Here is a 72,089-nt window from a genome sequence, read left to right as displayed (position 1 = left end):
TTCAGTGGAATATTATTGAGAATTCCAAAATAGGCCTTTATATTTATTGGCAGCTGAATTTTAATAAAAGAGCCAAGGACATTTAGTGGGAGAAAGAGCAGTCCTTCCAACAAATGCTTCTGGGCAACAGCTATAGACATGCAAACTCATAAAGTTGGAGCCCAACCTCAAACCACATAAGAAATTAATTCAGAATCGATCATAGATCTAGATGTAAGAACTAAAAATAAAGACAACTGAAAGAAAACAGGAGTAAACTTCAGGGTTTCTTTTATACAGTAGCAAAAACACAAGTGATAAAGGAAAAATTTAAGTGCATCAATTAAAAGATTGTGAGCTTCAAAAGGTATCTTCACAATAGTGAAAAGGCAATTTATAGAATGGGAGAAAACATTTCTTACATATGTACCTATACATACTGATCAGCATATTCCAACTAATTTTATGCCCTACATATTTTTTTCCAAGTGATCCAAACCAAATAGCATATATTGAAATGTCAAAATGTACATTGGAATAATTCTAACACTTGCTATTATGCAGGTTGAAACAATTTAAAAGATGAACAGAGTCTTCATTAATAGCATATCACAGTAGAGCTGGACTAGATACTTTGTCTCTCCTTTCTGCTTTGATATATTTAATACAAATAAAATACATATATTTAACAAAATAAAAAAAATCATAATTTTGAAGAACTCTGTATGCTGCATATTTTATTCAGGTTCAATTCTTTCTAGAAATTTTTAAATAATAAATTTTGGATAGAAGTAAATCTAAGCATGCTACTTTAAAGAAGTATGAAGTATTAAGGAAATAAATTAATAATGCCCAGTTTAAATTAGTGTACAATAATACTCTTAAGCAACTCTTATTAATTTAGTAATGCAGCTCTTACTAATTTTGAAAAAATAAATACAACCAAGCATTTCAGGTCATGTTTTTTTACAAAACATTGTTATTAGACTAGAGGCCCAGTGCACAAAATTTGTGCGTGGGTAGTGTCCCTAGCGGCTGCCGGCTGCTGGCCGGGTCCTCCCTTCACCTGGCTGCCTATCGCCATGCTGGCCGGGGTGGGACCAGCTAGACAGAGGGGCCTCGGGCGATTGGCTGGCCAGCCCCACCCCCTGGTCAAACTCCTGGTCAAGGGGACAATTTTCATATTAGGTTTTTATTATATAGGAAGATATAATTTTTTTGTTGTTAATTCTCACTTGAGGATATTTTTCCATTGATTTTTAGAGAGAGTGGAAGGGAGGAAGCGAGGAAGGGGGGAGAAAGAAAGAGAGAGAAACAACGATGTGAGAGAGAGACATCAATTGGTTGCCTCTTGCATTTGCCCAGACTTGGGCCCTGGGATTGAACCTGCACCTCACTTATGTTCTCTTGACCAGGAATTGAACCTCTAACCACTTAGCTACACTGGCCAGGGCTAGAAGATATAATTCTTGATGTGCTAGATATTATAACATTTATATATTGTACAAATTATTTCCATCACTGATATAATCAATTGACATAATTAAATTTATATGGAATAGTTCATTGGCTCCTTCAGATGAACAGCATAAATATTTAGAGTTAAAATCTATCTATAAGGACATAAATATTATGGCATATTAATTTTTGGTTGTCATCATTGATTCCAACTCATCTTTACTGTGTGATGGTTATAGTTTCATTCTCCTGGAAAATGGCATATAGCAAGAATCTCACTGTCCGGAACATTAGTATTCACACAATCTCTCCTAATTATTACAGTGGCAGTGCCTCATTCCATCAGTGGCACAGTGAATCAGGCACTATCATGAGTATAGCTGCATGGATCCATCAGCCTTAAACTTGTTAAATCTTAACATTCTGATTGGCATTTCTTTCACTATTTCTTAAACAAGGTCTCTTCTTTTAATTACAGTTTAAACTAAGGTAAAACTTAGGTTGTGAGTTACATGCTTTTTACCTAAATTAGTTATCCAACAGGCAAAATACCTTTTAAATTTTTTGAAAGAGCAGAGGGCTAGTGTTATTAAATTAATACTGTAGATAATAGCATCACAGAGGAATTATTTTTATAACACCTCTATTTGCAAATACATTTTTATTTAGTTAACTCTAACTGTCAAATTAAAATCAGTAAGTTTTTTGTATAAAATTAAAGTGATCCAGTCAGTTAATCAACAAAGATCTATTGAATGCCAAATGCTCAATTCTATTCTACTCTATGCCTCTATGCCAGATGTGTAGGAGTACATAATAAAAATAGACATGGGGAAATCTAATTAGGCATATGAGATGTGTGCTAACATGAAAAGATAACTAAAAACTCAAAACACACTATGAAAATTACAATATAGCTAGTACAATATAGCATGCACAATTAGAGATGTGAAATTGAATGAAAGTAATAGTTCCTTAAGTTTAGATGGTGAAAAATGTCTTGTGAAAGACTTCCTCATCCTGAATCCAAATGTAGTCCTCCTTTGCTTATTTGAAAATTGGCAGCCCGGTGCACAAAATTTGTGCACTCAGGGGGTGGGGGATGTCCCTCAGCCCAACCTGCGCCCTCTTGCAATCCGGGAGCCCTCGGGGGATGTCTGACTGATGGTTTAGGCCTGCAGTCAGACATCCTTAGCACTGTCAGGAAGGTGGGAGAGGCTCCTGACACTGCCACTTTGCTCGCCAGCCATGAACCCGGCTTCTGGCTGAACAGCACTTCCCCTGGGGGAGCGCACTGACCACCAGGGGGCAGCTTCTGTGTTGAGCATCTGCCCCCTGGTGGTCAATGCGTATCATAGTGACCGGTTGTTCTGCAGTTTGGTCGATTTGCATATTAGCTTTTTGTTATATGGGATGACACTTCTGAGTGGTATTGAAGAGGAAACTTACTTCTTAATCTTCTGTATTTCTAGAGTGTCCCTTGGTGTTTTCTTTCCCTGCCCTTTCCAGTACTCTCCTATCTGCTGGTTTGGATGAGATCCACTTCTACAATAGAAGTGCTCAGACAAAATTCTTGATATCAGTCACCAGGGAGGCACAAAAAATGAGATTTTCAGCATATTTAATGATGAACAATTGTTCAGGCACACACATGTATTAACTTTTATATATTTAGATTCTGAAACCTCAGGTTGGAGACTAACAGGGCCTAGCTCTAATAGGGAGAAAAGTGCAAGTCAGCTTTTCTTATAGTTTATTTGCTCTCAGAGAGCATGTGTGTGTGTGTGTGTGTGTGTGTGTGTGTGTGTGTTTTATGAGTCTTTTCTATAGTTTCTGGAACTACCTTAGCTAGACAAATATTTCTTCTTTGACTGACATGAAGATATGCAGACTATGCTAATATATATGTACTAGAGGCCCAGTGCATGATTGAATCATGCACGTGTAGGGTCCCCTACACGCTTTTGCTTTTCGCGGTGGAGCTGGGTGCCTGTCCGCTGTTGCACCAGGCCTTTCAGAAGCCTCCGGCACTGGTGCCGGAGCAGACAGGCACCCAGGTCCCCCACTTTTGTTTTTTTTTGTTTTTGTTTTTGCTGTGAAAGAGCTCATTTATTGGGGTGGTGGACTCAGTGGATCCAAAGTGGAGAGCTGGTGAAGGGATCGGTGGCTTCCAGTTTCAAGCGCTGGTTCTCAGTCCTGCGGCACCTAATTTACATGTTACTCTATTATTAGATAGGATGTTTATGGATCGCTTCGGCGAGGCTGGGCCAGGTCAGGGCCGTACGCACTTTGGCATCCAGGCCAGGGATGCTCTCCAGGCCCCACAGGGTGAAGCAGCTGAAACTGGCGGAGGCACGAATAAAGCGGTCGAAGTCCCGCTCCAGTGCCTCCAGGGTTCCACCAGCTCCTGCTTGTCCTTGTCGGATCCCGCTGAAAAGTCCTGCTTCCCCACCGACTGCTCTTCCATCACCATCACGTATCCCAGCAGGCCAGGCGGCACCTCCACCTCCTCGCCCCTCAGACTGCGGCCCCGAAATGACACTTTGAGTCCATCGGGACCCTGACGGCTGGCCGGGGTGAAAAAGCGCCCCACAGGGGCGGGCCGGTTAACCCGGACTTCGCAGGGCAGGAGGTGCAACGTGTGCGCAGAGTGACGGGGCGTAGGTGGATGCGGTGCTTCTCCATGTCTTCCTCGTCGCTGCTCTCCATCCTCTGCCGGGTTTCCGTGGCTCGCTGACTGAGGCCAGAGCTCGCTCCCCGACTTTTGATGGTCCACGGCCGCTGAGGGGGGCTACCCTGCTGTTGAGAGGCGCAGGGGGCGGGAGTAGGGTAGCCCCCCTCAGTGGCAGCAGATCCGTGCCTCTCAATGACCGGATAGGCCACCCCGAGTCCCGCCCCCCAGCCTCCCGCCGCCCAATCGTGGGCGTAGCGGAGTGATGGTAATTTACATGTTACTCTATTATTAGATAGGATGCTTTTTATTTCAGCAAGTCATCTCTGGATGGAGGATTGTAAACTGCTTCTGTTGTAGGCAGAGGGAACAACACCAGGTGTTAGAACCATGGGGTCAGACTTGACCAGGGTTCAGCAACCTTGGTACTTGGGTTCTGGCTGGGAATGAATTCAGAGCCAAGACCCAAACTATAAGAAAACATTTATTTGATAAATCACAGAAGTAGAAATGGGCTTAGGAAACAGGTTATAGAGGTAAAGGATAGGCCCTTGGAGCTTGGGAGTGAGTTAGCTAATGGTAATGAGCCCGGGGGTAGGATGGGGGAAGGAGAAGGGAAAAGGAAAGAAAAAGGTGAGGGCATGATCCAGGGAGGGAGAGTGTGCTGGGTCCTCTGTTCCAAGGGTTTTAAGGGTGGAGATTTTAGGGGAGATCTCAATAGAATAGTCAGCAGCTTTCCAGTCCTTTCAGGGTTGTGGTCTCCACTGATTGACTGGCTGGCACCAGGGCAGTGGGTCCTTATTCAATACAGCTGGTTCTGAGGTCAGCTGTGGCTGGTTTTGTTGTTCTTCTGGGCCTGGAGCTGAAATACAACTGAGGCCTAGATGTTATCTTTATGGAGTAAAGGTCAGGGGGTCCAAACTGTTTGATCAGAGATATGCTAAGGAAGTGAGGTTCCACCCTACAATTGTCCTTTGCTAGGCACCTGGGGCTTTCCACCCTGATGACCTTCTGTACCTGGACCATTGTCCTTGCTCTGCTCATGTCTGTCTAAATGCCTACCACACTTCTATTTGTTTCACTGGGTCCTGCCTAACATACTCATGCCTTCAAGAAATTTGATTTCATGCTCAACTGAAGTCTTTCTGAGGAGAAATTGATAGATAAATATCACACCAAATTATTATTATTTTTGTGTCACATTGGTGTGTTATTAACAACTCATGGTGATTTTAAATATCATCTATAATAATAAAAGCCTAATATGCTAATTAGACTGGACATCCTTCCGGATGACCTTCCTGATGAAGCCGCTGCGGCAGGGGCCAAGGCAGAGGTGGCTGCCACCGCCATGGGCAAGGGCTGAGCCCTTGCATGAATTTCGTGCACCGGGCCTCTAGTTATTAATAAATACTAAATATATTCTATGTGCCCTAATTGGTTGTGGAAGGCGTGAGTCATGTTTAGTTTGAGACTAACAAGATTCTCTATATGTTATTTAGGCTCATGTCACTCAGATTAAGGGAAAGGGGAGTTGGGGAAGAAAAATAATTTTTATCCTACCCTTCTAAGTTCTTCTAGGTGGTCTAATAATCAAGTCTACATGAAACAGATTAATAGGAGGAAGTGATCAAATTATTACATCTCTACATATGGGGGTTTTCCTAAGAATAAGACCCAAGGACAAATCTGGCAGGTAAGGCTTATATCCCATTTTGGGCTAAGCAAAAAGGGGGTGAGGTGTGGTTTTGCATTTCAAAGGACAGGAAGGAAATTCACTTGAAGATGGAAAAGCAAATGTTTGATGAATAAATGTTTGCTGGGCCATCTTTAACAATGGGACATGGAGAGGGCTTTGGTCAAAGGAGGTTTCTCCCTATCACACTAGTTCATATTATCTAATCTAATAATAGACAAATATGCAAATTGACCGCACCTTCGCTATGCCCAAGCCATGCCACGCCCACCAACCAATCAGGACGAATATGCAAATTATCAAAACAAAGATGGCGGCTAATTTGCATATCGCGACAGCGTAGAAAGAAGCCAAGAGCTGCAGAAGGGAGCAAAGCTGCAGAGAAGCAAGCAAGCCGGGGGGGGGGGGAGAGGAAGGGAGGAGTGGAGGCGGGGCCGGGGGAGAAGGAAGTTGAGCAGGCGGGGCCAGGGAAGAAGGAAGGAGAGCAGGCTGGCGGAGAAGTTACAGAAGCAGGGGGGCTGGCGGAGATCGCGGGGCGGGGGACAAGGGAGGAGAGCGGGCAGGGTGGGGTAGAGTGCAGCAGGAAACCCTATTGCAGGATTTTTCCTGCAACGGGAACGCTAGTAGTTGTCTATAATGCTGTCTCCCTTCCTGGGGCAAGACCACTATCCACATGATTTTAGGCAGTTAGGGGAAAGGTCAAAGGTTTCTCCTAAATCTTTTGTTCCTTATAAGTAACCAACTTAAAATAATTTAATCTCCAAAAAGCATATTTTGGGGTGGCAAACTCTGCTTCCCCTCGACTTTGTGCTGGGCAACTAAGACGTCTATCAGTAGGCTTAAAATCAAATCAAGAGAAAAAATAACTTTTAGCTTTGCTAGTGGGATGAGTTTAACTGGGGAGATTCAAATGGGCATTTGGGAAATAGGAGAGGAGCATGGGACTTGCAACAGGCAAGTGACAAAAGAAAACAAAAACAGACATTAGGAGAACTAAGTGTTGGGTAACACTTACAGGCCGCTTCTGAAGTAAATTATAAGGTAGTAGTCAAAATAAGACATAGTACAGAGTAAAAAGAAACTACTCCAGACAAATGAGAACTCTAGGTAAGAGAAACACAAATAATCCTGACTGAGAACTTGTGTAAGAACCATGATATTGTGTGGGTTCAAAATATGATTACTTGATTTTTTAAATACAGTTCTTACACATATTTTAAATTAATCAGTATATTTTCCATTTAAGTTAAGCACAATATAGTCAAACTAACTTAGGTCACCCTACACAGGGTGTGATTGGTGATTGAGAGGCATGAGGGGTCCTTCTGGGGCCAGTAATGTTCTGCTTATTGATCTGGGTGTGCTCAGTTGGTGACATTCATTTTTCAATTTACTAGCTATGCACATTCTATGGAAATATTATAATTCAATAAAAGGTTTGTATTAATAGGAAATCTGTACATGTAAAAGGAAAGTCATGTCTGCAGTGCATCAGAAAATGGGTTTGTGGTAGATCTCCAGTCCTGGGAGAGAGCCTGCTGCAGAAGGGCTCCTGCCACAGCTGACCAGCTCACAGCGAAGAGGGCCTCGCAGTTCTCCAAGCCACCTCTGTGCCTTGGGCCACATCACCTATGCCAGCATTAAACACTAACGTGAAGAAAGCTTCATCGTTATGAGCTGAGGGTGAGGTGAATAAACGAAATACATTAATGAGTTGGATGCTTCTTCACTCATAGTACCCAGGTAGGATTTCTGCAAACACTGGGTCATTTTTCTCAAAGTAGATCTGGCTAGCTGTATATATTTGTAATTCCAGATGGACCAGAAGGTGACTGTATTTTGATTTTAGGTTGTTGGGTTTGTGGTTGTTGTTTTTAACCATGGAGATTTCAAGTTGGGTCTCAGCAGCTGCATTCTATAACCAAGATCTGAACTTTGGTAGTGCTCCCTCCTCTCCTTGCCCTCCCCACCCCCTCCAGCTCTTATCTTTTACATTGAGAAGGCTAAAAGGTTAATTCTAATGTAACCCTGATGTTTGGGCAGGGAGGGGAGGGGGGTCTAGCAATCTGAATCTGTGCCAGTCACCTAATGTACATTCTTGATATCCTATAATTAAGTCACTGCCCCTTTCTCCACAATCTGGTCTTGCAAGACCTGTTACCTAAATACTCACATTTTACAGAGGCCATAAACCACGAACAATACACAAGAACAATACACAACCCCCGGAGGGGGTTATCAGCGCTGGTGCCCGGCCAGGCCCTTAGATATGATCTCAAGGCTCCCATCCCAACACACGGGGCTTTTTGCAAAGCGGGAGAAAGGTCCGGAAGTCCCACCCATACTTGGGGGACAAAGAAACCAAAGGGGATAAGAGAAGAGCTTCCACCATATTGGTTTGCTCTGAGACCACCGGAGTAATAAAGCTAAGCGTCCATTTCCCTAAGCGTCACTTGGGTTTCTTCGGTCTTCTACAACAGCATTACAGTGAAATCCTCATTGACCCTGTTTTTCAAGTTACATCAAGGGCGAGGGCCTTATTTTCCATTGAATTATTCATTCAGGTTCGATGATAAGTGGTGTGATGAATCATTTTATGTGTCAGCTTGACTGAGGCACAAGGTGCCAAGATATTTGGTGAAACATTGTTCTGGGTTTGTCTCTGAGGCTGTTTTTGGCTAAGATTCACAGTTGAATTGATAGGCTGAGTAAAGCAGATGCTCTTCCTGATGTGGATGAACCTCATAGAAAAAAAGGCCAACCCTCCCAAAACAACAGACAAGAAAGGGAACTCCTTCCTGATTGCTTGAACTGGAATATCATCTTTCCTGGAATCAAGCCTGTCAGCTCTTGGACTGAAACATTCATCACCAGTTCTCCTGGTTCTCAGGCTATACCACTGGCCACCCCAAGTCTCCAGACTGCTAACTGCAGCTCTCAGGACCGCTCAGCCTCCATAATCACATGTGCTCATTTCATATATGTGTGTGTGTGTGTGTGTGTGTGTGTGTGTGTAGAGGGACACATTTGTGACAAAATTAAAATATTCTGACCAGAATGTATTAATGAATACTGATTATTTTTATCCATGTAACTTTTCTACTTGAAACACAATTTCTGACCTGTTTTAAAAAGAGAATACAAATAATTTACTTAATAAATCCTCCATACTCAGGTTGACACTTGTGTCAAATTTATGTCTTTTATTTCAACCATATTCAGATAATCAAAAGCAAAATTTCAAGAAAAAAATATTCTTTTTTTTTCCAATGGACACACTGGATAGCAGGAAGGACCTGGTACTTCTGGAACACAGTAAGTGGGTGTTAAATCATCCCTATTAAAGGAAGGCCGAACAGCAGGTGAAGCGATGTTTCTGAGAAAGTTTCATTTTTAGTTAGAATCAAGGGCAGGGGCAGGAAAGGACTCTGCAGGCCATTTAGACCTCACCACCAGGGAGAGTGAGACTTTTTCTTAGTGGTGATAGTTATCAGTTTCAAGTACTTGTCACCCTGGAGTGAACAGCATTTATTGCCATTTGGCTGTTTAAGAAGTCCATTTAAAAATTTAACTTATCTGAAAAGCCTTCAGATACTGAACCTAGAGAACTAAAAAGAAAAAAAAAAAGAAAACGGAGAAAAGTCACTCTCTGAACTAAGTTATAAAATTAATAGGTAGTGCACTCTGACTTTTGAATTTAGAACTTATTTTGTACAGAAAACCTGTTAGCTCACTAAGATGGATATAGATATACTAGAGGCCCAGTGCACGAATTCGTGCATGGGTGGGGTCCCTTGGCCTGGCTGGTGATCGGGGCTGGCTACCAGGGGTGAGAGAGGGGCTGTGGGAAGTTCCGATGGGGGTGATTGGGGCTGGCTAGCTGGGGGAAGGGGCCATGGAGGTTGGCCGCTGGCCAGGGGGAGGGGCTATGGGAAGTTGGCTGGCTGGGGGGAGGGGCTGCAGGAGGTTAGCCTGCTGGGGGGAAGGGCCATGGGAGGTTGGCTGTGGGAGCACACTGACCACCAGGGGACAGCTCCTGCATTGAGCATCTGCTCCCTGGTGGTCAGTGCGTCATCATAGTGACTGGTTGACTGGTCATTCAGTCATAATAGTCACTTAGGCTTTTATATATATATAGATATGTATCTACTAGAGGCCCACTGCCTGAAATTTGAGCCCTTGGGGGTGGGTCCCTCAGCCTGGCCTGTGCCCTCTCACAGTCTGGGAGCCCTCAGGGGATGTCCAACTGATGACTTAGGCCCACTTCTCACGGGGAGCAGGCCCAAGCCAACAGTTGGACATCCTTAGTGCTGCCACGGAGGCAAGAGAGGCTCCCACCACCGTCGCTGCACTCACCAGCTGTGAGTCCGGCTTCTGGCTGAACGGTGCTCTCCTTGTGGGAGTGCACTGACCACCAGGGGGCAGCTCCTGCATTGAGCGTCTGGCCCCTGGTGCTGGTGGTCAGTGCATGTCATAGCAACTGGTCGACCAGTCAACTGTCTGCCCCCTGGTAGTTAGTGCACATCATAGCGAGCAGTTGAGCAGCCTTAGCATATCATTAGCATATTATGCTTGGATTGGTTGAACAGCCAACCGGTCAACAAGACAGTTAGCATATTATATAGGACAGATAGATATTAAAACATATCCCCAGATAAACATCGTGTTACAATGTTTCTCCTCAATTCAGTGAATTTTTACCTAAAAATTGTAAAAATAAAAGGAACCAAAAACAAAACAAAAAACAGATTCTCTTTAAAAGCTATATCTTCATCTAAAGTGTATCCATATCTATACATAAATATATCTATATTTTTAGGGGTAAATTACCTTGCTGGATTGTAAAAGTTTTGAAATATGAATTAACTCAAATCAATGATTTAGCCTAATTTCCTAGCTGCAGGATCTAACTCAGCTACAACAGGCAGAGACACAAGTAGAACCTCATCTATCTCTAAGGGCACCTAACGAATTTCAGTGATATCACATGTCACAAACAGTTTAATATAATCTATGACTTTTTAAATAAATAGCAATAAAATATTTTGACAGAAAATGTCTTCATTGTTGGGATATTCTTGATTCTGCAACTCAAATTAATAAAATAGTTTATGGGATGCACAGCATAGTTATAAAAACATATTCTCAGCAAAACACAGGGTTACAATGTTTCTCCTTAAATTAGAGGCTTTCTACCTAGAAATACTAAGAAAGCAGATTCTCTTTAAAATAGCTGAATGTTCTTAAAGCTTAGGAGTGTGTTAGAGTTAAATTTTTTAAAATGGATAACTTGTTTATAGACACCACAGTGAAATCACATCATTGCACTAGCAAATTAGACGTGTTTCTGCATTCTGCATTGTGCTCATGAGTAAAATCTTAAAGCAAAATTTTGGTCAGTGGCTAAGCAAACATGTTCTGCATTGATTCTTAAATTTATGCAATTAAAAGGGGTGCTCTTGTTTAAAACACGTATGACTGATAACAACCGGTGTGTTTTGGGTATCATACCTGAGGACGACATCTAAGCTTTATCAATAGAGCCAGCTTCCGCAACTTGGGGAAGCTGGGACACCTTGAAGTAAAAGTTTTGAAGGCCCTTCTGGGTTCTGCAAGAGAGACCAACCGTCAAGATCATTAATGTTTCCCTTGGAAAAGTCCAGTTCGAGAAAGCATGGCAATACTTTTTCAAAGGATAGAAGATATTGAGTGTCAGAACATTAAATCCCTTTAATTTTACAAGTCTTCATCAATGAAGACATCTGTGGTTTTTTTGGTTTAAGCAGAAGGCAAACCTGACATCCTGATATATAACATGGTAAAGGAATAAATGAGTGATTGGCCTTTCATTGTATGAACAGTACAGATTTAAATGAAAAATGCAGGCAAAGCTTAGAAAGAATGATGAAACACAGCAATGGAAAAAATATGGGGAAGCAGACATTTAATTTTTCTATTGATGGGAGTATAAAATAGAACAACATTTAGGATGGATAATGAGGACATATTAGTCAAAATTGATAATATGCAAACTGACTCAAATATTCTACTTCAAAGATCTTATTCCAAAGAAACAATAAACAAATTGGTGCAGTGTTAATTAAAATAGCAAATTTATGGAAAACTTAAATATCCTACATAGGAAATAAATAGTATAGTAATATCCTATATAATAAAGAGCTAATATGCTAATTAGACTGGATGGCAGAACTACCTTCCAGAACGACCAGTGGGTGGGGGGGCGGGGCCACAGGGCTGTGAGGCAGCCAGAGCTGCGGATGAGGTGGCAGCTGGGGCTGATGGGAGGGTGAGCCCCTTGCACGAATTTCGTGTACTGGGCCTCTAGTCCTCTAATAAAAGCTGTTATATGAATAAGGATGTTAAAATTATGTTTAAGAAGATAAGGCTTCACTGACATGAAAACTATACAATTAGATTATAAAATAAATTAGCAAAGTAAGAAAAATTTGGATTAATCTATAGATATAGGGGATGCCTCTGCCCCACCATCTCCCAGACACTGTCCAACTGATTTTTCCAGGGGATTGAGGGCTTTCTCTGGCCTCAGGAATACGCACAGCAAGCCCAGGTGTTTGTTCACACCTTTGAGGGGAACAGACAGCCAATATTGGGTGGGAAATTGTGAATAAATACTCACCCTTCTTCACTCATTGGGTGGGACAATTCCAAAACATGTTCACTGCAGGTTTCCTGATGTTCCCAATGGGACCTAGCCTCGGTCTCCCAGAGCTATAACATCCATTCATTTCCCACATGGGCTTTCTTCCTAGCTGCATGTCCTTCTCTGGGAGACCTTCTCCTCCATGGGTGCTCCTGGTTTCACCTCCCAAATAAAGTTATTTCCTCTTCTATTTTATTCAGGGTCTGCTTATAGGAGAATCCAACCTAACGCAATATTTTTGTGTGTACTATATGGCCGTGTGTGAGGGGAGGGGAGGGAAGCAATATAAATACACACAAAAATATTAACAAGGCAGTGATATTTATAGTTTTCTGTTATTTGATGTATTTTTGAGGACATTGTGTTCCTTGTGGAAGGAAGATTTGTGGACCAGCAAGACTGAGGAAAGATACTTCAGATGTGGAAAGAACAAGGTTTGCAGTTCCACGTGCTGCCTTCCTCCAGTAGATTGTTCTCTCTGTTCTGGAACTCAGCAAGATACAGGCTGAATGTGAGTCCTTCAGGGGCCTGTATAGTGAGGAACTGGAGCAAGCGAAAAGAAGAGAAAAGAAGAGAAAAAAGGTGGTTTTGTCATAAAAAAAGAGAAGTCAGAGACATAGAAGCATGGAACAGACTGTGGAATCTCAGAGGGAGGGAAGGTGGAGGAGAGTGGGTGGGTGGGAAGAGATCAACCAAAGAACTTGTGTATGCATAACCCATGGACACAGACAATAGGGTGGTGAAGGCTTGTGGGGAGGTGGGGAAGGCAGAGTCTGTCTAGAAGGGGTCAATGGGGGAAAAAAGGCGAGATATGTAATACATTTAACAATAAAGATTTAAAGTAAAATAGGAAACTGACATTGGTAAAAAAAAAAAAAAGAGGAGAGAGAGAGAGAGAGAGAAAGAGAGAGAGAGAGAGAGAAGGAGAGATATACCAAGCCTCCTGGCTTTCCTATAGCATATCAATTTAGCTCACAATAAGAATGATTTGCTTCTGTTTTTCTTACTAGAAGAACCTTTCTGTCATCTCAACTGCTGTTTTTCATGAATGCTTTTAAAATGGACTAACACATTTAAAAACTTAAGTCAATAAAAATAATGTAAAATAAACATGCTTATCAGTGATAAGGAACAGGACTACAGATTTAGACATTTATCTTTAAAAAAATGGACAATAATTTATTATTATATCTTTATACATATTATTTGTTTGTATAATTTTCTTACTCCCTAAAAAAAAAAAAAATTAGACATCTGCTCTTTCTGGGTAGCTCAGTTGGTTAGAATATAATCCTAATATCCCAAGATTGCAGGTTCAACCTCCAGTCAGGAAACATACAAGAATCAACCAATGAACACATAAATAAGTGGAACAACAAATCCATCTCTCTCTCTTTATTTCTCTCTCTTTCCCTACCTCTCTCTCTCTAAAAATCAATAAGTACACTTTTTAAAAAATTAGACATCTGGCTCAAAATTTGATTTTTATTCATTAAATTAATTAACTAAAAGATAAATAAAAGTAATAAATTTCAATTTTGTTATTAATAATGTCATGATTGATGCCCTAACCACTTTGGCTCAGTGGATGGAGCTTGGGCCTGCGGACACGAATGGTCCTGGGTTTGATTCCAGTCAAGGGCACATGCCCAGGATGTGGGCTTGATCCCCAGTAGGGGGCATGCAGGAGGCAGCTGATCAATCATTCTCTCTCACCATTGATGTTTCTATCTCTCTCTCCCTCTCCCTTCCTCTCTGAAATCAATAAAGATATATTTTTAAAAAATAATATCATGGATTGCTAATTTTACCTTATGAAGTATCAATGTGCTTTTCATTAGATTTTATTCTAAATTGAGCAAAAATCAAGCAGAATTTTTCATTAACTAAAATTGCACATAATCCTAACATTTATCTTTTTCTACTCTAAAACTAGGAAACAGGAAAACACAGGTGGTGAGCCACACTTTCAAATGCATTAACCTGTACATCATAAACACGTCAAGTAGACAGGGCTTGGACATTTTTGTAAAAAATATAGCAATACACATTTTGGTGTTTTTGATTATGGAACAGAAAAATAAGATTAACTGCTGAATAAAATTTTGTTACCTTGTTATTGTGATAATGAAACCAAAATGTGGGGCGTTTGAGTCCAGAACACAGTTGCGCGACAAAACACGATGAATGGAATCAAAGTTTATTGAGAAAAGCCAGTCCTGGAAAAGGTGCAGCTGGGGTTCAGGCCAGTGTCCAGAGCCTCCGTCCCATGTTGTAGCTGGGTGCGGTTCAGAATCCAAGCTGATTAAAGTCCATCGGTCCATGTGTAGAGTCCCACATGGCCATAAGCCACGTGGGCGCAGGGATGTGCTGCTCCGCCCAGGAACATCAGGAACTCACTGTGTGTTGGAGAGAGAGCAGAGACAGGAGAGAGAAGAGCGCAGGCCTTTTTGTGTGTATGCGTGCTAGCTTTTGATTGGTCTTTTCAAAGAACTCTGCCTTTGCAACATCCTTGGGATTGGTTTATATGCCTTACTGCCATGTGATTGGTTATCTGCAAGCTGCTTGTCTTAGCAACATTCATATATTTTAAAGCTCTTGTCTCCCAGGTGCACCCTTCTTTCCCTACCCAGGTGGGTCGCCCTAGCAATTCCACCTAGCTGGGTTTCCTGGTTCTATTTCCGCCCCCATGGTCCCACCCCTGTCTACCTAGCTTCCTTTTCTATCTCCTCAATACTTGCACTATTCTATTTAGCCAAGGGAAATTGAAAATTGTATCTATATCACTACTGAATAATTCTATGGACAAAATTTTGTTTAAAAATCACATAATGTGCCGAAACCAGTTTGGCACAGTGGATAGAGCGTCAGCCTGCGGACTCAAGGGTCCCAGGTTCGATTCCGGTCAAGGGCATGTACCTTGGTTGCGGGCACATCCCCAGTAGGGGGCGTGCAGGAGGCAGCTCATCGATGTTTCTCTCTCATCCATGTTTCTAACTCTCTATCCCTCTCTCTTCCTCTCTGTAAAAAAATCAATAAAATATATAAAAAAAAATCACATAATGTTTTTGGAATGCTTTGTTATGTGTAGATTAACATTATTTGCTGAAGCTTCAAATCATAATCACAAAGGTTTAGTCTAAACTTGAGCACCAAACATAAACTGGTATTAGCCACAGACTCAAAAGAAGCATTTTGTGTTTCAAGAAAGTGAGACTGTAAAAGAGAGTTCATGAATGGCTTTGGCCACAATAGAGACTAAGCAGGGTTTATTATTAAGAATAAAATATTACAGTGTAAACAGGATTTGATGTACTAGTTACCGGTTTATATTTGAAATGACATATGATGTTACACTAATGGAACTGAAAGGCAAAAAGACTGAAGCACATATATTAAAACTAGGGGCTCAGTGCACAAATTCGTGCACCTTGAAAGGAACTGTGGGCCGCATGAGGCTGGGGTAGGCACAGGGGCAGGTCTCGGCCCATCCTCCGCACCCCTCACCCGCCCCTCCCTCCGTGGCCTCCGGTCCCCTGTCTGCTGGCAGCTCCAGTCCTGCTGCTGCCATTCCCACACACTGATGGCACCAGGCCTTTCAGGAGCAGGGGAAGGTGGAGAAGCCCTCAGGGGTGATCAGGGCTGGAAGTCCCTGCTTGCACCCACTCATGGCGCCAAGCTATCAGGACTGGCGCCAGGTACTGGCAGCGGGTGCGAGCAGCGGCTGCTGGTCCCAATCTCCCCTCAGGAGCAGGGGGAAGTGGAGAAGCCCACAGGGGCCATTCGGATCAGCAGTGGTTGCGAGCGGGGCTGGCGCTGGCAGCAGCTGTGAGCACTGGAAGGGACCGCGAACCGTGGGAGCAAAGAATTTTCAGTAAACACCAGAGGCTCGCCCCGATGACAGCGACCAGCGCCCCGCCTTGGTCTGGCACCCCCTGCTCACCTGCTCTACCATCCCGCCATGGCCAACACCTGCCATGTTCTGCGCACGTCCCCTGGTGGTCAGCGCATGTCATAGCAACCAGTTCTGTTGTTTTGGTTCTTCCGCAGTTCGGTCTATTTGCATATTAGCCTTTTATTATATAGGATGTATGCTAGAAGGCATTTTCTCTAGGGCAGTGGTTGGCAAACCGCAGCTTGCGAGCCACATGCGGCTCTTTGGTGCCTTGAGTGTTCTAACACCACTTCTTCAAAATAGACTCGCCCAGGCCGAAAACCAACGTCTGCGCATGGGCCATGAGGTTTCACCAATCACACTGTACGTGTGCGCCCGCACGTGGTATTTTGTGGAAGAACCACACTCAAGGGGCCAAAGAGCCGCATGTGGCTCGCAAGCCGCAGTTTGCCAACCACTGCTCTAGGGTATTTTGATACAAAGTTGTTGGTTTTTTTTAAAGCTAATATTTGTTAAAAATTTAAGTATTTCATTTTAATAGAACTCAAAACAAAAATGTTTAGAGCCAAGTAAAAATATGCTATTGGGTTGATCGACTCAATGTCAGTTATTTTTCAACATGTACAGATGGAAATATTCTAACATACACCTATAAATCAGAAAGATAAAACATTAGGGGAAATACTAACTGCCAATGAAGTCTGTTTATTCAAGTATGTATTGTAGGACAATTTGTAGAATAATTTGGCAAGGTCTAGTTACCTATATTGTGAATCAAGATATACATTAAATGAAAAGTTAAATACTAAATTAAAATTTTTATTTGAAAAAAAAATGAAAAAAAAATAAAATTTTTATTTGGTGCAAAAATTTCTTTGGTACAAATAATTTTCAAGTCTAAGAAAACTGATTTTTTTTCACATATCACTAATATATTAACAGTCTACATCTCTTTCCCATTTGACTGTTTCATTATATCAACATGACTTAATTTTAATGTAGAAAGGTAAAATATTTCAATAAATTCTTTGCTTCATAAATACACCTCTTATTATGTACATTTCCATATTTGACTACAATGGGAAAAAATAACCTCTTATTTTATTGTTTGTTTTTAATAGTGATAGTTGTTTTAATTGCTTACTATTTGTCAGGTCTATTGCTAAGCATTTAACATGCAATAACTCATGCAGTTGTCAAAATAACACTGTTAAATAGATTAATTTATTGTTCCTTTTAACAGATGATATCATTGAGTCTCTGTGCTCATCTAAGCTCATATATCTTTTAGGTGGTAAATTTGGAATTTGAGTAGGTTTAATTCAGAACCTGGGGTCAGATTATTTAGTGTAACTAAGTTTCCTATTGCTTCTTTGTTAAAATCATGATACTTGCCTTATGTTTCTAACTTTTTGTGAGAATTTAACATTTAAAAATGAATTTTTATTACTAATACTAGTATACAGGTTTTTTCTATATCTTTTGGAATGATACACAAATACTACTTAAAACCTACCCTTAATGTACATCTTGTAATCATGCTTCCTTCTTAAATTTCTTAGATTAGGAAAGAGTATATTTTTTTAGAATAAGTTTCTGGTAAGTATGGGCAGTGATCAGCTCCATTTTTGTATAGTGGTAAAATAACATCTGTGCTGCCATTGGACTAGCATCACATCCTTGTTCTGCTATTTACTGACCATATGTCACTGGGAAAGTTAATTATCTGCTCTTTGCCTCTGATTCCTTATTTGTAAAATGAACAAACCAAAAATAATACTTTGTAGTGATAATCAATGTAGACACAATATTTGGGATGGTGACTAGTAATTTTAGATATTATAATGAAATTAATGATAGGTGATAAAATATATAAGGTGCTCCTATCTTTCCCCTCTGTCACTGGTTCCTAATCCTGTTTATTTCTTACTTTATTTCCTCTTATAAACCTTGGTGACTTAAAAAAAAAAGATATTTTACTTTTTCACTGCATTAAATATATGTTTCCTGGATAAAAAGAAAAAAAAAAAAAAAGAAAGAAAGAAAGAAAAGAAAAGAAAAAAGAACTTGGTATTTTGTAGCAAGTTTATTTTATTTCTGTTCTTTTGGCCCACTGCATAAAGTATAAATTCAGTTACTCCCTAATCAATCACTACAAGTATGTTGGTTTGGCATTGCATACTGGTTGGTTAATAGCTCTAATGATGTTGTCAGCGGTAGGAAGACTTTTTTAGCACAATTTTCAATCTTCACTGATATTCCTGTGCAACATTCTCTTTTATCATTTTGTCATTTTCCTGCATACACTGAGGTATTCATAAAATCCATCAAATGTCAATTTCAGGATTACATTTTTGTTACAAAATGTAAGCTTTTAAATGTTTCATTTTCAGCTTACAAATGATCACTTCTTCCCCTTTTATGAGAATCGCTAGAGGCCCAGTGCACGAAATTCGTGCATGGGGGGTGGGGTGGGGGGGGTCCCTCAGCCCGGCCTGTGCCCTCTCACAGTCTGGGACCCCTCGCTCCTTACCGCCTGCCTCTTGCTGCTCCCTACTGCTTGGCTCGCTGCTCCTTAGTGTTGCCACGGAGGTTCCCGCTACCTCCACTGCACTCGCCAGCCGTGAGCCCGGCTTCTGGCTGAGCGGAGCTCCCCCTGTGGGAGCACACTGACCACCAGGGGGCAGCTCCTACGTTGAGTATCTGCCCCCTGGCAGTCAGTTCACAGTGACCAGTCATTCCATTGTTTGGTCGATTTGCATATTAGGGTTTTATTATATAGGATTTCCTTCTCATTATAAAACAGCTTACAAAATCCAAATTCATCCTAAATTCTTTCACTGAGGTAGACAATAAAAATGTCTCTTAGGTATTTTTAAGTAACTATGTTGGTATGGTTTCATAGTCATAACATTGTTCCAGTGAATTAGTAAAACATCAAATAAATTTTGAAACTTGTTGAAGGAAAAGTCTTTAAAAGTTCTTAGAATCAAATTAAGAGAATACATCTCTAGATAATTTCTATTACATTTATTCTTAACTTGTGTTAGTATAAACATAACTTATTTGAAATTGAAGTTTTGGGTAATTAATATAAATAATTAAAGGAAAACATAACAAATTATTTGATTCAGATTCATTTTCAATAAGATATATTTGGGTAGTTTCAGATCAAGTATGTTCACATATTGGGACCAAAATTAGGCTGCCCTTATAATGGCATATTGGTTGTTTTTAACTAAAATCACCTGAGCAGCAGGAAGAGCTCTCTGACTCTCTCTGTCCCCCTAAAAGCAGGAAATAAGTCTCTGTGATAATGACGTCCCCGCTCCTGAGGGACTGAGAGACAACATTATCACAAGAGTTATACATTCTAGAGTCGAATAACCTTTATAAACAAGCAGTGTAACCCATTCACTAATTTACTGCCCAAGCACAAACTTTGTTTAGATTCCTCACTAACAGAGGACCCAAACCTGCTTGGATTCCTTCCTAATGAGCACTGATGTAACCATGACTTAACATTTCAATTAAGTGATAAAGGGTGTGGATTCTGCTTTTCCTTAAGGCTTAGGCCAATTCTCTGTTTTCTTAGAGTGTATAAACAAACCCCTGTGTTTTCAATCTTTATTTTATTTCTTTTTACAGTTTAGAGAAATCTGTCTGGGGGGAGAAAGGGCTGCGTGGTGCCAGCTGTGAGGGTTCACAAGTGTCCAAGTGTCTGTCTGTAAATCCACAAATTCCTGTTTGAAGAGAGATAGTGCCAAAAAGAGGGGAAGAATATCAAGAAGCAGAAGCCATAGATTTACACTCCCTCAGTCCCTTCCCTTTCCCATGCTCCCCTTTCCAGGAGTAGCTGCCTTTCACATCCCCCTCCCCTGCTCTCTCTGTTCTGCTTTCCCTCTCCATCCTTATAAAAGCTTCTGCTTGCATTGAGATTATTAAAATGGGATTTGAGGACAAAAAGTCCCCCCATGTTCTGGAGATGCCAGCACTTGAATAAACCTCTTTCCTTTTCACTAGTACCTGTCTCACGAATTTGGCTTTTGTTGGAGAGGCAGACCAACGTGGGTTTGGTTACACCCCCTTTCTTTGTCCTGTCAATCTCTCACAAATGTATTGTTTACTTGCCTAAAAAGTATAAAAAGATGCCTACTTCAATTACTTCTTTGAGCCTCATTTTATGCTCTGAGCATCATATTGAGATTCTCCTGTGTGCACATATTAATTTTTTCTCCTGTTAATCTAGTCTTATGTCAATTTTATTATTTTATAGTTTTCCAGCCAGAAAAACTAAAGAAGGTTAGAATGGGAGAATTCTCTTCTGTACCACAATTTGCATAAATACATTTATTATTTATTGTATGTCCCATTAAAATTGAATGTTTCAAAATAATATGATTTTTCTCTATCAAGTCTAAGGACATGTTCTTAGATAAGTAAAATTGACTGTTGAGGAAAAAAAAACACAAAGCAAATATATTATTGATCCTGCTTAAAACTACTTTCTGAAGCCTGCTAAGGAGGATTAATAAGTTAGAGAGATAATAAGTCACAGGGAAGAAATAAGATAATTACAGCCCATATATTTAGAAAAACCACAAATAATTTATTAATAACATTTTTATTAAATATAAATTCATCTTTTTATTAAATGTTGGATTCATCTAATAACCTAATTTGATCTTAACATTTTTGGGCTTACAAAGTCTTTGAAAACTTGATGATAGCTATGGACTCTCCTCAAAAAAGGCACAGCTTGGAGTAGAAATGATCCTGATAGAACCCGAGATAGATTTAAAGTTGATAGATTTGAGTTGTTTTCAGAGTAGATATAAAGAAGTCTGGAATGGACAACATTGAGAGAGTGAGTAGGAAGAGTAATTTAAATGGTTAATAGTATTGGGCTCTAGAGAAGGGGATTTGGTGAAAAGAGGGATCAGTGCAACAATGTGCAGGGGTCAAGGGAATTAGGTCCTCTAGAACAAGTGGATGAGAATGATAAAACTGAAGATAGAGGAGATACGGTTGTATTTTGCTAGGAAAATTTTGTAGATTGCTAGGAAAAAACATACTCACAAAATATGTAGTTTATTTTCACCATAAATTTGTGGTAATGCCAGTATCCTCTGAAATTCTTTTATTTATCCTAAGTCAATTCCATCCCCTATTCTTATCACCAGTTTTTCAAATTACATGCCATTTTCTTTAAGCCTTGTAACTCACCCTTACCTTATTCACCCGCTGGCATAAACTCTTGTACTTCAGAGAAGACAGGTTCTATCAGATTGGAAATACTGAATTGTCTAAATTCAAATTGCCACCAGAATGATCTTTCAAAAAAGGGAAAAAAAATACAACCATTTCCATATTCTAGGAGGTGGTGGCAATAAGAAAAAGGGAACCTCAGTCCTACAATTGCAAGAAATTGATATATTTTAACAAAAAAATGAATTATTTAATAAAAGATATTCAGGTTGAATACAATAGTAAGTTGGATATTTAGATTCCTCAGCCTTTGATTATCCAGGTTGAAGCTCAACAGAGAAATTTTATTCAATACATAAATCAGATTACCACAGATCACAGCTATAGATCAGAAGCTTGAAACTGTCAAGAGAGTAGAATACAAAAGATGCTTGAGGATACCCTGTTCCAATAGACAAGAGGAATATGAAAGGTACTGATGGTCAGTATCTTGGTCTGATCCATAAGGAAATGGCATCATCATAGAAGAAAGATAATGATAGTTTGCACTCAACTTCCCTCCTGCCTAGTGGGGCACATGCACGGAACTCTTGACTCTTGTTTAATCCCTTTTGGAGTTCAGAATTGTATTTGACCTGTTAAAATTTTGACTGACAGCATAGTGGATATTTGTCATGTTTTTAGTTAGCAGGCATCTGCACACTTTTCTTGTTTTGATTAGGTAAGCATATAATTCATCATCAAAATTAAGACTTTTAAGAGAAAAAATGACCTATTAATAATTTTATCAGGTTAGGACATATCTAGACAAACTTTGTTATGCAGTAACTCTAATTTTAAGTGAATTTTTGTGAAAAATAAATAATATAATATAAAACAGATTAGACTGGGATCACTTCTCTTTAGTTTTTATATCTTAGAGATACTTAAAAGGTTCAGAAGTCAACCTTTAATGAGATCTTCCATCCTTGTCCTTTTTACCTAATCTTCTAGGACTCATTTCTGGGTTTTTCAACTTTCTAACAACTCCTGGAAAACAAAGAATACATTCTGCTCCTTCACTGTGGAGTTTGACTAAAAAGGGCCTATTTCCTACTGCAAAACAACAGCAGCAACAGCAATCACCAAAGAGCTTCTTCATTTTTTCCAAAGGCCTGGCTACTCTCCTAGAATAATAGTTAACCCATTTATTCCCCCTTTTGTATTCACTCTTTTCCTCTATCTGCTTAAGCCAGCAGGGGGGAATGAATTTTTTTTCCTGCAACAGAAACAAAATGAAACATGTATGAAGTCCTCAATGTCATTTCATCTCACTTTTTATAAGCGCTTTCATTCATTGTGGCAGCCACTCTGATTGCAACACCTTCTGCCATTATTCTTCCTCATTGGAAACATTAATTCAATTTGGGTAGTTTTGTGACATGCAATCAGGGTCTCAGAAGATATGGTTATAGGCCTCACATACCCTGAGGTCCTGGAGTGAATGATGAATGGTTAAACCAATCATAATGTTTTATTACTCTAGTCACTGATTTGTTTATGCATGAATATGTGTCACAATCCTTATGAATGAGATGAGATAGAAATCCTGGCTCTTAGAGATTTTCCTTGCTAGATAAAAGGGACAGATGAGAAAAAAAATGCCCAGTACTCTATTGGATGATGTTTCTTCTGTGTGTGATGCCTGGAATTGTGGGAATCATCAGCATTAATAGAGTGAGACATAATTGGCATGCTGAGTATGGTATAAAAGAAAGATGGAAATGCTGGGATACCACTGAGCCCTGAATGAACTCACCCGGAACGACCTTTCCTCTGAACTTTTTATATCAGAAAACAAAGGCCTATTATTTACTACTAAGGGCCCAGTGCACGAATTCATGCACCTTGAAAGGAACTGTGGGCCGTGAGGCTGTGGTGGGCACTGGGGCAGGTCTTGGCCCATCCTCTATAACCTCTCCTGGCCCCTCCCGCCATGGCCCCCAGTCTCCCGTCTGCCGGCAGCCCCACTCCCGCCGCTGCCGCTCCCACGTGCTGCTGGCACCGGCCCCACTCGCACCCGCTGATGGCACAGAGAGATTGGGGCCAGTGTGAGCAGAGGGTGTGAGCAGTGGCTGCTGCCCCAATTGCCCCTCAGGAGCAGGGGGAGGTGGAAAAGCCCTCAAGGGTGATCAGGGCCAGTAGCTGCGGCTTGAACCCACTGATGGCACCAAGTGATTGGGACCGGCACTGGGCACCGGCAGTGGGTGTGAGCGGTGCCTCCAGTGCCAGCAGCAGGTGCGAGTGCCGGGCAGGACCGCAGCATGTGGGAGCAAATAATTTTCAGTAACCACCAGAGACTCACCCCGATGACAGCAACTGGTACCCCACCTTAGTGTGGCACCCCCGGCTCACCTGCTCCACCATCCCACTGCGGCCAACACCCACCATGTTCCACACATGCCCCCTGGTGCTCAGTGCACATCATAGCGACCAGTTGTTCGGTTGTTTGGTTGTTCTGCCGTTCGGTCTATTTGCATATTAGCCTTTATTATATAGGACTAGAGACCTGGTGCACGAATTTGTGCATGGGTGGGGTCCCAGTGGGAGGGACTGCAGGAGGTTGGCCAGCCAGGGGGAGGGACTGTGGGAGGTTGGCTGGCCATGGGAGGTTGGCTGTGGGAGCGCACTGACCACCAGGGAGCAGCTCCTGCATTGAGCGTCTGCCCTCTGTTGGTCAGTGTGTCATAGTGACCAGTCGTTTGGTCAACCAGTCGTAACGGTCGCTTAGGCTTTTATATATGTAGATAGTTTTACTTGGTCTTCATTTACAATAGAAAGAAACTTAAATGACACATCCAACTTTCTTGTACATGTAGTTTTGAAAATACACTTGTTTACTTATAATAAATATAAAAATGTTATAAACATAATAAATATTAGAAGTAAAACACCAAATCCAGTCAACTGAGGCAGATATTACTACATGAAACAGTCATCTATATGCAAAACAAAGTATGCAGTTTCTCATTCTGCCTACCAGGAAATCAAATTATTTCATTTGAAAATATTGGTTCCCCCCACTCCAAAAGAAAGAAAGAAAGAAAGAAAGAAAGAAAGAAAGAAAGAAAGAAAGAAAGAAAGAAAGAAAGAAAGAAAGAAAGAAAGAAAAGGAAAAAAATATTGGTCCTATTTATCTAAGTGTTTCGTTTTTCAAGGAATTTGTGACTACATTGTTAGCTGCTTTCCATGACAATTTCTTTTTCTTTATACAAAAACTGTCCTATTTATTTACTTATTTGGGGGCTACAAGTTTTTATTATACATAAAATCTCAGGGCCTCCTTTCTCTCTTTGTGTCCTATGGAATCACCTCCCTTCCTTTTTTTTTTTTTTTTACACACTCTTCTCCAAACAAGGATGTCATCTTAAAATCTTTCTGAGCAGTGGTAAGTCATCCTTCTACCCAGACACCATTTTTGTTATACATCTCAATTTTCATAAGCTAATGTCAGTGTCATATTCAGCTCAGCTGTCTAGTGAGTCAATCACACAGGAGAGTAATATCCCATTCTCTTGTCAGAGCATTCACCTCCAACCCATTGCAACTTAACACTTCATTGAGAGAGTAAATGCTTATAAGATTGCCAAACATTACAAAAAATCATACTTAGAGATAGTTTTAAATTTAACCCTTGGATTGAATTAAGCATAACATTCTTGCTGATGTAGTTATTGCTACAATTTTGGTGAGAATGTTATTTGATGAATTATAAAGTGTTCTTATTTTATAGAAATGTATGGAGAAAATGTCCTTTGAGTCTTGGTATCAGGAATTCATTGTGGAGGTAGGATGTGGTGAAGGAGGAGACTTTATTTAGTGCACACAGCTCAATTTGGACACTATATAGCTATAAAACAATACATTGTGTAACCGCTCAGTAGTGTCGCAGCTCAATTATGAAGCAGCATGGCAGTAAGGTGGCCCTGGTATCAGGAATTCTTATGCTTCTTTTAAACAAATGATTAAGTTTTAATCTGTAAGTTCTATAAGAAATTATGTGGTTCTTTCTATTAGTCCACATCTAGCAAATGTTATTGGCTATGCAATATATGTGTAATTAATCTCACTCTTTTTCTTCTATTTGTTTTTTGCTTTGCTATTGTTTTTATCACTTTTCTGCTGAATTTCTTCACTTAGTAATTTATCATTCCCATACCTCCACCCCATAGCCATCAAATTGTTAAAATTTTTACATTGAAATCTCTGTTAAACTATTTCATTTCCAATAAAATCATCTTGTAACCACAAATGAACATTCCAATTAGGTGATAAAAAGGCTATGCATTCTGTCTGTTTTAATGCCAAAGCCCACCTTCTGGTATTTTAAGAATGTTAAAATAGAACTCTGTGTTATCCTTTCTTATCTACCTTTTTTTTTTTTTTTTTGCAGTTTACAAGAAGGCTTTTCGGGGGAAGAATGGAATGTCTGCCTAGCACCAGCCTGGAAAAATCCACAGGTGTCCACAGTGAAACTCCAAATTTCTGTTTGAAATTCTCCTGCCGAAACCTGTGCAGGAGAATTCTTCCTTGCTTCTTCCTAACTTCTGAGAGAGGCCATTGATTCTTAAAATTCCTTCATTTGTAGCTCCAGCACTTCAATCTCTGCCTCTGTCCTCACATGACGGTGTCCCTTTCTGTCTTCACATGACGTTTTCTTCTCTGTGTCTCTTTCTTAAATAAGGACATGCTGGGGCCCAGGGCAGGCTGCCCCGCATGGCCCACAATGGCACACAGATTATTTCAAACAAAAATCACAGGAGGAGCAGCAGCAGGAAGGGCTCTCCTCTTCCCCCAAAACGCAGGTAAGAAAACCTCCGTGTCAGGTGCCCGGCCTGCTCTTGGCGGGCGGGGAGACAGCCTTCTCACAAGGCTTACAAAACCTGGAGCTGGAAGAGCCTGTATAAACAAACTCGGTAGCACCTTTACTAACTTACCATCTAAGCCCGAATCTTGCTTAGATTCATTTCTAATGAGCACCAACTTTCCTTGTCTTGTCCACTTCTTACAAACATATTCTTTCTTTGTCTGAAAAGTATCAAAAGTTGCCTCGTTCACTTATTTCTTTTAGCCTTATTTTATTATCTGAGCATCATATTGTGATTTTTTCCATGCCCTTTTATTAAACTGAGTTTTTTTCTCCTGTTAATCTAGTCTTGTGTCAGATTTATTATTTATAACTGGTCCAGCAAAAAGAAATAAAGAAGGATAGAGTGGGGGAATCCTCTCACTCTCCCACAGACAGCAGTGATACCGGATGAGGGGCCCATCCTATCCAGCATGAACTCATTTTAGCTAACTACATCCGCAATGACTCTATTTCTAAAAAAAGTTAATATTCTGAGGTACAAGTGGTTTGGACTTTGGCATATATTTTTGGATGGCACAATTCAACTTATAACAAGTAGAAAGCTGGTTTCAAGCTCTGTTCCCTGATTGTTTATTTAGCAATAAAATTAGTATTTTACTCCTATCATACTTATGTGCATGTTTCTCATTTTTTTTTTTAAATTTTGAATGAAGGAGTATGATAAGCCCATCAGCAAGAACCCCAAAACGAGGTCCCAGAAGTGTGTTTGGTGCTAACCACTTCAAAATTATCCCAGAAAACTGTGTATCTTTTTCTCTAATTGGCCTGCAGTGTTAATTTTCAAATGCATCTTGTTTCTCCTTGATAACTATCCCTTCAATTCCTCACTCATCTCCCTCAGCAGTATAGGGCATGTGACACACTATGTTATTTATTGGAATACTTTCCCCATCTCTCTTCACAGAATTAAATCTTACCCTTTTCCATATGTTAGTTTAAGTATTTCTTCCACAATGAAGCCAGCAACCCATGAATTGGGTCAAATTCACAAAGGATTCCTTGCCTTAAAAACTATTATATCAATGTGCTAATCATTAATTAGAATGATTAACTAACTTTTGTTACTTCCTCTAACCTGCAATGTTCATAAGGTATCCGGTTTGTTTTTGATTACTATATTAGCACCAACAAACTAGTAAAATACCTGGAACAAGATAGGCCCCCAGAAATATTTGTTGAGTATGTAAATCAATGTTAAATTATTTTGTTTGATATCTTTTTATATTTTCGTGAATTTTGAAATCCACCTTCAGTGCATTTTGAAATAACATGGAACAGAAGAAACAACAAAATTAAAACTGAAAGGTTGAGAAAATTAAAAAATGAAAGATGATAAAAGGAAGAAAGGAGAAAGGGAAGAAGGGGGGAGAACAAAGGAAAAAAGGAAAGACCTCGCTGTTTCCTTGGGTAGGTTCTTCTCCACAGAAAGTTCTTTCCTTGGCACTTCACATGGCTTTTCTCCCTTTTCATCTCAGTCATACTCAACGCCACGGAGCAGTCCACCCTGAGTAGTCTGCTTAGCACTCTCAGCTCCTAGGTTCTCAATAATGCAGATACTTGTACATTGATTTCACAAGACTTAAAAAATCTGAAATTATCTTGTTAATAATTTTTATTTGTAGATTTTTCATCTTATCGAAGTAGAATATGATATTCCTAAGAGCAAGGCTTTCTCTGTCTCACTCACCTTATACCTCCATATGGTGATTAAAAATTGAAGTATGGTAGCAATTATCTCAGGTAGAAACTGTAGTTTTTAATCTTAACCTGCTATTTGGCTTCTGTATTCATTTGCTTGCTAAAACATGTTAACGGAAAAAAAACACGATTGAAACCTGTAAAGAATTTTAGTGAGTTTATTTGAGCCAAACTGTCGACATATGCCGGGAGCAGAACCTCAATGAATTGAGATAATGCTCTGAAGAATGGTGGGTTACATCTGTATTTATGCATTGCCATCAAAGGAGGGACATAGGTGGGCTACAGGAAATTCATTGGTGACGGATTAAGGAGGTGGGATAAAGTCAAACGGTGGGAAACCCCTGGGATTGGATAAAAAGTAAAATGATGGACACATACTTAGGTGGGTACAGGAACAATTAACATGATAATGAAGGAATTTGAGGCATCTGTCCTGGCGCCCACCACATTTGGTTGTGCCCCAGGGGCTCCAGCAAAAGAAGGAAGTTACAAGTTACCCAGACATCTCACAGATATGTTATCTTAGAGGCAAAAAGGCAAATGGGCTCAGGAAAGATCTAAGTTGATCTTTGTCAGGGAAAGTATCAGCCTAGGAATGACTGCCCACTATAACCTGTTTGTAGTTAAATATTTAATTTTCAGACCATCTTTTGTGGTTATTTTAGGTCTCTGAGTTTTCAAGACTGCCACGCAGGCCTCCCCTGAGCTTGTCAGGTTAGCAGGTGGCTTCTTTTGTTCACAAAAAATAGAAGAGTTATTTTGATTTTCTGAACTTATGTATGATTGAATACTCCCTTGATGGCGGTTTGAATATCCCATTGATTGTGATCTCACTGGTTACTGAAGCACATTCTTCTGGGGACCAGGACAGCTCAATTATCCCAAATTGTCTCAGTAGCTACAGATAACTGAGTTTCGGTGGACTCAGTGGTCCCGGAATCTGGACAGCACAATTATTCTAAATTGCCCTGGTGGTCCCAGATAATGTGTTTCTGTTGATTCAGTGATTCATAGATACTTTAGATAACTAACTTGCTCAATTCGCTTCTGTAAAATGCTTTTTGAGAAACAGGTTCCTCATTCCAGACCCAAAGATGTAATCGATACTTTTGTGATATTCTGCCAAAATAAGCCAGATGTGGCAAGCTGTTCGGGGTTGCGAGGTTTGGAGCGCTGAATGGCTCCCTCGTATGCCGCCGGCTTTTAATAAATGACTCCATAATTCGACTTCTTGAGGTGTCCTTTGAAAGATGGGGGTACACTACAACACAATGAGTCCACAATTTTTTTACATTCCTTCAAAAATGGAGCTGAATTTCCTTACTTTTGAGCATGGACTGAATTTAATAACATGGTTCTAACACTTTTTTAAAAAAAACTGGAAATGATGATGTATGACTTATGTGAAATCATAAAAATGATTGCAGTTTCCTTCTCTGTGTCTCTTTGTATTTCTGTGTCTCTTTCAGTGTGTCTCTCTGTCTCTCTCTCCCTCTCCCTCTCCCTCAGCCTGGTTTGGGGGAATTGGTTGCCGTGTTGTAAGAACATGGAAAGCAGCCCGTGGAAAGAGGGCCAGGTGGTGAGGCACAGAGGCCTCTTGCCAAAGCTACGTAGGTGAGCCACCTTGGAAATGACCTCAGTCCCCACCAACACTCTCACAGCAACCACGTGAGAGAGCCTGAGCCGGAGCCCCTGACAGGCCGGTACCATTACTGACCCCCTCAGAAACAGAAACTCTAAGAGCTTGAGTGGTGTTTTTGTTGTTGTTGTTGCTGTTTTAAGGTATCAACTTTTTATTTACTATTGATATAGCACATAACTAATATACTGTATACAATACTGTGTTAACATGCTAAATTCTCATTAACACCTTTGAATGAACTGGTTGTCAAGCATTAATGGAATAAAATATGCACTCAGGAAGGCTAGTACTAAAGCTAATTGATATTTTGAACTTTAGCTAAATACATGTTTCTGCTCAGCAGTTATTTTGCAATTCGTTATTCAGCTGTCTCAGCTCCTGCTCCTTTTACATTAAGGCAGTGAATGCACCTCTTAATTAAGAAAAAAATAAAAACAAAAAACACAGCATTGTGTAGGACACTTTGGGTATTATTTAAAAAAAACCCCAAAAACCACAAAACTGAATGTTCCATTTTGCTTTAGAAAAACATTTATCTTTCCCTTCTAGATTTACCCTATATCTATGCAGTTTACCCCATTCTTCCCTTCTTTATCTAGGGTCCAACAATATTCATTTATCTGCTTAGACCTATAGATTGAGTAAGCCTATAACTCTGGCTCTAAATTAGGTTCTTGGGTGATAGTGTAGGGATAAACACCCAAAAATCCAGTTACAACATAATATAAGAGCTTTAATAAAACTATAGAGCATATTTTATAATGCAGCAAAAGAGGTGAAGAATAGAGTGAAAACCTAAGAATGATTTCATAGAGCTAAGCTTCTAGATATTTGGAGAAAAATGTTGGGCAAATTAGTTGTAGAAAGGTACATTTTGTGCAAAAACACAGAGCCTGCAACCAGCCATAGAGGATCTACACATTGTAATTACAAGGTGTTATTTCTTTAGTCTCAAATGCTTTCAATTCTCGCTATACCTGGCAAATTCTTTCACATCTATCTCATCAAATGTTACCTCTTCAGTAGGGTCATCTATGATTCCTGCAGGCAGAGCATGTACACTTTATTGTCTACTGTTCAAAAGGATTTCATTTTCTTGTAACTTATTTGCTAACATGTATGCCTTTTGACTGAGAGGTAATTCTGGGCAGCGGGCATGTTTTCCTTACTATAATAGTTCCTATTACTACTCCTGGCACAGAGCAAGAGATCAGTAATTGTTTATTGAATGAATGAAGATTTACCCATGGAGAAGTATGAATCTGCAGTACCCAGACTAAGCCTCCAAGAATGTGTCTTTGAAAGATGAACATAATTGAAAGGAAGAGTCATGAGGATTCCTTGTATTTGAATAATTATTTCCTAATTCTATTTTGCATAGATAGGACTCAGAAATGATTTTCAAGTTCAGTTGTGTCCAGGTATAGAAAATAGATGTTTTCTAGGCAACGCAAATAGATGTTATAACCATAATTAAGGTCAGTCAAATCAGTTGGCATGCATTTGGCATGGGAATACATTTACTCTGTCTTTAAAAATTTATGTGCTATTTGCATTAGTCCCAATATTCTTTCTTGAATAAAAGGGAAATGATAAACTGATTCATCAATACTAACAACCAAATTCTTTTTGGCTCCTGTTTTAACTATGTCATCATGCTACTCAAGAATTTCAGAGGTTTTTGTGTGCTACATACATGTTAGCTCTTTTTAATGAAGTTGTATTATTTTTTCCAGGCATTTAATATTTTCTGCTTTATGACAACAGAAAATTTCCTGGGAGATGAAGATAGTTTAATCTATTTGATCGTTCTCAGTTATGCAAGGTTCCCTGGTAATACGGTGAGGTTATCCCATTTTGATAGAATTCCCTTTACTTTCAGATCAATTTCTATCCCTTAGGTATCTAACCAGGGAGAGAAACAAGTAAGAACAGGAGCCACTAGTTGAGCAATATCTGACCAAAGTGGAAAAGTCAACTTTCAGGACATACTAGTAGACAACATCTTTCTTTATATCACACTAATTTTTTAAATTAACAATTTACTCATTTATTTCTAATCTAGATATTTTACAGTGATCTTGCTTATAGGATGTACATTTGGATAAGACCTATAAGGCATATTTCAATTATGCAATAGGTACATTTTAGTGCACTGTGCAATCATTTTGTAATTAAAAACCTATTCACTGAAATCTGTTCACTAATAAAAAATCTAAACAATTAAATTTAGTAACTATAATATGATTCCTATCTACCTTAATTTTTATCTAACTTTCCCTATAAAATTTTTCCATGAAACTCACAATTTTTATCTTGAAGCAAAGTTTTGCATTTTAGTATTTTACTGCTGACTAATTTTTCTAAATGTTAGTTTACTAACCAAATTAAGAGCATGTTTTACATTACAATAAATTTGCAGTATATTTACATTGAAGGTACTAGAGAAAAATGGTTGAGAATTTTTATAGCTTTCTTTTCTGGTAGCTCAGCAGTAGAGAAACTAAGAAAATTTTAATTTTGTAAATTTTTGAAAATAATTAGCTCTTTGAAGATGTAAAAGCATACAAATACAGCAAGAATTTTACACAACAAAATACAGAAAATTCGTTTTAAAAAATCAACAAGATGAAAGCATACTTTTTTTTTACTTTTCTAATTTTATTATTATTATTGTAAATTTATCTTTATTGCTGGAAGTATTACAGACATCCCCTTTTCTTCCCCATTGTCTCCTTCCATTGCTCCTGCCCTGCCCCCAGGCCTTCTTTTCTAATTTTATTTTTTTTTAAATGTTTTAAATCTTTATTATTGAAAGTATTACATATGGCCCCCTTTTCCCTCCCATTGACCTCTTCTAGCCAGCCCACACCCCCCCTCCCACCCCAGGCATTCACCACCTTATTGCCTGTGTCTATGGGTTATGCATATCCTATATAATAAATAGTCAATATGCAAATTGACCAAACAGTGACACACACTGACCACCAGGGGGCAGACACTCAATACAGGGGCTGCCCCCTGGTGGTCATTGCACTCCCACAGGGGGATCGCCGCTCAGCCGGAACACCTGAGCCAGGCTCATGGCTGCGAGTGCAGTGGTGGTGGCAGCCTCTCCCGCCTCAGCGTCAGTCGGACATCCCCCGAGGGCTCCGGACTGCGAGAGGGCACAGGCCGGGATGAGGGACCCCTGAGTGCACGAATTTCATGCACTGGGCCTCTAGTATGCATATAAGTTCTTTGGTTGATCTCTTCCCAACCACCCACACACCCCTACCTTCCCTCTGAGATTCCACAATCTGTCCATGTTTCTATGTCTCTGGGTCTATTTTGTTCATTAGATTCTACATATGAGGGAGATCATTTGATAATTGTTTTTCTCTGACTGGCTTACTCTCCAGGTCCCTCCATGCTTTCTCAAAGGGTAAGACCATACCTTTTTTTTTACTATGAGTATAGTTTTTACTAAAAAATAAATAGTATATTATACGCTACATAATACAAATATAATTGTCCCCTAAGTTTAAAATGGCAAATTAAAAAAATTGAATAGTTAGCCCAGAAAACTACAATTTAGAGAAATCTAGAGTTTTTAAAGTATAAACTAAAAGTAGAAAAATGTACTAACTTAGTCAAGAAATGTAAGTTTAAATTGAGAATATTTCTAAGGGAAACTATGAAAAATATTTTGTATATGGATATGAAAGTCTGAATTAAAATTGCATTTTTCTCATAGGAACTTGGATGACACTAATTGTGAGACATTGGTTTTTCTTTGTTTGTTTTATAATGACCAGTATAATTGCTTCTTTATAGTAAATGTAATAATAAAAAAAAGATACCAATAGCCTAATAATGTTACAATTTTTGCTTAGAGATGTTTTATAATTGTTGAAGACTATCTTTTGTGATATATTTAAATATAGGCATCGCATACAAAGCAATGCAAATTATAGTGAATTTATAAAAATCCATTTGTCAGATATTTTATAGCAAATATTCCCAAATTGAAAGGATTTTCCTCTTTCTTGTGTAGATATTTTAATAAAGTAGAGGTAATGCCATCTGTGTAACATGTATTGAAGGTACATGGTTGTGCAGGAGAATCATTTCCTCACTTTGATTCTCTAAGAATTTTGACATATTCTATACATATTTAGAACATAATTAATTTGAAAATGTATCATACACGAGGAATCATATTAATGTTTTTTTGCATCAATTTATGATTCAGTAATTTAAACAATAGTTTTTCAAGTATGGTTTTTAATATGTCAGTCTGTATTATGATGGTCAGATATTTCCCTTTTCTGAAATTATAACAAGGAAAAAATAAGTGGTTGATAAACCTAAAGAATTTCTGCTACTGTAAACAAAATGCTTATTTAAGGTATAGATTATCAAATTTTAACCATGACATTTCTAAAGTTAAATTACTACAAAGAACTATATAGACAAAATTTGGATTATTTAAATATAGGTCTCTTCTAAAATAAAGGGAGCATAATTCTGTGATGACTCAGGAGATGACTTAAGTGGATAGTGATGCTAATATCGATAAAAATAATGTTTGTACTATATTCATAACAGCTTAGTTATGTTCTATATCAAGTTAAGATTAATTAACTATAAAGTGCATGAAAAGTCAAAAAATTAATGTAAAAAAAATCTCTCATAGAGTTAATTTCAGAAAGACCCAATTACTGGGTACAGTTTATCCATGATTAGAAAAATAATCCTTTTGTATTGTGGGAGAATAAAAAATAAGTTTCTTTCTACCTTTCTAAATTCTTCTGGCTGGAATAATAATCAAGCTAACATGAAACAGATTAAAAGGATAAAATGACCAAATTAATTACATATATAGAGATAGGGGTTTCCTTAAAATATGAAACCCAAGGACCTAAAGAGTAGTTAAAGCTTATGTGCCATCTTGAGCTAAGGAGATGGGTTGGGGTTTGGTTTGGGACTACAGAATCAAAGGCAGGAAGACAATGCACATGGCGATAAAAATACAAATGTTTGGTTGGTCCTTTCCTTCCCTGTGCTCTTGACAAAGCTAGGAAGAAGCAGTAGAGGAATGGGCACGGCTTAAGTATGCTACAATCTGAAAGGAACCATGAAAGTGCAGGAATCAGGGAGCGATCATAAGGACAAAACTAATACCATGCGTCTTTTCCTTCATACATTTCATATGAGACTCATAATAGGCCTATGAGAATAGGAGAAAAATAAAATTTTGTGGGTTGTCCAGTCAGAATAAGGGCTTACCATATTTTAGGGCTCAACTATGAAATTCTAAGTGAGCTGAGATTTTATAATTTTCCTTTTTTCTTTCATTTTTCTATTATCCAGATGATGATCATTATTATAGTCCTAATGTAGTCATAGAACAATCTCCAGTGGTCGGCAAACTCATTAGTCCACAGAGCCAAATATCAACAGTACAACGATTGAAATTTCTTTTGAGAGCCAAATTTTTTAAACTTAAACTTCTTCTAACGCCATTTCTTCAAAATAGACTCACCCAGGCCGTGGTATTTTGTGGAAGAGCCACACTCAAGGGGCCAAAGAGCCGCATGTGGCTCGCGAGCCGCAGTTTTCCGACCACTGATATACTAACAATAGCCTAGGGTCCTCACAACCCTACCGGTGGACCAGTAACCAGGAAGTGTGTGGAGTACCTCTCTACCTCTCAGTCTCTCCCCCCACCTCCCACCCCCCGGCCCGCAGATTCCCATCAGGCTGAATGGTCAACGGAGAGCCACAGGGAACCAGGCTGGGTGGCAGCAAAGTGGGACGGGATTGGCGAGCAGCTGCAAGGAAGACCTCCTGGTGCCTCCAGCGGCATTCTTCTGAAGCATGTGGTGCCTCTACTGCGCAGCCTCCCGGGACTCAGACTCACCGCTGTGAGAGGATCCGGAGAGGAGACTTCGACAAGGACTTCAGTGCCTCTTCTGGGGGCGGGGGCTGGGAAACCGCCACCTCCCTACTCCACAGCTGCTTCCTTGTCTGCAAGAAACTGCGCATGCTCCTCCCTGCGAGATGGGTGGGGCCAGAGCCTGAGTTGAGCGGTTCTCAAAGGCAGCTGGGTCAGTGCAGGGATGGAGGGAGGGAGGGCGGGGCAGGAGCAAGGGGGCAGCCCCGGTTCCCTGCACCTCCTCCCACAGGCATAGCCCTTCCTGGTGTTATGATAAAAGGAGTTGTTTTTCTAACTCTGTCCAGGTAAAGGAAACAAGTGTCTGTTGACTTCTGATCTTACTCTCCCAGCCGCCAGTTAATCCCTCTGGATGCATCATATCCAACCTCCAAAGGATCGGATGGGCAGGTTCAACCTTCGTTCCATAGTTGAGGAAACTGGCCAATAAACACATGTGTCTCATGCCTCAGTGTCAGCTCCCACAGAAATCTCCGGGTCATAACTCAGATTGTATATCTAAGGGTATATTTTCTTCTGTTTTTGTGTTTAATTCAACCCCAGGAATCAAATAATACAATAAAGAATAAAATGAGTTCAGAGGGCTCAGCATTGTATTCCCAGGGTCCTTGGTCTCACACAAACTGCAGAGCTCAGTTATCCTGAGATGAAAGAAAAGGAAAGAGAAATGTGAAAGGTTTCCCAGCTCAGTCACAGAGACATCTCATAGCCACATACTAAGGACACGGCATTAACTTAGGGGTGGAAAGGACACAAATGGAATAGAAGATGGAGCCATTTCCATTCAGATTTAAACCAAGTTAACGAGGCAGAAGAAACACTGGACGCCATGGAAGAATAAGATGAAATGGTCCGGTAGGGAGTGTCACAGACCTCGCAGGGACAGCACCTGGGGCTCCGGACATGACAGGAGGAGAGGGGGGGCAGGGTGAGAGGAAGTGCATGGGAAGGCCTGGGAGTAGGAACAAGAGGGCGATATGCAGAAGGTGGGCCCCACCGGGTGATACCAGGGGGCAAGCCTGTGGGAGGTGGCCAAGTGCCCCACCTCTGCTGAGGGGTGCATGCGTCTGTCCTGGGAGCTGCAGCTGATGGAGAGGGAGGCTATGGCTCTATGTGGATGAGTTGCCAATGAGAGCTTCCCTGCAGCCAGAGTACTCAGTGTTCTCAACACGGCGGGAGCACAGGATCACGTACACAACGTAACGAAAGAAAAAGCATCCTATTCCCAACTTATTCACAGACTTCTGTTTCTGGTGTCTATATTCCCAATGTGTCCACAAGCACATTTGGAAAAAGAAAAAGATTTGTATGTGATATGACTGCATCTTTAGAAAACCCAAGTGATCACAAGCAGAGCACTTTTAACACCTAATGAGCCCAATACACTGGTGAACAAAAAGAGACCCAGAGACACAGACGCAAGAACAGACTGTGGAACCTCAGAGGGAAGGCGGGGGAGGGTGGGTGGGTAGGAAGAGATCAACCAATGGCCTTGTGTGCATATATGCATCATCCCTGGACACAGACAATGTGGTGGTGAGGGCCTGGGGGCGGGTAGTAGGCTGGAAAAGGTTAATGGGGGGAAAGGGGACCTATGTAAACCATTCAACAACAAAGATTTAATAAAAAGAGAAAAAATAAAATAAAAAAGTAAAAGAAAAGAAAAGAAAAGCCAAGAATAACTGCCCTGGCTGGGTGGCTCCATTGTTTGGAGCTTTGTCCTGTACATTGAAAGGTTGCGTGTTTGAACCCGGGTCGGGGTATGTGCGGGAGGCCACTGAGCAAGTGGTGCCTGTGGAGCAGGGAGGCTCCTTGGATCTAAACACCATCCAGGCCTCGCCCATGATCCAAGGCCCATCCTCTGCTGAGTGAGACCAGACCTCCCAGCTTCCTGTCAAGTCCCTGGTCTCTGAGTCATAAGGCCCCTTCCCCATGTTCCCCAGAGTGCACTGCTCAGTAACCATCTATACTAATAAATGGGTAGTATGCTAATTAGACCAGGTGACCGGAAATCTTTTGGACGTCTGACTTCCTTCCTGACAAAGCCACGGTAGTGGGGGCTGAGACAGAGGCTGTTAGAGGCAATCAGGTGGGCAGGGGAGGGCAGTTGGGGGCCATCAGGCCAGCAGGGGAGCGGTTAGGCTGTGATCAGGCCGGCAGGCAGGCAAGCAGTTAGGAGCCAGCATTCCTGGATTGCAAGAGGGATGTCCAACTGCTGCTGCCCTGTGGGATGGGGCCTAAACTGGCAGTCAGACATCCCCCGAGGGGTCCCAGATTGGAGAGGGTACAGGCCCGGCTGAGGGAACCCCCCCCTCCCGCCCCATGCATAATTTCATGCACTGGGCCTCTAGTCAGATTTAATTCCATGACTCTTGAAAAAGCACACCCAAAATGCCTGCTTAATTTTATTTTTTTTCTGTATATTTCTAAAGATATATCTTTTGTTATCTAATTCAATTGTCCATTGTTTAAAATAAAATATAAGTATATTAGGAAAAACCCTATTTTAATAGTTTAATGGAAATCTATTTTATATTTTCAGCTTTAAAAAAAAGAAAATTAGGTGCAATTTTATTATGTTATATCAACATTATGTTCTCTCAAATTTAAACTCTATAGAACAGAATATCTTTTATACCCATCTTTGATTTTAGTAGATACTAAATAGTTTATTAATTAAAGTGATATCTAAAAACCAATAATGCACCATTTTCTGGTCATAGCTATTCCAAAATCCCAACGGGGAATGTTTGGCCAGTTCAACCCCATTTTAGTGAGAGCAAATAACACATTATCTGATATCCTTCTAGTTCACACTTAGAAAATCCTCTTAAATGTCTGGGAAAATAGCAGGGATGTGTTTTCAAATATTCTGTATTGACTCAGTGAATAGACTTTAGTAATGTTATCAATTGCTCAATTCAAAAGTCAGGTTTTGGAACTGAAGGGCATAAAGTGATTTTTGAAACCTGAAATACCTATGATGTCTTAAGGTGAAGCCAGAGAATCACTCTAATGGGAAGGTAAAGCCCAGAAGGTTCTGTAATAAAATGGAAATGCTTTATACAGGATCATCTGCCTGGCAGATGACAGGAGGATATACTCACAAGTAAAGAGACTCTTTCCCCCCAGAATTGACTTTTGAAGTACTCGAGGAGCAACCAGAAACAATTGCCACATGAATAGTGTTCTATGAGAAGCTCTCTATCCTCTCTAATAAAATGGTAATATGCAAATTAGCCATCACTCTGCTACATAAGCCACGCCCGCCAGCCAAACCACGCCCGCCAGCCAATCAGGGCGAGTATGCAAATTAACCCCATCCAAGATGGCTACAGCCACAGAGAGCAAGGTTTCCCAGGTAACAGAGCAAGCCAAGCTTTCCGATAGCCGTTGCAGGCCTAAGCCTACACTCAAGCTACAAAGTTTCAATTATAGAAGGTAAACAAATTCAAACAAATGGCGGCAGAATGGAGCTTGAGAGAGCAGGCCAGGGTTGCCAGCGGCAACAGGGGAAGCAAAGCTTTCCGCACACCCTGGCCGGGCTCACCCGCTTAAGGCTACAAAGTTTCAATTGTAGAAGGTGAATTAACTGCCACAGAAATGGCTGCCGCCCCGGAGGGAGCAGCCGGCTTGTCTCCGCTCCAGGCTACAAAGTTTCAATTGTAGAAGGAAAATAAATTCCAGATACCAGGGCCTCTGCTTGGGTTGCCAGGGGGCGTGGCCGGCCTGCAAACCACCACAGGCCCCTCGCTCAGGCCGCCCCACGCCCAAAGGACCCTGATCCGGGACACCCTTCAGGGCAAACCAGCTGGCCCTCACCCGTGCACCAGGCCTCTATCCTATCAAATAAAAGAGTACTATGCAGATTGATCATCACTGCAACACACAATATAGCTGCCCCATGTGGTCAAAGATCCTGCCCCCATGTGGACACAAGATGGTCACTACAAGATGGCCAGCAGGGGAGGGCAGTTGGGAGGCACCCGGCCTGCAAGGGAGGGCAGTTGTGAGGGACCAGGCCTGCAAGGGAGGGCAGTTGGAGGTGATCAACCCTGCAGGAGAGGGCAGTTAGGGGTGACCAGGCCGGCAGAGGAGGGAAGTTGGGGGCAAACAGGCTGGCAGGGGAGCAGTTAAGCATCAACCAGGCTGGCAGCAGAGTGGTTAGGGGGTGATCAGGCTGGCAGGCAGAAGCGGTTAGGGGCAATCAGGAAGGCAGGCAGGTGATCAGTTGGGAGCCAGCAGTCCTGGATTGTGAAAGGAATGTCCGACTGCCCGTTTAGGCCCTATCCCACCAGGATCGGGCCTAAACGGGCAGTCGGACATCCCTCCAGGAGTCCCAGATTGGAGAGGGTACAGGCTGGGCTGAGGGACAACCCCCCACCGTGCACGAATTTCGTGCACCGGGCTTCTAGTTAAACAATAAAGAGCTGCTTGGTTTACACATGCAATTCCAAGATGAATGGACACCCTTCTGTTTGGAAGGCTACCACGCTGATTGAAGAAGGTAAAAACAGATCAACTTAGTACATTAAATTGCATGCTGTTTCCTAGCAATGATAAAAGAATTGAACAGTGGCAAAAGCTTCTATGTTTGAGTTTTTACTAACTCATGAGTAGTGGCCAATGTCTTGCCATATGGTCAGTCAGGAGGGCAATGAAAACTTGACCTATTAAAGGGAGCCAATATGGGGCACGGACCTGTGGAAATCACTATGGAAATTTGAGGGGTGCATTAAAGCAGTGAGGGAGGTTAGTAAGAAACTAGGAAAATTCCCTGGCAAGTGGAATGAGGAAACTGAGATAAATGGCCAGAAGAGCTGAGCAATTAACAACTAGCTAATAAATCACAAGACCCTATTCTCCCTAACTGAAGATGCCTGAAAGCAGGTGGTTCAAATCACCATAGTCAGGGAGATAATAAAAACCAGTCAGATCCAGACTAATCCAAGATAGTGGTAAAACTGATCAGAAAATGACGCCAGACCCCATTATATCCTCATTTTAATATTTCAGCCTATTAAACAACACACTCAGAAATCTAATGAATATTCTGTTAAGATCTTCCCCTGGGACCTCCCCTACAATTTCTACCTAGCTTAATCAAAGAATTCATATGCATATATGCATAACTCATGGACATAGACAATAGTGAGGTAGGCCTGGGGGAGGGGCGGGTTCTGAGTGGAGGGGGTCAAGTGGGGACAATGGGGGACATATGTAATACTTTGAACAATAAAGATAAAATAAAAAAAATGCTAAAATGAAAACAGATAAAACCTCTAAGGATGAAGAATGCAGACTGTATTCTTTGGGCATGCCCACTCCCCTTCCCTTAGGAGTGTACTTTGGCTTTCTTTATCCTAAGTTCTAAGGGTTCCAAGCAAACATGAAACCTTGTTTACCCCTTCGTAGCTTCAAGATGATTTTCATTACTCCATAGGTACCTATATCAATATTATTTAATAATAATAATAATAATAATAATAATATCAAGCACTTATTAAGTGTACACACTGTGCAAGGTTCTCTATATTATCTCATTTAATCTTCCCAGCAACAATTTTCTCATTTGGTACATGAGGATATTTACAGATTAATCATTATGTGAAGTTACACAATAGTAAATGGAAGAACTGTTTTTTGAACTCAGGACCATCTAATACCAGAGCCTGAGTTCCAAACCCTGACCCTAGGTTACTGCTTCTCACTAGACCATGTGGCCTCCATTTCTTAAAGTGGAATGTACTTTTGAGTCCTCATATTATTTTGGAAGTGATGTAGAATAGACATTTATCCTTTCCAATTTAAAAAATTCAGATAAAAAGCATTCAGTTGTTATCAACAAGTTGATGTGTCACCGCACCTTTTCCACCTGTTTTTCTTTTTTTTTTTAATTTCTTTATTGATTAAGGTGTCACATATTTGTCCTCTTCCCCCCATTCCCATCTCACACCCCTCCCCACGGATGCCCCCACCCCCCTGTTGTAACCAACCATTGGTTAGGCTTGTATGCATGCACATAAGTCCTTTGGTTGATCTCTCCCCCCTACCCCCACCCTCCCCTACCCTCCCTCTGAGGCCCGACAGTCCGATCGATGCCTCCTTGTTTCTGGTTCTGTTCTTGTTCATCAGTCTATGTTGTTCATCATTTCCCCTAGATGAGTGAGATCATGTGTTACTAGAAATATACTTATAAGAACCGAATGTGAGACGAGCAATAATAGTTATGCTGACAGGCAAATGAATCAGTCTGTAGTAAGTTTCTTTCTGGACCAACAGTTCTTTTGAGACCCAATTTCAATGTCCACCAGTTCCTTATGTGTACATGTCGGCACTGACTTTTCAGCTCTGGGTGGTGGATAAATGGTTGTAATGCAGGTCCGACTCCCTCTGGTTTGGTCTCGCCCGGACCCAGGGGCGCGGCTTCACCTGGACTCAGGGGCGCGCGGCCTCACCCGGACCCGGGACCCATCATCACCCGGGCCCCGGGGCGCGTGGCCTCACCCGGACCCAGGTGCGCGCGGCCTCACACAGTCCCGGGATCCAGCCTCACCCGGACCCAGGGGCGCGTGGCCTCGCCTGGACCCGGGGGCGCGTGGCCTCACCCGGACCCAGGACCCAGCCTCACCCGGATCCAGGGGCGCATGTCCTCTCCTGGACCCAGGGGCGCGGCCTCACCCGGACCCGGAACCTAGCCTCACCCGGACCCAGGGGCACGTGGCCTCTCCTGGACCAAGGGGCGAGCGGGCTCACCCGGACCCGGGACCCAGCCTCACACGGACCCAGGGGCGCGTGGCCTCACCCAGACCTGGATCCAGCCTCACTCGGACCCAGGGGCACGGCCTCACCCGGACCTAGGGGTGCATGTCCTCACCCGGACCCAGGGGCACGCAGTCTCGCCCGGACCCGGGACCCAGGCTCACCCGGACCCAGGGGCGTGCGGCCTCACCCGGATCCAGGGGTGCGTGGCCTCACACGGACCCAGGGGCGCATCGTCTCACCCGGACCTGGGACCCAGCGGGGCTTTGTCTTCTTGATCCCAATTCCTGTTGGTCAATTCCCTTTCAGCAATTCCTTTGGCCATTTTCTCAAAGCTCCGGGGCGGCTGCCGCGGAACTCGCTGGGCGGCGGGCTCGGCGAAGCTCCGGTGCGCCTGGTGCACGGCAGCGGGCCGGTCCAAGGTCGCTGTGGCGGCACTCAGGCCTGCGGCAACCAGTCGCCGGGCGAGGGCACCCGGATCCGGGACCCAGCAGGGCCCCGTCTTCCTGATCCCAACTCCCGTCGATCAACCCCCTCCCAGCAACTCCTCCGGCCATTGTTCTGGATGGTGTCTCCTCTGTTTTCGAGTTGTAGTTTCAAAATTGTTGTGGTAGGCAACAATCAGGCATCTGCCCTATGCCGCCATCTTGGTCCTCCAGAAGATTCTTAAGTAACCTTATAAATGTGGTTCTGAACACTGTGTTGTCCATTAGTTTACTTTCCTTCATCCCTTCTATTCGTGACCTGCTTTGGTTTCTCCACCTTTTGGCTGCCTCCCTATGTTGATGGAGTGGCTTTGTGTGGTCAGTGACCTATAGGGGCCGGTAGCTCAGCTTCTCCAATCTCCCTAGGTGGTCACTCTTGGTACCCCCCTTTGTGGGCTGAGTGAAAAGTTTTGGTGTTGTTAAGCCTTGATTGCTGTTGGTACACTGGGAGGATTTGACCTCCAGTCCAATTGGCTGTGAGGATCAGCTGTGTCTACGCCGGGAGACAGCCTTATTCAACTAGACTTGCAAAATTGTAAAAGCCTCTGTGCTCAGCTTGGATGGGGCGGAGTTTCAGTGTGGAGCCTACAGCCTTGGCTTCCCGTCAGCCCCGCCCTATGAGGTTCCTGGGTCTCAGTGTCCCTCTGTACTCCCTGCAAACAACTCTGAGAGAAAAGCGCCCTGGAACTTCACCCGCCGCCAAACAGTCTAGTCTCTCCCCCAATGAATCTGGATTCCCAGATTCTCGCCCGGAACTGGGTTTCAGTGTAGTCGGAAATGGGGTTCAGTGCAGTCTGGCACCTTTGTCTCCTTCCCACCAGGGCAATCCAGCGGCACAGTCAACAGACCATCCTTTGCGCGCATTCCCGTGCGCGCCTATGGTGCTCTGCCCTTCGCCGCTCCCCTGCGTCTCCGCCTCACAGCCCAGGTTCCCCCAGCATGAGCCTGGCTTCCCAGGGTCTCGCCCAGAACCAGGGCCCAGCGCAGCCGGAACTGGGGTTCAGCATGGTCCGGAGCCCCTGTCTCCTCCCCACCAGGGCAATTCAGCGGGACAGTCAACAGACCATCCTCTGCGCACATTCACGTGCGCGCCTCCGGAGCTCTGACTTTCGCCGCTCCTCTGTGCCTCCGCCCCACAGCCCAGATTCCCCCAACATGAGCCTGGCTTCCCAGGGTCTCGCCCGGAACTGGGGTTCAGTGCAGTCGGAGCTGGGGTTCAGCGCAATCTGGAGCTTTTATCTCCTTCCCGCTAGAGAATGCCGGCCAGGTCATCAGCCGCCCCGTCCTCTCCGGCTCCGTCCTCCCCGCACACGCGCGTGCTCGTGTCTCCGCCCGTGTCTCCATACCTCAGGCTTTTACAGCTCCTCTGATTTTCCTTGGGTTTTTTTCTTTCCTTCTAGTTGTGGGCATTTCAGTCAGCCAGCTTTCCTGTGGTTCTGGATGATGTCCGTTTTGACTTTTAGTTGTATTTTTGAAATTGTTGTGCCAGGCTGTAGGTTAGGTGTTTAACCTATGCCACCATCTTGGTTTTTTTTCTCCACCTGTTTTTCCTTGTTTGTTTTCTTGGAAATTATTAAAATATTAGGGATAAAATTATCTGTTAAAAATGACATTTTTCTTCTGGTTGTAAAGGACACCATAGTTTAGGTTTTGTCATTAGCACTGTTTTAAAAAGCAATTCTAGCATGTGGACAGGTGGTTTTCACGTGTTTTATAGAAATACTAGTGGCCTGGTGCATGGATTCATGCACATTGAAAGGAAATTAATTAGAAGAAATATTTTAATATCACTATTTGTCCTTTCTCTATAATAGAAGTGTCAGAGATGAAATAAAATTAGTAAAATGTATATGAAAATAATATATAAGTTGATTAATAAATAATAACAACAACAAAGACATGATATAAAAACATTGATAAAAACAGTGACTGATAAATTGATTAAACTTATTCTAATATCTCCCTGTATACCACATTAAGAGTAAAAACACTTTCAGAGTGCTTGACTAATTTCCCTTGTGATGAAGTATTTACAATTTGAACTTGAACTTTAATGTCACACGCTCTTTGAACTCAAAAGAAATCAACATATAACTGACTATGTCCAAAAATGGATTCAGGTAGGAATATACTTACTGTCTAGAGTATGTCCTTGTGACTTATTAATAGTCATCACAAATAATCATCGTAAAACTGTCTTTGAATTAATTTAAATGGAGGCCAGTGTTAGAGACAAATATCGCACATGCACAACTCAACGTTTATTTTTAAACTGGCAATATGCAGTACGGTAGGTTGGTCGCATGGTCAGACATACGTATGGTCAGTCACTTAGCCTTTTATGTATATACTAGAGGCCCCGTGCACAAAATTCGTGCACGGGGGTGGGGTGTCCCTCAGCCCAGCCTGCACCCTCTCCAATCTGGAACCCGTCAAGGGATGTCCGACTGCCCTAAACGGGCAGTCGGACATCCCTCTCAAAATCCAGGATTGCTGGCTCCAAACTGCTCGCCTGCCTGCCTTCCTGATTGCCCCTAACCACTTCTGCCTGCCAGCCTTATCACCCCCTAACCACTCTCCTGCCAGCCTGATCAATGCCTAACTGTTCCCCTGCCAGCCAGTTGTCCCCAATTGCCTTCCCCTGACAGCCCGGTCACCCCCAAATGCTCTCCCCTCCATATTCCCTCTTTAGTAGATAGGGTTTTTTTTTCTTTAACATATTGGACAGTGTACCTGCCGTGGTCTTCACAAACCAGTAAAAATGTAAACCCAAACTAAAAGTGTCATAAAATAAACTTAAACAGGAATTTCATGAAACCTTAGAAAGGTGATATGATGTGGTTGTTTCTTCCTTTTTTCCTTCTTTCTTTTTCTTGATGTTTCAACTTTTGTCCTTTCTTTTTTTTTATCTTTAATATTTTTTTTAAATTTCTTTATTGATTAAGGTGTCACATATTTGTCCTCATCCCCCCATTCCCATCCCACTCCCCTCCCCACGGATGCCCCAACCCCCTGTTGAACTTAACCATTGGTTAGGCTCATATGCATGCACACAAGTCCTTTGGTTGATCTCTCTCCCCTCCCCACACCCTCCCCTATCCTCCCTCTGAGGCCCGATAGTCCGATCGATGCCTCCTTGTTTCTGTTTCTGTTCTTGTTCATCAGTCTATGTTGTTCATCATTTCCCCTAGATGAGCGAGATCATGTGTCACTAGAGATATATTTATAAGAACTGAATGTGAGACGAGCAATAATAGTTATGCTGACAGGCAAATGAATCAGTCTGTAGTGAGTTTCTTTCTGGACCAACAGTTCTTTTGAGACCCAATATCAATGTCCACCAGTTCCTGATGTGTACATGTCGGCACTGACCCCTCAGCTCTGGATGGTGGATAAATGGTGGTAATGCAGGTTCGATTCCCTCTGGTTGGGTCTCGGCCGGACCCAGGGGCACGGCTTCATCCGGACCCAGGGGCACGGCTTCATCCGGACCCAGGGGCACGTGGCCTCACCTGGACCCAGGTGCGCGCGGCTTCTCCCGGACCCGGGATCCAGCCTCACCCAGATCCAGGGGCACATGGCCTCACCTGGACCCGGGATCCAGCTTCACCCGGACCCAGGGGCGCATGGCCTCACCCGGACCCAGGGGCGCGTGGCCTCACCCGGATCCAGGGGCGTGTGGCCTCTCCCAGACCCAGGGGCGCGTGGCCTCACCCGGATCCAGGGGCACATGGCCTCACCCGGACCCGGGATCTAGCTTCCCCCGGACCCAGGGGCGCGTGGCCTCACCCGGACCCAGGGGCGCATGGCCTCTCCCAGACCCAGGGTCGCGTGGCCTCACCCGGATCCAGGGGCCCACGGCCTCACCCGGACCCGGGACCCAGCCTCACCCGGATCCAGGGGCACATGGCCTTGCCCAGAACCAGGATTCAGCTTCACCCGGACCCAGGGGTGCATGGCCTCACCCGGACCCAGGGGCGCTCGGCTTCTCCCGGGCCCGGGACCCAGCCTCACCCGGATCCAGGGGCACACGGCCTAGCCCGGACCCAGGATCTAGCTTCCCCCGGACCCAGGGGCGCATGTCTTTTTTCCTTTTATTCCTTTTCTGTCCTCTCTTTCTCTTAACTTTTCCATTGGTAGAATCGTCAGTACTTGAATCTGTCTTGCTTCCAGAAGACAAAGAAGAGGGAAACACACAGTCATCTGAAGAAAAAGATGATCTATGATGGGATCGGTGGTGTTTCTGGTTTTGCTCTTTTCCCGGTTTGATTGTCATTTCTGCCGGCCCCGGCATCTTCAGGACTTGTGCATGGGCACTTCTTATTCATGTCTACAAAACCTCCCTGCCTTGGTGAAAACTGTAGGGGAAAAGGCCTTCCTGGGTGGGCTCAAGCCCTGCCCGAGGTGCTGAGGAACCAGAGTGGGGAGCACCTACCACCGCCCTTGCAGAGCCAACCTCCGGACCTCGGGGTACTCTCCAGTAATGTAACTGCAATGTCCAGGTTTGCTTTCAGAAATTAGTTTAAGTTACTTCCGATGTGAAACCCTACCTCAGACATTTCCATGTGGTTCCTAAAGATTTTAAACAAAACCCATTTACCTCCCTAACCTGGTCAGAAGTTTCTACCCAATGGGAGAGGTTTGCTGGGCAGCATCGCCCAGATATCACCGCCCATCTCCAATCACTCGGCTGGCGGCAAGGGAAGTTCTAAGGCTATAGTGTGTGTGGGGGATCACTCCATGGGGGTGCAGCCTGACACCCCAGGCTGCCTCTTGGAAGGAATAGCTCTGGGGGGCACGGCTGCCTCCCAGGCCTACACCCCCCAGCTGCAGATGGGAGCTGATCTCAGAGGGGGCAGGGTGGGGGGGTGGGGAGGGAGGTGTATAGGCAGCTCCTGGGTCTCGCAGGCCCACAGCCCAGGCAGGGACAGGTAGCAGATGGCACCAGCCATGCACAGGGGCACCTCGCAGGCCCAAGGCCCGGGCTGGGGCTGGGAGAGGATTGCACCGGCCATGTACGTGCCTCGAATGCCCAGACCAATGGCCTGGGCCACGGCCTGGGCCTCCACAGGCAGCTGCTTGCGCCGGCCGTGTGCGGGCAACGGCCAGACCCAGGGCCCAGGCTGCAGGGAGGAGCTGATGGCGCAGCACTAGGCACCGCCATCTTGTGTCTATGGGCGCCACCATTTTGTCGCAGAGTGATGCTTAATTTGCATATTGCTCTTTTATTAGATAGGATAGATTCTTGCTCAGAAGATGTGTATCATGTGACTGAATCAAACTCTATAGGAAAAAGGAAATCTTATATAATAAAGAGCTAATCCTACCTAATAATAGAGTAATATGCAAATTGACCGCAACTTCGCTATGCCTATGCCACGCCCACCAGCCAAGCCACGCCCACCAGCCAATCAGGAGCAAATATGCAAATAAACCCAAGCAAGATGGCTACAGCCACTGAGAGCGAGAGGGAGGCTTGGGTTTCCACGGTAACAAAAGAAGCCAAGCTTTTTGCACCTCCTGTTGCCGGCCTAAGCCTCCACTCAAGGCTACAAAGTTTCAATTATAGAAGGTGAATTAACTCCAACAGAAATCGCTGCTGGCCGAAGAGCGAGCAGCAGGCTTGGCTTTGCTCCAGGTTACAAAGTTTCAATTGTAGAAGGTAAAAAAGCCGAAATCGGTTTGGCTCAGCGGATAGAGCATCGGTCTGCGGACTGAAAGGTCCCAGGTTCGATTCCAGTCAAGGGCATGTACATTGGTTGCGGGCACATCCCCGGTGGGGGGTGTGTAGGAGGCAGTTGGTCAATGTTTCTCTCTCATCGATGTTTCTAGCTCTCTATCCCTCTCCCTTCCTCTCGTGGAAATCAATAAAATATATAAATATATTAAAAAAAAAGAAAGAAGGTAAATAAATTCCAGATACCAGGGCCTCCTCTTGGGCCGCCAGGGGGCATGGCCAGCCTGCAAACCACCTCAGGCCCCTCGCTCAGGCCACTCCACGCCCCAAGGGAACCCCCACCCTTCAGGGCAAACCAGTCAGCCCCCACCCATGCACCAGGCCTATATTCTATCTAATAAAAGAGTAATATGCAGATTGACCATCACTGCAACACACAATATAGCTGCCCCCATGTGGATAAAGATCCTGCCCCCATATGGACACAAGATGGCTACCACAAGATGGCCAGCAGGGGAGGGCAGTTGGGAGGTACCAGGCCTGCAAGGGAGGGCAGTTGGAGGTGATCAACCCTGTAGGGGAGGGCAGTTAGGGGTGACCAGGCAGGCAGGGGAGGGAAGTTGGGGGCAAACAGGCTGGCTTGGGAGCAGTTAGGCATCAATCAGGCTGGCAGCAGAGTGGTTAGGGAGTGATCAGGCTGGCAGGCAGAAGCGGTTAGGGGCAATCAGGAAGGCAGGCAGGTGATCAGTTGGGAGCCAGCAGTCCTAGATTGTGAGAGGGATGTCTGACTGCCCGTTTAGGCCCGATCCCAGATCGGGCCTAAACAGGCAGTTGGACATCCCTCGAGGGGTCCCTGATTGGAGAGGGTGCAGGCTGGGCTGAGGGACACGCCCCCTCCGTGCATGAATTTCGTGCACCGGGCCTCTAGTATGCTAATGATCATCATGCCATCACGCCATAATGACTGATCAGCAGGAGGCTGCGTGCATGGCAGATGCACGTGGGTGGGCGGGGCTGCATGCTCGGAGAGGCGCATGTGGGTGGGCAGGGACTTGACTCTGTGTCCTTTTGGAAAAAGCCACAGTGATGCCTGAGGCTCAGGCAAGCCGCGGATGGCGGCTGCTGCTGACCAGGGCCCAAGGCTCAGGCAATGAGGGCCGGGCCAAGGCTCAGGCAAGCCACAGTGGTTGCAAGAGCCAAGGCTCAGGTAGCCACGTGGCTGACAGTGGCAGCAGCAGAGGCGTGATGGGGATGTCGCCTTCCCCTGATTGCCCGGTCGCCTCGCACAGAGGGAGGCCAGAGGCAGCATCAGCGATGGGGGTGGTGCCTTCCCCTGATTGGCCGCGGGGAGCGGGCCTAAGCCATTAGTAGGATATCCCCAGAGGGCTCCCGGACTGTGAGAGAGGGCAGGCCAGGTTGAGGGAACCCCCAAGTGCATGAATTTTCATGCACCAGGCCTCTAGTAATTTATAAATTTTATGTTTTCCTCCTAGTTAGTTTAAGTAGGTGTAGTCTTTGTTTTGATAGGACTCACTCATTTAACAGTTGCACATTAATTCTTTAAGAAATAGTAAAGTCATGAACTCTATACTAGTATATTGGGAAAATGCATGTCTTGGTGCATTCAAAATAAGGACATTGAGATGATCTCTTTGATTCTACCTAGAGCATTTACAAAATGATAACAATTTGGTTTATTTCCTTATTGCCCATGTCATTTTATCATTTGTCAGATGAAGGATTATTTTATTACTAGAGACCTGCTGCATGAAAATTCATGCACTTGGGGGTGCGGTCCCTAAGCCTGGCCTGCACCCTCTCCCAGTCCAGGACCCCTCGGGGGATGTCCACCTGCCAGCTTAGGTCCATTCCCCAGGGGATCAGGTCTAGGCTGGCAGTCAGACATCCCTCTGGCAGCCCGGGAGCCCTTGGGGGATGTCTGACTGATGGCTTAGGCCCCACTCCCCATGTTAGTGCTGCTGAGGAGGCGGGAGAGGCTCCCGCTACCACCACTGCTCTCGCAGCCATCAGCCTGGCTTGTGGCTGAATGGAGCTCCCCCTGAGGGAGTGCACTGACCACCAGGGGGCAGCTCCTGCATTGAGCATCTGTCCTCTGGTGGTCAGTGCATGTCATAGTGACTGGTTGTTCACAGTCATTCAGCTGTTAGGGTCAATTTGCATATTACTCTTTTATTATGTAGGATTGTTTAGCCTTCAGAAAACCATTTGCTTCTTTTGTAAAACAACCTATTTCCTTCAAAAAATAGTATTTTCTTCACAATATTTACTTATATGTAAGGATTATGACACAAATATCGATTTTCCAATAGTTGATTATTTTTATCCTAACAAACTAAAACCTATTTTTTTCAGAGATATCATTTATTGCTACTAACACTGGGGAAAACATTGTTAGAATAATAAGCTGATTTCTGAAAAGTTATTTCTTGTGAATAAAGTGCACAATGGATGTTATATAACAGATGTTTTTATTTGTACAACTTTATTATGTATGTGCAATGAATTTTAGTCTTTCATATAATTTATGGACTTTTAAATCCATCAAATTCATTCTTCATATGAAAAAAGATAGACTCTTACTATGTTTTATTGAGGTAACTTAATTGCTAATGGCTGAGTAGGAACCAAAAATCCTTATTGATCTAGCTTTCTTTCTGTAATGCTCTGTATTGTCTAAAAAAGTTACAGATTAAACTGAAAAATGTGTTTTCAAGTGAATACATTTTCAAGTAAATTAAAAAAAAAATTAAATTTGACATTGAGATTCTTAAGGAGGGCAGGACTAGAACTCTCCACAGACATTTAATGTCATTGGTACTTTAGTTCTGCTTCTAAGTAGCTAACTTAAATTGTACAAGTTTATGTAGCTAAGTTGTTCCTCATTTTTCTCATTTATGAAAATATAAGAAGTTGGATAAAGTAAACTCTATGATGTCATCTAGTTCTAAAATGAATCTGTTCTATGATTAACCAGCCATTCTCTTCATATTTCAGAGTCTCTACTAAATTAAACTTTATATGCCTCACCTATCTCTCTCTTGTCCTCTACAATTTTTCTATCTCTACCTTAGATTTGGTCTTTTAAATCTTTTGTTTAGATTATCTTTCTGACTTTACTAGAGGCTCGGTGCACAAAATTTGTGCATGGGTAGGGTCCCTAGGCCTGGCTGGCGATCAGGGCCGATGTGTGGGGAAACTGGCAGGGCACCCACTGGCACTCACCTTGGCCAGCCTGGTGCTGCCCACTCACTGGCCCCACCCCCCACCACCACTGCTGATCACCTCCCTCTGCGGGACGACTGCCAGGGTGATCAGGGGGGGCCCCCACTGGCACCCGCCTTGGCTTGCCTGGGGCCTGCAGGCTGGGGGAAGCTCCTGCTTTGAGCATCTGCCCCCTGGTGGTCAGTGCATGTCATAGCGACCAGTCGTTCCGCCATTTGGTTGATTTGCATATTAGCCTTTAATATAGGATCCTTACTATTCCAATTCATATTTTTTTACTATCATTGGAAACCAGATCTCTGTGATAATTATGAATTAATAAAGTATTTTAAAAGGGGCGAAGGAGTTGGTTATAGAATTAAAGTTTATACTTTCTAAGTAAGGCCATCAAAAATTACTATCTATTATCATCAATTAATAATTGATCATATTCAATTATCATCAAGGTGTTTTTTTGGTGATTCTCCCCCACCCCCCACATTCCTGGAAAGGGTTTGGACAACTGAAAATGTAGTCTTGTTATCAATAATGAATAATGAAAATTAAGTTCTACAACATTATTAAAGTTTAAAAACCTTTTCACCTAAAAATATTTGCTAGAGTGTTACTTTTTGGATTTTGACCTATAATACTTTAAAATGTTATTAAGAAAATTGTGCTAATAAAGCTCTTGAAAATGGCTCCTTTAAGAAAATCATATGCCAATTCAAACAATTACTACTTCATGCTGCTTAAAATTACCTGACTTCATCTGGAAAGTGATAAGTGATACTTGAATTAATGTGAAATTCAATTATAGAGCAAGAGTTGATTCCGGCATCTTTCCTAGTGTCTAAGGGAATGTGTATGTATATGAACTGCATTTACTATGTGCAAATTATATCAATGTTCTGGTATTCTGTGGTCTTCTGATAAGTGAAAACTTTACATGGAATTCTTGTTATAAATTTACAAATAATTATGTTCCTTTTCAGTATTGAGTTGAAGAATTAACCTGAATATGGGATTAATATGCTAAGATTAATGCATATTTATTAATGTTGTTTATACATTTATAAGGAGCAATAATTATTTGAGAACAATCATTCTTAAATTAGTATTTTAGTAACATTAATTCAAAGACATGGTCCAAGTATTCAATCCTATATAGTAAAATCCTAATATGCAAATTGACCGAATGGCAGAATGACTGGTCACTATGATGCACACTGACCACCAGGGGACAGAAGCTCAACACAGGAGCTGCCCTCTGGTGGTTGATGCGCTCCCACAGGGGGAGTGCTGCTCAGCCAGAAGCTAGGCTCATGGCTGGTGAGTGCAGCGACAGTGGCAGGAGCCTCTCCTGCCTCTGTGGCAGTGCTAAGGACCCCTCGGGGGTCCAGGACTGCAAGAGGGCACAGGCCGGGCTGAGGAACCGCCCCCCCCCGAGTGCACAAATGTCATGCACTGGGCCTCTAGTTACCTCCTATATAATAAAAGCCTAATATACTAAGTGTCCAGTCATCTGGTAGGTGGTTCAACCAATCAAAGCATAATATGCTAATGATATGCTAAGGCTGCTCAACCTCTAGCTATGATGTGTACTGACCACCAGGGGCAAGACAGTTGACCAATCAACCAGTTGCTATGATGTGCACTGACCACCAGGAGGCAGACAGTAGACCCATTGACCAGTCACTATGATGTGCACTGACCATTAGTGGGCAGACACTATGACTGGTAGGTTAGCTTACTGCTGGGTTCCGGCTGATTGGGACTGAGTGAGAAGGGCCAGGCATGCCCTGGAGCCCTCTTGTGGTTCCTCCCCATCTGGCCAACCTCCCGTGTCCCTCCCTGGCCCCAATCATGGACCGGTGGGGTACCCCTGGCCTGGCCTGCACCCTCTTGCAATCCCGGACCCCTCAGGGGATACTGGAGAGCCAGTTTTGGCCTGATCCCACAGGCTAGGCTGAGGGTCTCCAACTGGTGCATGAATTCATACACCAGGCCTCTAGTTAATAAATAATTACACTGACATAAGACTGCATATGCAAATTACAGTTCACTTTCTAAAAGACCTTTCTTAACAGTGCTACAGAGGCTAAGATTAAGAAACTAACCCTTTGAATAAGTTCACTGATATCTAGTACTTTACTGTTGATAATAGGATATGTATGGATTATTAGCTAATTTATGTCCATTTACTCAGATGATAAATTAATAGCAAGACTCAATAGATATCTGAATTTAATATGTTCAGTTACCCAAATAACTCATTTTTAATAGTGGAAAATCATCTCCATTAAAACTCATGTTATTAATCAACTGAAGTTAATTTTAAAATATTCAGAACTATAAGTCAATATTCTTTCAAGAAAGATACTAGGGATAATATATTGATTTGTTATGAGAATTTTTTCACATGACTTAAAAAACTTTAGACTGTTTCTCAGGGGAAATTGATGTTAAAATTTATTTTCTAATCACACTTAAATTTGTTACTATGCAAGATGAAACTCATTCCTACCCTAAATCTTAGTTTCACTTTATTAATAAAAATAGATATTATGTAAAAACATTCTTTTCACACTTAATTTTTTTCTGACACATGTATCTGGACAAAATCTTATTTTATTTTATTATAATACTAGAGGCCCAGTGCATGAAATTCGTGCATGGGATGTGTGTGTTTCTCAACCCAGCCTGCATCCTCTCCAATCTGGGATCCCTCAAGGGATGTCCAACTGCCCATTTAGGCCCGATCCCGGTAGGATCGGGCCTAAATGGGCAGTTGGACATACCTTTCACAATCCAGGACTGCTGGCTCCCAATTGCTCGCCTGCCTGCTTTCCTGATTGCCACTAACCATTCTGCCTGCCAGCCTGATCACCCCCTAACCACTCCCCTGCCATCCAGATTGATGCCTAACTGTCCCCCTGCCAGCCGGATTGCCCCAAACTGCCCACTCCTGCAGGCCTGGTCACCCCTAACTGCCCTCCCCTGCAGGCCTGGTCCCCACCAACTGCCCTTCCCTGAAGGCTTGATCACCCCCAACTGCCTTCCCTTGCAGGCCTGGTTCCTCCCAACTTCCCTTCCCTGCTGGCCATCTTGTGGTGGCCATCTTGTGACCACATGGGGGCAGCCATCTTTGACCACATGAGGGCAGCCATCTCGTGTGTTGGAGTGATGGTCAATTTTCATATTACTCTATTATTAGATAAGATAGAGGCCTGGTGCATGGGTGGGGGCTGGCTGGTTTGCCCTGAAGGGTGTCCCAGATCAGGGTGGGGGTTCCCTTGGGGTGTGGGGCGGCCTGGGCAAGGGGCCTGTGGTGGTTTGCAGGCCAACCACACTCCCCGGCAACACAAGCAGAGGCCCTGGTATCTGGGATTTATTTATCTTCTATAATTGAAACTTTGTAGCCTTGAGCAGAGGCCAGGGCCGGCCAGGGCAGGGCGGGAAGCTTGCCTTCCTCCCTTGCCAGGGACAACCCAAGCCTCCTGCTCTCTTTATGGCCGCAGCCATCTTGGTTGGGTTAATTTGCATACTCACTTCTGATTGGCTGGTGGGCGTGGCTTGTGGGCGTAGTGGAGGTACAGTCAATTTGCATGTTTCTCTTTTATTAGTGTAGACTAGAGGCCTGGTGCATGAGATTTGTGCACTCAGGGGGTTGGGGAGGGTCCCTCAGCCCAGCCTGTGCCCTCTTGCAGTCTGGGAGGCCCTGGGGGATGTCTGACTGACATCCTTAGCACTGCCATGGAGGCAGGAGTGGCTCCCACCACCACCACTGCACTTGCCAGCCGTGAGCCTGGCTGCTAGCTGAGTGGCGCTCTCCCTGTGGGAACGCACTGACCACCAGGGGGCAGCTTCTGTATTGAGCGTCTGCCCCTGGTGGTCAGTGCATGTCATAGCAATTGGTCATTCCACCCGTCAGTTGATTGGCATATTACCCTTTTATTTCATAGGCTATACCTTAAATATTAAAACAAGTTTAATTTGGTTTATTATGAAACATAAAATACTAAATTTTATAAAAGCCAATCACCAACTGAAAATGAAACAAAAAGATAGATATATGAAACACTTCTAGTGAATGAGTCAATACAAATAATCCCTAGACTTGAGCAGGACAGTCTAATTGTTTCCTGGCTATCATAGGTATCACATCTGTTGTGTCTTTGTCTATTTATACTGGGTCGCTATGGAGTCACATCTGTTTCTTCAGCGTGTTGAAGCTTGTTTCATAGGTAATTACTTGTAGATTAGCTTGTTTGGATGGGCCAAAATAGCCTTTACTTTAGGGCTAATTCATGCTTTCTCCTGAAGCATGATATTCTCAGGTTTTTACTGATTACCCCAAGTATTCAGTTGTCTCTCCTCTGGCTGGTGAAAATCTGAACAGCTTCTAGGTCTATGTAAGCTCAGACAACTATTTAGTTTATACCTTCCAGCCGAAACCGGCTTGGCTCAGTGGATAGAGCGTCAGCCCGTGGACTGAAAGGTCCCAGGTTCGATTCCGGCCAAGGACATGTACATTGGTTGTGGGCACATCCCCGGTAGGGGGTGTGCCAAGAGGCAGCTGGTTGATGTTTCTAGCTCTCTATCCTTCTCCCTTCCTCTCTGTAAAAAATCAATAAAAATATTTTAAAAAATAGTTTATACCTTCCTAGTAATTGTTATTTTCTTAGTCTCATGAAGTTTTACCCTATTTATGTACCTATTAGTATTACATGAAAGACTCAAAAGGAATGACATGCCAATTTCTGAAACCATTTCTCAGTATAGGTCCTTGTCTCTGATACCCTGTCCCACACACTCCAGCTGCCTGAACCTCCCAGCTGCTCTCTGTCTCCCCACTGCAGCAGGGCTTCCAGGCTCTTTACATTCTCCCTTCCTGTCAGAACAAGAAACTTCTTCTCAGAAGGAATTTGGCATTTGTAAGGTTCATCTTATGTGTTTCCTTTCTTTCATGGATCATAGTTGTGTATTGCCTGTTGTCCAATATCTGAAAACTGTTTTTCACATGTTTTTCTACTTTTGCAGTTGTATACAATGAAAAAAATAGCCCAATACCACTTGCTTATTAATAAATAAAAGCAGAGCACAATTTTACAACTGATTATAAAAGTCTAAATTTTTATCAGACTTATATTGGAGATTTGACATTTTTGTTGTGAAAATGTTATCTTGCTTATTTTTTCCTTCATACTGCAAATCATCTGAATTGTGTCCAAAAGTGGACATCAATGTCAACAAAAAATGACAAATTTTTACTTCAAAACAGAATTATTTTTTCAAATACATAAGTGAGTATATAAAATCAGTTCTCTGAACCCCACATTGTGCAACATATGGACTGAAGCTTAAGACATTATAAGATTTAATTTTACCAATCTACATGTCAGTCATAAAAGAAACTATCTAAGACATTCTAAATTGTCTGACTTCCAATAGAAATGATGTTAAAGAGCTTTCAGGGTGAATTGGAGCTGGATCACCACATCATGACATTGCAGAATAAATTGACTTATTGGATGGTACACTTTCTATTTGACTTTAGGAAATGTTAGTGTTATTGATACTAAGATTTCTTCCATGATGAAATTAGCCAATACTACCAGATGTTTCTTAAAGAAGTGCCTGAATCACACCAACAGTACAGAAGTGGATACTTTCATACTTCTTTGCTATTATAGATTGGTATGGATTTACTTACTAAAGTAACAGTAATAAATTATTTCAGAGAGAAATTTAAAACCAGGTTAAAATTCTATGATTTTATTTTCTACTCCATAAACTGGTTAGAATTTAGAATTGAAATTTTATCACTTAACAGTTTTTCTTTACTCTGATAATGACTATATTTTGATTCTACCAACTTAGAAAAATTATTATTAGACTGAATACCATATGGTCACAACTTATCACATTGCCCCATCTTGCCAGACTTCAAAGAGCTTAAGCATAAAGAAGTGCATGTCACACACACATTGTGGTGGCTGAGAATAACTGGTTGTTCAACAATCCAGTATCCATTTTCATTTGAATACACATCTAGACCAAATTCCCCAGCTTACTTTTCAATTAGATGTGTCTGGATGATCTTTAAACATTGGAGTGTGGGAGTAGGTAATATAAGTATTATTTTCAGGTTGGTTCACAATAATTTCCTTCATGATTTTCCCTTCTCTTTTCTCCCACCCATATTTTGCTCACTGTAGAAAACTTCAATAATATCGATGGGGCAGCTTCATAATAGGAAAGGAGCACTGGTCACACCCCCGTTCACTCACTGACCTTGTAGCTCTATGGAGAGTGGTTGGAAATACTCAAGGGGTGCTGTATGTGGCTTTTATCTTCTACTTCCAACAATATACTTCACGAAAGGGATGCCCTTAGGTAAAAAGGGACTGGTTTTCAGAGAACAAAGATAGTAGTAAGACTTGAGAAGAAATGGGCCATGCAGGCTTGAAAAAGCCACATGCTATTGGAATCTAAGTAGCTAAGTACTAAAAATCCTATATAATAAAAGGCTAATATGCAAATCAACCGAACTGTGAAACAACCGGATGCTATGATACGTACTGACCACCAGGGGGCAGATGCTCAACGCAGGAGTTGCCCCCTGGTGGGCAGGGCGCTCTCACAGGGGGAATGCTGCTCAGCCAGAAGCCGGGCTTACGGCTGGCGAGCGCAGCGGCGGTGGTGGGAGCCTCTCCTGCCTCCATGGCAGCGCTAAAAGGTTTGAGCCACAATGCCACAGTAAGACTTTTTAAACGAATAAATAAACTGCAATAAGGCAAAGATCAGTTTAGGGGCATTGCATTTCCCACAAATACTGTTCCAGATGACCTCAAATTAATCTCCTAAGTTGAGAGAGATGTCTAGGTAAGGAATCAAAGAAATAAAGCAGGGAACAAACTGGATTATGTCAAGGCACAAACTGGATATGGTTACTGGCACATGGAAATGCATTGCAGTCAATCACAAGCTAAATTAAATAGTTGAGGAAATTGTCATGTGTGCATAAGTGCACATGCGCATACAACGACATGCACACACTGTCTTAGTCTCTTCAGGGTGCTTTAAGAAAATACCGTAGATTGGGTAGCTTATAAACATTAGAAATTTGTTTCTCATCGTTCTGGAGGCTGGAAGTCTGAGATCAGGTGCCAGCACTTGGTTGGATGAAGGCCCTTTCTGAGTTGCAGACTTTTCTTGTTGCTTTGCAATATGGCAGAAGGGCTAAGGGAGGTCTGTGAGATCTCTCTTATAAAAGCATTAATCTTATTCATGAGTAGTCTATCCTCATGACCTAAACACCTCCCAAAGCTCTATTTCCCAATATTATCTCATTGGGCATTAGGATTTTAACATATGAAGTTTAGGGGGACATAAACATTCAGACCGTAGCATTCTTCCCTTCCCCTCCCCCCCCCCCAATTCATTTTCTTTTTATATGCAGAATACATTTATTTTATCCTAACAACCCCCAAAGTCTTACCTGGCTCCACCACCAACTTAAAAGTCATAGTCCAAAGTGCCATCCTATCTAATAAAAGAGTAATATGCAAATTGACTGTCACTCCAAGACACAAGATGGCCACCCCCATGTGGTCAAAGATGGCTGCCCCCATGTGGACACAAGATGGCCAACACAAGATGGCTGGCAGGGGAGGGCAGTTGTGGGCAGTTGGGGGAGACCAGGCCACAGGGGGGGGCAGTTGGGGGGTACCAGGCCTGCAGGGGAGGGCAGTTGTTGGTGATCAGGCAAGCAGGGAGGGCAGTTAGGGGTGACCGGGCTGGCAGAGGAGGGCAGTTGGGGGAGACCAGGTCAGCAGGGGAGGGCAGTTGGGGGGAACAGAACTGCAGGGGAGGGCAGTTGGTGGAGCAGGCCTGCAGGGGAGAGCAATTGGGGAACCAGGCCTGCAGGGGAAGGAAGTTGGGGGGGGACAAGGCCAGCAAGGGAGGGCAGTTGGGGGGGACCAGGCCTGCAGGGGAGGATAGTTGGGGGGGGACCAGGCCTGCAGGGGAGGACAGTTGGGGGGGACCAGGCCTGCAGGGGAGGGCAATTGGGGTGACCAGGCCAGCAGGGAAGGGCAGTTAGGGGCAATCGGGCTGGCTGGGGAGCAGTTAGGTGTCAATCAGGCTGGCAGTGGAGTGGTTAGGGGGTGATCAGGCTGGCAGGAATAAGCGGTTAGGGGCAATCAGGCAGAGGCAGGCCAGCGGTTGGGAGCCAGCAGTCCTGGATTGTGAGAGGGATGTCTGACTGCCCGTTTAGGCCCGATCCCGGTTGAATCGGGCCTAAACAGGCAGTTGGACATCCCTCAAGGGGTCCCAGATTGGAGAGCGTGCAGGCTGGGCTGAGGGACACCCTTCCCCTGCCCCCGTACATGAATTTCGTGCACCGGGCCTCTAGTGTAAATATAATCTAAATTAAATATGGATAGACTAGTGGCCCAGTGCACAAAATTTGTGCACTGGGGGGTGTCCCTCAGCCCAGCCTGCACCCTCTCCAATCTGAGATCCCTTGGGGGACATCCCTCTCACAATCCAGGACTGCTGGCTCCTAACCACTTTCCTGCCTGCCTGCCTGATTACCCCTAACCATTTCTGCCTGTTAGCCTAATTGCCCCTAACTGCTTCCCTGCCGGCCTGATTGACGCCTAACTGCTCCCCTGACAGCATGATTGACACCTAACTGCTCCCCTGCCAACCCAATTGCCCCCAACTGTCCTCCTTTACCAGCCCGATCACCCCCAACTGCCCTCCCCTGCAGGCCTGGACACCTCCAACTGCCCTCCCCTGCTGGCCATCTTGTGACAATGTGGGGGTGGCCATCTTGTGATGTGAGGGTGTGAGGGTCAATTTGCATATTGCCTCTTTATTATATTGGATGATTCTTCCAGAGACAAATTGTTTTCCAGCTGTGAATCTGTGAAATCAAACATGTTATGGGCATCCAAAACACAATGGTGGGATAGACATAGGACAAACAAACACTACCATTTCCAAGGGAGGGAAATAAGAAATGACAAAGAGCTAAAGGTCCAAAGCAGGTCCAAAATCTTAAGAACCATTGGGGCAGGGGGTCCCATCTTCCAGATACACTGGGGAAGGTATTTGTTACATCAGCACCCCCAGTTCTCAGTACTAATTTTCTGTCTTAGTCCATGTGAGCTGCTATCACAAAATATCACAGACTGGGTAGCTTATAAACAACAGAAATTTATTTCTCACAGCTGGAAGTCTGAGATCAGGGTGAGGGCCCAAACTCACAAAATTGGAAAATGGTTAAGCCCACATCTCTTTTAAAATATGTCTTTCTTTCTTTCTTTCTTTCTTTCTTTCTTTCTTTCTTTCTTTCTTTCTTTCTTTCTTTCTTTCTTTCTTTCTTTCTTTCTTTCTTTCTTCCTTCCTTCCTTCCTTCCTTCCTTCCTTCCTTCCTTCCTTCCTTTCTTTCTTTCTTTCTTTCTTTCTTTCTTTCTTTCTTTCTTTCTTTCTTTCTTTCTTTCTTTCTTTCTTTTTCTTTCCTTCTTTCCTTCTTTCTTTTTCTTGAGAGAGAAACATAGATACATTGCCTCCTGTACGAACTCCGACCCGGGCCTGTGTATGTGCCCTAACCGGGAATCCAACCAGTGACCTTTCATTGCACTGGATGAGAATCAAACAACAGAGCCACACTGGGCAGGGAATCCCACATCTCTTTGACTCTGAAACATTTAATTTCAGGTATCTGATCATTGCAAACTAAAATGTGGGGAAGCCAGCATGTCAGGCCTTACAAACTCAAAGACTGAAGTAACCACATAGGATGATCTGAACATAAAAATTCCTCACTAAAAACAAGTCATGGCAGTAGGCCTCTAGCTTCCTTGGCAAAGGTCAATTTTCACCTGAAGTGAGCCTGTCTATTGCCTTTTAACTTCTAAAATAATATACCTTTAAAATGTCAGAGTAATCTCCTTTTCCAGGCCCCAAGTCACAACCGCTGGCAGCAGAGCAGAAACCACAGAACCCCTCATTGTTATCTTGTTCCCCTCAAACTACCTCTGTGTGCTGCCAATGTTAATTGTTAACTATCCTGTACCATTAATGTAAAAGAAGCATGTGTCTGTCCATTTTGCTTTTTCTCCAATCCCAGAGATTTCCCCTGCTTTTTTTTCCCCTGCCTCCCTAATCTATCACCAATGGATTTCATGTAACCCTCCTTAAGTCTCCTGTAATGTGAATATATAAAATGAACTCGATCTGCCATTCTCTGGAACATTTTTCTCAATCTGTTGAGATTTTGCTTCTCAGCAATTATCATCAATTTAAGGTCAAATAAATTCACAAAAATTTTCTACATATTTGAACATTTCTTGCATTGACAAAAGTAAATACTATTTCTTACTTGTCTAAAATTTGCCTCACCTATTATTTATATGTGAGTCCATGGTAAATTGTGTAAGTCCAGTCTTTAACATTACTGCACTGTAACATTTGGTATAAATATTTCCCATATGAACACGATCTCTGATCATAATTCAGGACATAAAAATATTTTAGTAAGAATTGAGAATATGTTTTGACTTATAAAATACCAACACAATTTGTGTAATATATCCAGGTTGAAGGAAACTTTGACAAGTTGTGAATTGTCCAGATAATTTCTTCATTTTCCTTTTCTGCTTAATATATGATGAAAGTTTGGAACTTATTGCTGAGTTAAAGCATAACCTGCCCAGTTGGCATAGCTCAATGTTTGAATATCAACCTATGAACCAGGAGGTCAAGGTTGGATTCCTGATCAGGGCATATGCACAGGTTGCAGACTCGATCCCCAGTGTGGAGCATGCAGGAGGCAGCCGATCAATGATTCTTTCTTATCATTGATATTTCTGTCTCTCTCTCCCTCTCCCTTCTTCTCTGAAATAAATAAAAATATATTTTTTAAAAAACAAACACATAACCAGGCTTAAGCAGATACATTGCTAATCACTGGTAAATTTTTGCCTTTACTATTTACATACTTTGAAACTTGTTCCATGTATTACTATAGAATCTTTTATGAATATTGTCTCATGTTATAAGCAACTGGTTAAATTACAAATGGCAAAAATTCTAACAATAAATTAGAAAATAAAATCTTAACAGATTTTCTTCATTGTAATTCAAGTGTAAATATGAGCAAATTAAAATAATATTATAGACTTCAGCTCCATAACAGACTGTTGGTGAATGAATTTCCCCTTGCCTTTCAGCTCCGGGTGGAAAGCTTTTAGATTGATTTCATACCCTTATGTCAGATTTGATAAATGGTGCACTGAATGAAACACTCAACTACAAATGAGAAACTATTACTCCAGGAGCAATTTGATGAGTTTAGAGAACATCACATACCACTTTCTGTTTGTATCTTCAGAGAAGGTAATTAGTGAAACCGTTGCTGGAATTATAATAATTCTTTAGTGTAGTTATTTTTAAAATAAAGCCTTGGTGATTTTAGTTTCAGGTTGAGTGCAATTATTTTTCAATTAACAGATCAGAATGATGAACCCTACAGTTTCAGCACTACTCATTATAGTTCTTACCACAAAATGAGAATATTCCAATAAAATGGTCCTCTAAAAGAAGGAAAGAAAATGCCACCTAGGGGGACATGGAAATAATCTTTGATACTTTAAAATCTTGGTTTCGAGTTAAATGTTACTTAAGCAGAAGTACATACACAAATAATGTGTATACTCTGGAAGCCATCTTAATTAACATTATTTTATTAACCCACAAAAGGAATATCTGCTCTCTAAAAGTTCTACTTTTGAACAATAATCACTTTGGTGGATTTTAAGTCAGTTATTATTCCATTCTGTATTAGTTTCCTATTGTTATTGTAACAAATTACCACAAATTTAGAGGCTTAAAACACATATTTATTATCCTGTAGTTCTGGAGGTCAGAAATCTGAACTGAGCCATAGAGTGTGTTTCTTCTGGGAAGAAACCATTAACTTGCCTCCCCTAGTTTCTAGAGGCTGCCAGCATTTTGGTTTCTGAACCCGAATAAATCTGGTCTCTGCTTTTATTTTCAGACTGCATTCTCTCTGTTGTCATTATACTGAGCCTGCCCTGATAATCAAAATAACTAACTTTTTACAATATGCTTAGCTTAATCACTTCTGTAAAGCTTCCTTTTGCAACATAAGATAACATTTCATAGTTTCCAGATATCATAGACATCTTTGGGGAATGTTTTACGGCTTACCACACATTTGTTTCCTGATCATTATTGAGCACCATTAAAAAAAATACACTGATGTTTTAGGGAATACAAAGTTGAAAGGAACCTGGACTTTATATTAAGAAGTTTATTGAATAGGAAAAAGAGAATTCATACATTAATGAATATAACTACAAGTAGAGGAAAAATGTTATGCAAGTTCAAAAGAATTACCTTGCACTTGTCAAGTCATAGAGCACTTAGTTCTATGAATCTCATTAAGGTATAGAGAGTAGCATATTCAGATAAAATAAATTATAATTATTATATAAACCAAAATAAATTTAAATGGAGCAAAATTAAAAGAACTGGGAATATTTAATTCATAAAAGGGGTTATGGTAACTATATTTAAACATTTGAGGATATGTCCTTTGGAAGTTCTGGTAAGTTTGTTCTGGAACCAATGCATGTAAATTATTGGAAGTAATACTGTATCAGTCTATTCAGGCTGCTATTACAAAGTACCACAGACTGAGTAGCTTATAAAAAACAGAAATTTATTACTCACAGAAATCTGAGATCAGGATGCCAGAAAGGTCAGGTGAGGGCCCTCTTCTGAGTTGCAGACTTTTCACTGCATCCTCACATGGTGGAAGGGAAGGGGAATTTTTGGGTTTTCTTTTATAAGAACACTAGAGGCCTGGTGCACGAAATTCGTGCATGGGGGTTGGGGGGTGTCCCTCAGCCCAGCCTGCACCCTCTCCAATATGGGACCCCTCGAGGGTCCAGTAGGATCGGGCCTAAACCGGCAGTCGGACATCCCTCTCACAATCCAGGACTGCTGGCTCCCAACTGCTCGCCTGCCTGCCTTCCTGATTGCCCCTAACCACTTTTGCCTGCCAGCCTGATCACCCCCTAACCACTCCCTTGCCAGCCTGATTGATGCCTAATTGCTCCCCTGCCAGCCTGTTTGCCCCTAACTGCCCTCCCCTGCAGGCCTGGGCCTCCCGCAACTGCTCTCCCCTGCAGGCCTGGGTCCCCCCCAACTGCCCTTCCCTGAAGGCCTGGTAACCCCCAACTTCCCACCTCTGCCGGCCTGGTCACCCCTAACTGCCCTCCCCTGCAGGCTTGATCGCCCCCAACTGCCCTCCCTTGCAGGCCTGGTCCCTCCCAACTGCCATCCCCTGCTGGCCATCTTGTGGTGGCCATCTTATGTCCACATGGGGGCAAGATCTTTGACCACATGGGGGCAGCCATCTTATGTGTTGCAGTGATGGTCAATTTGCATATTACTCTTTTATTAGCTAAGATAGAGGCCTGGTGCACGGGAGGGGGGCAGCTGGTTTGCCCTGAAGGGTGTCCTGGATCAGTGCGGGGGTTCCCTTGGGGTGTGGGGCGGCCTGGGCAAGGGGCCTGTGGTGGTTTGCAGGCTCGCCATGCCCCCCAGCAACTCAAGTGGTTTGCAGGCTGGCCACGCCCCCCAGCAACCCAAACAGAGGCCCTGGTATCTGGGATTTATTTATCTTCTACAATTGAAACTTTGCAGCCTAGAGTGGAGCCAAGCCTTCTGCTCGCTCCGTGGCAGCAGCCATTTCTGTTGGGATTTATTTATATTCTATAATTGAAACTTTGTAGCCTTGAGTGGAGGCCTGGCCCCACCAGGGTGTGTGGAAAGCTTGGCTTCCTCCATCGCAGGGGAAACCCAAGCCTCCCTCCTGCTCGCTTCGTGGAGGGAGCAGGAGGGAGGCTCCAACCCAAGCCAGCTTGGTTGGAGTTAATTTGCATACTCGCTCCTGATTGGCTGGTGGGTGTGGCTTGTGGGTGTAGCAGAGTGATGGTTAATTTGCATATTACTCTTTTATTAGATAGGATTAATACTCATGAGGGCTCCACCTTCATGACCTACACACTCTCCAAAGGCCTCACCTCCTCATGCCATCACATTTGGTGTTATGATTTCAACATATGACTTTTGGGAGTACACAGACATTCAGATGATAGCACATACTTCAATTGAAAATAAGAAACTTACTTTCTAATACCACCTAGAAGAAGAATAGATTTCTTCAAGGAGAGGAAAATTATTTTGAAATGAAATAGGACAAGTATTTGGTCTTATTATCATAGAGCAGCATCAGACATCAGAAGAGTATTTGAATTAGATGACTTTGAGTTTTATTTTATAAAATCTCCAGATATGTGATTCAAGGAAATCTTAAAGGAAGTTACAGTTGGGATTCATATGAACCAACAAGTGGGTTTAGACATCTTCAACTTAGGAGATGACTGACTGAAAAGCATTAGCTGAAACAGAGCCAGAGGGAGTTTGCTCTATAGATTTTCCTGTCAGAGCATTCAGCTCGAGTTGAAGGTGTGTTACTGTATTCAGGCATGTCTGGGAATGTCTGAAGAACCACTGAGCTAAGTTGGCTAAGTGTCTATTGTTTATTCACCCGAGAGAACAAGAAATCTGGAGAAGGAATAAAAATATGGATGTTCTGGAGTAACTAAAGCAATTTGAAAAACATATGAATTACTCCTTCGACTACCCCTCTTAGATGTGTTTCACAATAATCTGAGGGGATGTAGTATTCCTATCAGATTGAGGTTTGAAGAAGAGAAATTTCCTTTTCCTATGTTCTATATTTTTGTGTGAGGGACATCAATTACTGTAACATTTTTGGCCTTTCTTCATCTTTCTCTTATGTTGCTTAGCAGATGGGGGAGACCAGAGTTAAAAGAGTAGGGAGAAGAGTAAATCTATTGGTAAGTTGTATGAGGAATTAAGAAAGAAAACCTAGTCTCTTCTCTTTGTCATGTAGCTCCCTCAGAAATTCTCTTCTCTTTGTCATGTAGCTCCCTCAGAAATCTGACATTCAGCTCCCTTCCTCAAATAAAATGTTTCACAAAGACAAGTTCCCATATAGGGAGACCCATGGTCTACTGACCCAGGCAGTCTCAGGCTAAATAATTATTCCTAATTCTGGGATTCAACACTGGGAAATTTCTGATTTCCATATAGAGAAAAGCCAGTTTCTTCACTTCCAGCTTTATCAGTAATTGGAAAGTATTTTGAGTTCCCATTGCGCCTTACTTTCATCTCCTCACTTGCTACAGATTTTGAAAACAAGGAAAAAGGAGCTATTTATTAGGCCCCTTCAAATATCAATAGTAATGAACTTAGAGAAACATTGATTAGTAGCAGTTTAATGCTCTCACCAAGTTGTATGGTGTTATAAAATTGCTCAGATTATCTTTCTCATTTTGTTCTTATCTGAAAACAAAAGGATAGTACTTGCTGCTTCTCTTGATGTTATTTTGAAATTATTGAGATTTTTAATTATTCTTAAACACTATCTATAAAAAATATACAGAATATTTTATCAAAAGTTAATCCAGTACATAATTTAAATATCTTCAACTATAGAATGAATAAATAGCAGTGCAAGTGAACAATCTATAGTTATATTCAAGTAACCTGAATGGATCTCAGAAACGTAATGTTAAGATATGGAAGCAAGACACTTAAAATAGATATAGTGTGTTTCAATTTATAAAACACACACACAAAAAAACAGGCACAACTAAACTATATTCCCTAGAGATGTAGGCATAGATATTAAAGCTATAAAGTAAACCAAGGACATTATTACCCTAAAATTCTCAAATTACCTATTCTAGGGGCAAATGAGGATATTGCAACTGGGGGGGGGGCGGGGCGCATATGGTAGGTATTAGGATTCTGGCAGTGTTCCATTTCTTGATCTAGGTGGTAGGTACAGGAGGTATGCCTTCTTCTGATACTGTTGCCTCATAATCCAGACCCATGTACTCTTTCTCCTCATCTTCACTTACCTTTTATTCTCCTTCAGTACTACTAGCCAACTATTCAGCTATACCTGTTAAATAGAATAAGGACCTCAAGGTCTGGGTGGTTCTTAATAAATGCTATTCCTGCTAAATGTTAAAAATGTAATACAGTATTTTTCAGAGGCCATTATAACCAGATGATCCTTACGTGAACCCAACCATGTAAGTTTAGCCATCTTCAAAGAAGAAATCAACATGTAATTTACCAAATAGTGTATACAGGGGTGGGCAAAAGTAGGTTTAAAAGGGGTGGGCAGAAGTAAGTTTACAGTTGTTAACATGGAAAAAGACATGCAGGTTATGATTGTTACAATAGCTTTATTAACTCAAAAGAATGCTGCTCACAATTGTAAACGTACTTTTGCCCATAGCTCTATAAGCAATGGCTAAACCTCCTTTCTGGGAGATGGAGTTTTGGATATGAGTCCCCTGTCTCCTTTACTTGCTGCAAGTCAATAAAACTACCTAACAGCAATAATGTCTTATTTTTGAATAAAACAACCCAAGCAGTGAACCCCTTGAGTTCAGTAGCACACCTATTGGAAATTACAATTTTCTCCTTCCTTTTATGAGAAAAATACATTTATATCTACAGTCTCTCCTTTTTAATAATGAATCTTATTTCTTCCTTTGTGATAACTATATACATTGAGGAGTAGGAAGATAAATGACTTAATGCTTTTAGGTTTATTTCTTTCCCTTTCTTTATCCATTCTTTTCTTGCTATCATACTGCATGCTTTTCTTTCAACTCTGATTTATTTATTCCAAAAATTTCCTCCCAGAATCCCTGAGTACTATTTAAAATTAAATCTATATGTTTATAATAGAATAGCTTATTTTAGGATTTATACAGTTTATGAGATAAAGATAAAATATGTTTATAATAATATAAAACTAAAATCAGATTCTATGTTGTATAAAAAGTAACAAATCAAAAGTCCCAGTAGATAAAAGACAACTAGGAAAAACAAAAGTGATAATAAAATTATGCAATATTTTTTCTTTTTACACATAGTTTTATGGACATGTTAACATGGTATAAGCATCTGGTTACACGAATTTTTATTGTCATTAATATTAAGTCAGTTCTAAAAAATATTAAGTCAGTTCTTATGACAGAGATAAATTATACTAATTTTTATGACTCATCTTTTGGATTTGAAAAAGGTTGTGAGAGGATTTTCCCAAAAGGTCTTCATTAGGTGAGAAATGCTGGAGAAGTTTGTAGAAGTTTGTAGATGTGTGTGTGTGTGTGTGTGTGTGTGTGTGTGTGTGTGTGCATGCACACACACACACATGCACGATATAAAGAGTGAAAACAAGGGAAGGCATAGCCATCAAGATTTGTCTTCTTGCCCTAACTGGTTTGGCTCAGAGGATAGAGCGTCAGCCTGCGGACTCAAGGGTCCCAGGTTCAATTCTGGTCAAGGGCATGTACCTTGGTTGCAGGCACATCTCCAGTAGGGGGTGCGCAGAAGGTGGCTGATTGATGTTTCTTTCCCATTGATGTTTATAACTCTCTATCCATCTCCCTTCCTCTCTGTAAAAAAATCAATAAAATATATTAAAAAAAAAGATTTGTCTTCTTGAAAAAAATATGGTGGCAGAGTAAGAGGATGCTGCATGGACATGCTTCCAGGAACAAACTGGTATTACAACTAAAATACAGAAAAACTTCCTGAATAATCAACATAAAACTCACAGGAGAGAACTCTGATACCCTAGGACTGAAGGTGGAGACCACATAGAGACTGGTAGGAGGGGTGGAGGCATGAAAGGGCTGGCCAGGTCCCCACAGACAGCAACTGAAGTCCTATAGAGATATCTCAGCTGTGGGGGGTGCCACTGAGAACTCTTGGATCTAATCTCCAAGCTGGGCCCCTCAGCAGAGAGCACCAAAACTGAGGAGGTTACTCAAATAACATCTGGCTGTGAAAAGAAGTGGGGTACTGTCTGCCAGAAAGTAACAGCTGAAAATTCAGGCACCCTCTTAAAGGGCCAATGCACAAAATTTCCTGTGGAGCCATCTACCTTGTGCTCCAGCAGAGGGAGGGTGAAGTGGACTGGAGCTGTAAGAGGAGAAGCCAGGACTGGGGACTCAGGGAATAGAGCTCAGAAGGCAGACACCCCCAGTTTCCTGGCCTGAGTCATTCCCTCACACAGTGGAGGACATCTTTCCCACATAGACATCTGCCTTGCCTGGGGGGAAGACAGTTGACACACCCTATTGGAAAACACCTTGCCCTGAGGCCACTTAAGAGATTAAAAATAACAATTAGTCTCCAGGCAGAAGCAACTGCCCCACCCTGTTTAAAAATCTCTCCACACACCTGAGGACAATTGCCTGGGGGATAAGTCAAGTCAGAATTCTACCAGTCTGTAAGCAGAGGCAGTTTCTGGAGGCTTTGAGTCTATGCCTGATCTAATTAGTCAGAAACAGCCTTTAACACTGTCATGCAGTAGAGATTGAGAGGTATAGAGGATCAACCTAATAGTCACAAAACCAAACAGTCAGCCAAAATGAGGAGACAAAGAACCCCCAAATGAAACAACTAGAGCAGTGATGGGCAACCTTTTGAGCTTGGTGTGTCAAACTTCACCAAAAAACTGAGCATAACTCGGGTAGTGTGTCACTTTGAGGAAAATACTAACTCCAAGACTCTAGTCACAAATGTTTCATCCTCAGGAGCAGCAAATGTTTCATCCTTGGCATGCGGCTGCGTGTCATCAGAAATGGCTATGCGTGTCAGTGCTGACACACGTGTCATAGGTTCGCCATCACTGAACTAGAGAATTCTCCAGAAGAAGAGATAAATGAAGCAGAGATAAGAAATTTATCTGAAACAAAGTTCAGAGTAATGATGCTAAAAATGCTCAACAGTATGAAAAAAGATATAGTAACTATGAAAAAAGAACAGTCTGAGATAAAGAATGAGATAACATAAATAAAGAACACATTGGAAGGAATATACCACAGATTAGAGGAAGCTGAGGATTGAATCAGTGAATTAGAAGACAGAGTTGAAAATATCACTCAATCAGAAAAGCAAAAAGAAAAAGTAATTAAAAAACAGGAGGACAGCTTAAGGGTGCTGTGGGACAACATGAAATGTAGAAATGTTAGAATAGCCAGTGTGCCAGAAGAAGCAGAAAGGGAGAAAGCATAGAGAAGGAGTTTGAAGAAATAATGGCAGAAAACTTCCCTAACCTGGTAAAGGAAAAAAATCACACAAGTCCAGGAGGCACAGAGAACCCCAAATAAGAAGAACCCAAACAGGCCATGCCCAGACACATCATAGTTAAAATGCCAAAAATTAAAGACAAAGAGAGAATCTTAAATGCAATAAGAGAAAGAAAACTCTTACCTACAAATGAATTCCCATAATGGGAACACCTGATTTCTCATCAGAGACCCTACACTCCAGAAGGGAATGGCATGATGTACTCAAGTTAATGGAAAGCAAGGATCTGAGACCAAGATTACTATAACCAGCAAGGCTATCATTAAAAATAGACAGTCAAATAAAGAATTTCCTGGACAAAAAAAGGCTAAGAGAGTACACCACCACTAAGCCAGCATTACAATAAGTGCTAAAGGGGTTGCTCTAATGAGAAGAGGAAACAGAGAGAGAAACAGAATTAAAATGGCAATAAAAAAGTACCTATAAATAATAACCCTAAATGTAAATGGATTAAATGCTCCAATCAAAAGGTGTAAAGTAGCTGAATGGATACAAAAACAAGACCCAACTATATATTGTCAACAAGAGACCCACTTCAAAACAAAGGACACACAGGATGAGAGTTAAGGGATAGAAAAAAATTTTCCATGCAAATGGAAAAGAAAAAAAAGCTAGAGTAGCAATACTCATATCTGACAAAATAGACTTCAAAATTAAGGCTATCACAAGACACACAAAAAGGTCACTATATAATACTAAAGGGATTGATCCAACAAGAGGATATAACCCTGGTAAACATATATGCATCCAACATAGCAGCACCTAAATATATAAAAAATGCTCTAGAGCTCAACAGCAACAGAGAGATTGACAACAACACAGTCATAGTAGGGGACTTTAACACCCC

The sequence above is a fragment of the Cnephaeus nilssonii genome (genome assembly GCF_951640355.1).
Source record: "Cnephaeus nilssonii genome assembly, chromosome: 1".
Classification (NCBI taxonomy): Eukaryota; Metazoa; Chordata; class Mammalia; order Chiroptera; family Vespertilionidae; genus Cnephaeus; species Cnephaeus nilssonii.
The sequence above is the reverse complement of the archived record's forward strand: the minus strand, read 5'-3'. Positions refer to the sequence as shown.